The 72089-nt window shown below is 41.5% G+C and overlaps 2 protein-coding genes across 2 annotated transcripts; one reads left to right on the top strand and one right to left on the bottom strand.

Moving 5' to 3' along the window:
- Positions 1 to 3166: 3166 nt before the first annotated feature.
- On the bottom strand, positions 3167 to 5617 carry RBM12B (RNA binding motif protein 12B). The gene is made up of 2 exons (XM_065399530.1): positions 5609 to 5617; positions 3167 to 5566 (listed from the first exon to the last, which is right to left on the bottom strand). Exon 2 carries the CDS (start codon positions 5558 to 5560, stop codon positions 3476 to 3478), a length of 2085 nt encoding a protein of 694 aa, XP_065255602.1. The 5' UTR covers positions 5561 to 5566; positions 5609 to 5617; the 3' UTR covers positions 3167 to 3475.
- Positions 5618 to 19249: 13632 nt separating this feature from the next.
- TMEM67 (transmembrane protein 67) lies at positions 19250 to 61250 on the top strand. Its single transcript, XM_065399149.1, has 28 exons — positions 19250 to 19433; positions 23007 to 23095; positions 25114 to 25207; positions 26638 to 26737; positions 30553 to 30622; positions 30752 to 30826; positions 34734 to 34796; positions 36526 to 36680; positions 36820 to 36928; positions 38286 to 38372; positions 39945 to 40010; positions 41894 to 42053; positions 44621 to 44744; positions 47237 to 47342; positions 49058 to 49114; positions 49213 to 49311; positions 49469 to 49567; positions 49941 to 50027; positions 50897 to 50996; positions 51098 to 51237; positions 51702 to 51842; positions 52359 to 52439; positions 54108 to 54224; positions 55482 to 55598; positions 55710 to 55814; positions 57552 to 57654; positions 60035 to 60177; positions 61170 to 61250. Exons 1-28 carry the CDS (start codon positions 19250 to 19252, stop codon positions 61248 to 61250), a joined length of 2952 nt encoding a protein of 983 aa, XP_065255221.1.
- Positions 61251 to 72089: the final 10839 nt, after the last annotated feature.

The following is a 72089-nucleotide window of genomic DNA, read 5'->3' as shown; positions in this document are numbered from 1 at the left end:
ATGGATAAGCCCTAAATAATCTATCTAGGACTTGTATGACGTGTTTGAAAGTAACTGAACCATGGTAGAATATGACAGTAGCTAACCTAGAAAGCCAAAATGTAACACCCAAGAAAGCCCTGACATGTTAAGAAAGCCATGATAGGTACATATTTTTCATGGCAACATTTTTTAGTTAAATAATGTTCTTCTGGCATTTCCACCACTGGAGGTTGCAGGGATCAGTGCTTACTATTGCATCCAAGACAATAATTATAAATTATGGGTGACCTGCAAGGGGTTTAAATTTTGCTCCTTAATAGTGTATGAAGATGACCTTTATGGATTTTTGCCATACAAAAGTCAGGAATATCAAGTTGGGTCTTTCTTAAGGATTTCATTGATGTTCCAGGCTCTGAGTTTATATGGTAAAGGGGCAGAGGTCTAAATCTTTATCAAAGCCATCTTTTCTTTTCACTGTTCATTAGTCACTGGAGTTAAACATGGTAAAAAAATGTGTTTTAAACAGTCTAACTAAAATATCTTCCCAGGTACATTAGTTAGTTTTATTTCTTACTGTGTACAATTACTGAAAAAGAATCCAGCTTTCCCTATCATAACTGTTGGTTCTAGCCTATTGATAAAAAAAACTTGTCAGTAAAATATATAATGAACTACAGCCCTGGAGATGGAGAAGCCATTTTATATAGACAGCTGCACAGAACTACACACTTCAAAGAAACAGCAAATATGTTGTGAGATTTATATGTTTTTACTTCCAGATGCCTGTTAGTACGCAGCATAAAGGTTCTTCAAAAATGCAGGCACTTGGCTGAAAGAGTTAACCATTTTTTCCATTAGTTGAGATACTGGGTTTTGTAAGAGCTGGAAGAATTGTGGACTTTAAAATAAGTTAAAAGTAGTGTACAGAAATCTTACCAAAACCTTTTTCCAGATGAAATTCATTATATTTTGTATTTGTCACTGCAATGAGAGATTTCCTGTCTGGAATTTTTTTCTAACTCCAAGATTAGACAAAATTATGTTCACTTTATTTTGACAACTCTCTGGAGTAGTAGTTTTGATATTTGATATTAAGTGCTATTTCAAAATAAAAACTGGCAGGAGGACTCAAAACCAGCTTACTACTGAAACTACTTTCAATTAGAAATTTAAATATGAGGCAAGAGTAGGTAAAATTTTTAAACGCGACTCAAGAGCCTAAGTCACTTTTGAAAGTTTTACTGTATCTCTTAATTTCTCAGCTCACAGATTTCTCCATGTACAGGCAGAGCAATGCCTTTTCCATCTTTAAAGCAGAAGTATTGAAAGCCATTTTCCTAGCCTTTGAAAAAAGATGGGACTACTCACAAGGAACAATTCAAAAACACAGTTACCATTTAAATTCTTTATTTTAAAAAAATACAAGGGATGATAATGCTGCTTGCTTTTCTTCTTCTATTCCTAACATTAGTACACAAAATAAATGTCTTGAATGATAGAAAAAATTGCAGTAGCAATAAAGCAGCCAGAAGTTTTCTAGCATTTGGTTTTAAAAATTTGGTACTGTAATTAAGCTTTTCCTATACCAATTTGTTTAATGTATTACAGGTCTCATATGAAGTTTTATGCAAGCTTGTGTTCCTATAAGTAGGTAACATTCAATAAATCCCCATCATAACCAAACTTTATTTTGATCTTAAAATCCAAACTGATTTCAAGTCACTATTACTTTCATGGTGTCCCAGATAAGATTAGTAAGGGGAAAAAATGCACTGTATTGCATGCTTGTATGATATATGAATGTTTTTGATTAATCAGCCCCTCCTCTTTCAATTCAAAAGGCAGGCTGTTTCATCTACTATGCCTGTTTTACTGCCAAAAACTGCTCTCTTATTGACAGTTCTGGCTCTTCATCTGCCCCACACAAGAACTGCTTTAACCTTTCTCCATTGATATGCAGTGGCACACACTAACCCTCATTATCCAGTTCATACAAAACCCCAGAAATTCATTGGCCAAGGAGTAAGAAAGCCTAAGCTGCTCTCTCTCCTACAGTACAAGAACGCTAGCAAACCCTCATGGAACCCACATGAACAGTGCTTTACATGATGAAGGATCCATTACATGGCATCAGTAGAACTAACAGTTATTACAAAAACTCAGAAGACCTGTTTTAAAATGCAGTAATAACCCACAACTCTGTACAGTTTAGAGCTGCAGTAAGAGTCCCACTATCACGATTGATTACACTACTTACAATGAATTAAAAATTGCATATTAATATTTACTGTTTGAATTGTATGAAGGTAGTTACAGTAGGGAACTCATGCATTAAAATGATACTGTGGGGGACTCTGACAGTCAGATAAAATACAGGGTAGACTTTTAAGCATCTAAATTCTATTAGTTCAGTTTTGTAAATCTCCCACTCAATTTAAACAGTAATGTTATGATCTTGCTGTGTCTTATAATGCAAAATATATCACAAATAGAGGGAACCATGTGGCAGGGTCCCGGGGTCCAGGTTGCGGGGTCCGGCTGCCGGCCCCACGCAGCAGGTCCAGGGTCTCTGGGCGGAGGGCACTGGGCATACAGGACTGTGGGAAGTTGTGGGGGGAGGGAGGGCACTGTGGTTCTCAACCTGTGGCCCACAATGATAAATAGGTTGAGAACCAGTTTTAGAGCCAAAACTGACCAACATGTGCAAAGAGCAGTGTATACTGAATACCCATTTTTTACCCCTTCCATGAAAGATGGTCAGCATGATTCTGACCAAGGGTTCGATGAATAAGTGTACACAAATAAATTTTAAACAGGTAATCCACATAGCTGTAAATCCTTTTATTTATTTTTTAAAAGTTGCACAGCCAGCTAACATGAACAGGAAACTAATTTTATGAGAATAACTTGAGATGCCTGCGACCACGTGAAACTGAACAAGACTAAACAGTTTACACATAAGAAATTCACTCATGTTTACAGTTTACCTATTCTAAATATATAGGGTTGACTATAGCTCCAAGGATATTTACTAATAAAGGTGGCACTGAAATTGTTCTCTTTGACCAGTCTGTACAACCAAGTCAACCAGCAGTTTTACATTTTCAAATGATGCAAAGAATCATGGAACCATGGAATGAAAGCAAAACTAAAAACCCCCAAATGCATTACAACTCCATGTTTGTATGTCTTAATATCAAGATATGCACCTTACAAGTCAACAGACAATCCATTAGGATTACTGACCTCTCCATCTGCCATAAAAATAAAAATAAGCATAATACACTTCTAAGATGTCTTCTAAAAAAACCTTACAGATGTCAATTTGAACCAATACAAAATAACTAAACATGACACTATTTACAACTTCCTCTGTTTATGGAAACTCTGTCTTCTGCATCTTCCAGTAACAAAAACTTGTAAATAAGAATCCATCTTACTGCATCAATACTGTGATGTCTAGAATTTTTAATCTGAGAAACTTTTTCTCTCTTTAAAGCAAGCTTAGCTTAACTTTGCGTGGGCCAATTGGTCTATCATTTAGCTCATTAATAGCAGCCATTGCTTCCTCATAATTTGTCATAGCAACAATGGCATCACCTGAAGGTAGTCCGTGTTCATTACACTGTATAGAAACAGACTCTGGAATGACACCATAGCCATAGAAAAAATCCAAAATTTCATTAGGGGTGGCTCTAAATGGCAAGTTCTTTAATCTAATAGGAGTTACACGATCAGAACCACCACTGAAATTTGGATCGGACATAAATCTTCCCTCAGAAAAGCCTCCCATGTTATTGTTTCCATACTCCATCCTACCAAAAGGTTCGCCATCACCACCAAAATCCATAAAAGGTGGAGGACCTCGAAAATCCTCAGGAGGTCGTCTAACATCAGAAGGATGCCTAAAGCTCCCAGGAGGACCAAATGAGTGCATAGGTAATCCTTGTGGTTGTCCAGGTGGTGAAGCAGCTGGACGGGAATGCTCACCTCTGTCATATGCCTGTGAATGAACCTGCATTTTTCCACTTGTTGCTGATGGTAGAACATTTAAACCAAACTCCTGCATCTGTTCTTCAGATATAAGTCTTAATAGTACCTCTGTTCCCAAGAACCTTCGACGATTTAAACTTTCTGCTTTCATTGCCTGCTCTTCAGATTTAAATTTTACCAATGCTTCTCCCAGCCCAACTCCTTTGTCATCATAAAGCAAGTAGACATCATCTTCATCAATAGCAAATCCTGCAAAGAACTTTTGTACTTCAACTTTTGTCACATCAAATGGAAAGTTTCTTATATATATGCACATCTTTGGGCCAGAATGCCCCTCCCGATAACTTTTTTCCGATACAGCCTGTCCAGGCCGATCTCTTTCTTGTGAGCTCTTCTTCTCATATGACTCAATTAGTTTCAACATAGATTTTCTAGAAATAGGAAAAATGTAAACAGGACGATTGAAGAGAGACATCCTGTGATGTTCCAGAGCAATATCAAAATCTCTCTGATTCTTCAACATCAAAAATGCATTTCTTGTCTTCCTTTGATGCTTGTCCAGTAAAAGCTTGATTTGGTTGTTAGACACATCCAGCTTTCCAAAGAAAGTTCTCAGATCTTTCTTCTCAAGATAGGTAGGTAGATTTCTTAAGTGTAAGTAAAATTCCTGGCCACGAGGTGAACGAGAGCGCGTTCTTTGTCTCCTTGGAGGAGATCTTGAATGAGAATGTTTTCTTGAATGAGTATAGTTTGAACCTCTTGTTGGAGAACGCTCTTTGCTTAAGTAACGAGCAATCTCATTCTTCATGTCTACCCTGCCACCATATTCAATCCACTGTTCTTCAGTAGCTGGACTTATTTCTATAAATCTTGGACCCATGTATTGTCTATGACGTTTAAGTCCTTCTAAGGCACCATGAGGTGTAGCAAATTTTACCAAACCATCACCATTATTTAGGCCATTGCGACGTTTTATAAAGATCACTCCCTCTACTCGTAATCCAGAAAAGAAAGCACGTACTTCATCTTCTGTTGCAGTGTATGGTATGCCATGTAGAAATAAATAAACATCATCTGAACTCACTGACTCCTTTCTTGACTGATTATAGTTTGATTTAGGTATACTTGGATCACCATGTCTTGTGCCATTGGTATGAAAGCCAGACTCTAGGTGATTTGATGGAACATAACCAGATTTATTTATTCCTTTTGTAATAGCTGCAACTAAGTTTGAAAGGTTCCCAACGCCTGATGCACCAGAATTACTACCACCTGTTCGTCTAGACCCAGATATTGGTTCTCTTCCCCCACGATCAAATCTTTTCCGGCTCATTTCTATTGTATTTTGCATTTCAGTCTTGCTGCTGAGAAAGAGCTCTATGGGGGAGTCTTTGATAAGCTCTCCTGAACAGCTCATGGCACGTCGTGCATCTTCATCTGTTGCAAATATAATAAAAGCCTCCCCAGTTTCTCCTCCAATAATATGCACTCCTCCATCAGGAATATTCAATCCCGAGAAGAAACGGCGAATATCTGCAGGACCCGCAACAACAGGAAGCCCCTGTAAACGGATGACTACAGCCATTCTGAGCTCAACCCACAGCAAAAATCACCTGCAGACAAAAAGGTACACATGATAGCAAGTCTTTAGTACTCATCTATTACAGTATCTTAATACATAAGCTAGAGCCTTTTTAAGGAAGGTCCCTGCCTCAATCAATCAAGATTTATGAAATCAAAAACTCTCAAATTCAAATCAATCAGTGACCCTGTTTTAATCTTAAAGTTGATTAAGTAGTCAGAACAATTAGCTACTCCACCTGGATGTACGCACATAACTGTCAATATTCCCTATCTTAAGGGCAACAAAATCCACGTAAGTCACTCTTCTCACCATCCAAGATAAGTAAGGAATGCCTCAAGTCCTTCATGGCATGGTTGCTACCTGCCAGAAATCTCTACCTGATACTAAGGACCAAAATCTTATGTTTTAGTGTTAACGGGACACTTTCCATCATAGCACTGTGAAGTCTAGGTAGAAGATTACAGACAAAAAGGATAACTACTTCACTGAGAATTAAAGTAATTCATCAACAATGATGAATTTAGACTTTCAGACAAGCTGGTCTACCAACTGACCAGTTCTGCTCACCAATGGGAACGTTTATTCAGCGTTCAACAACGTTGCCTCCTTCAGGTAGTCAGGATACTAACAGCAGCAGCCACATGCACTCAGGAGAGTACGTCCTAATTCCCAGTCATAAGTATGTGTGAAAAGGCCGTGCGTGATCTTTGACAATATTCAGTGATAAGCATTAAGCTTTAGGCAGCTTACCTGTTTTTGCTTGGAAGACCTGATAAATTCTGTAAAATCAACTTAACTGTGGAAAGAAAATGAAACATAATTAATGGCTGATATTTGAATTTTGGTTTACATATTGCGCCATGTTACTGTGGCATGTCCATATCAATGGATAACATTAACAGCCAAGCACTGTAATGAAACCACAATTTTGAGTACTATGGAGAATTCCTTCCTTGTTCCAAGAGAAATATAAATGAGACATATTGTACTTCGGCACACTGCTATGCACTGCATCTCTGTCTGTGAATCCGTTTTAGATGTAGGAAAGAAAATTCAAATGTTAAGGGTGACGTCTGCAAATGATGTAAACATGCTGAGATTAACTGGTCATCAAATGTGCCACACCGAACTGTTGAAATGCAACAGAACTGCCAATAAGGTAGAGGGAAAACCCTCTGTTACTTCAGTCCTTGAAAGGTGTATAAATCCAGCTCAAGATTACATGTCCAATTCTTCTGAAATCCACCTGCTTTTGACGTGCACGACAAAACATGCTAATCAACACCAGTCCAATATTGCACTGAAGATAGACAATCATATGAAAGAGCCAAAAATTCCAAAGAGATTTCAATGAGTACATGAATTTACAAACAAATCTCATTTGCAAGGTTTTCTCCTCGCAAGTGCTTGCTGCATTCCAAACATGCAACCAAGAACCACTGAATGTGCTCTGACAAGCTACAGGATTACATAGCACAGCTATATTACAGAAACAAGACAAACCCATGCACTGAATTACTACCAAATTATTACTTTTTTTTTAAACAAGCTGCTACCGACAAGTAGTTAAGAATGCTACCACATTATACAGAAAGCCCTAGTTTATCACAATATAAGATACCATACTGACCACTCTAAATTTTTCAGATTTCTGATCAACTTACATCTACTAATCACAAAAGTTGATCACACTTCACCTGTATTAGCACAAAAAAAGCCCAAATTTCTGTAACTGAAAGACCTTATTTTACTTCTAAACTGTCTGAATACTTCCTTTCCATAGACAAGTCTGTAAGCTAGAAAGACTGAATGTTTGATAATTGCACTTGTAGATAAATAGCTCCTCACATCTGTATATGCTATCTTCTCAATAGATGAAACAGCAATGCCAACGTGCAAGGAAAGAATTCAATGGGAGAGAGAATTCTCTGAAAGAGCCTTCGTTTCTTGAAAAGTCAAATCCATTTGCCCACTAATTCATGTAGCATTCTGATGTAGTATTTCAGCAGTTTTCTAGCACCTTTCTGTGTTCCTATGACCAAAAATCATTTCCCAATATTTTTGTCGTCAACCCAGAACCAGGTATGCTCAGTACTCCTGTGATGACAACTGTCAAGTTTTCCCATCATACACCATGGACACAATATACAACTTCTCGTGCTTAAACCAGACAAGTTAATTTCAGATCGCCACATAAAATAAAATCAATGTTCAGCTGCTCCACAGATAGAAATGCAAGTTAATCTAATAAATTTTTGCTAGCTGTTCATCCAAACAATCAAGAGATGGTAACAAATGTAGACAACTCATTAGATGGCTTAAATGAATAACCCAAGGAAGTGAAATGTAGTTTAAAAAAAAGTTTTTTTTTAAACACATGTAAGCCCAAATCAGCAGTAGAATGAGGCCTTCAAAGAAGAACAAATGTTTAGATAAATGGATAAGGCTCTTGGGAAAGCCCTACGTACTCACCAATTCAAAGCACAAAGGCTTCATTAAATAATACCTTCAAAAAAGCATCAATAAGAAGTATGCAAGACTAGGACTATACTTTCAGTTCATCACCTAGCAAAACCTCATACCATACTCACTTTCACTACCAATCAAAAAGAATCAAACATTTCATAAAACTAGGTCTCCATAACACTGATGCTTACTTATCACTGTAGAATTTCCCATACCCAGATTCCATGCAATCAAATTCATGGTCTGGGAAGGACAACTGAAGAAAATCCAGCATAGGCCAGAGGATGGCATTAACTGAAACTAAATAAACTAAAGTGGGTGAACAATGTTTATGAATTTTATTAGAAAAAAAACTGGTAAGTCGGTAAGCGATTCCCTATCTCAGCTGCTAGCAAAAAAATGGATTTAACAGTCAAAGCAAGAAGTTTATCAACTGGGAGATTTAGTTTCACTGGAGCAACAATCTGAGTGAAGTCTGCAGATAGGCCCATTGCACGGAAGGCTTCGGCGAGGCGCTGCTATTTAGGAGAAGCCAGCAGGAGTCGAGCCTGAGCCAGCGAGCGGTCCCACAAACTCAAGACCTCGGTCAGCATCCCCACACTCCGCAGCCTGATTAGGGCCACTGCCGACGCATCACAAGCCTAGAAAACACAGCACCTTCCGCCTCCAAGCGGAGCACGACCCGGGCGCCTCCAGCACCAGCCCGCACGTTCGCCGGTATCCTCCATCCAGAGGCCAACGGGGCCCGGGAGGGGTCGCTCTCCCCATGCCAGGTGCGCCCCAGTCCCGCCAGAGGCCGTTTGTGATCCGATCCTGCGGAGAACAAGCCCGGCCTCCCCGCGGCACCGGGGCGGGAGGGGACAGGACGGGGCACCGGGGCGGATATCCAGGCTCATGGGCGAGGAGGACCATCCGGAGCGGCCGATAGGCCTCCATATGCGACAGCATCACAGGGACCAGGCCGGGACTCCAGCGGAGCCCGCCTAGGCAGCTGGAGAAACCGGCAGCGCGACTCCGGCCCCGTGGCCATCTCCCAGCGCAGACCCTCCGCCCCGGGGATAGGCGGCCGGCCAGAGGCCAAGAGCACTGCCCGGGAGAAGCGGATCTCCCTCAGCCCGCTTCCCTCGCCCCACCCACCGTACACACCGCTGCCCGCTACACGAGGGAGAGGCTCCCCGCAGAGCGCCTCGCTCCGTGTCCCCGCAGCTCCGGAGAAGCAGCAACAAGATGGCGTCCTCCCTCTCTTTCCCCTTTCCCAACTGACCGGGCCCACACGCATGCGCGCCCCCTACGCTACAGTTCAGCCTACACTACACATGCGCGACCCTGCAGCCTCTTCCCGCCCGGGTGATTTACGCCAGGGTTATCTTTACGCATGTGCAAACTCGACTTCCTATGGCAGAGTGTCACTGCAACCTCTTCTTGTAACCGGAACCAGTGTACATGTGTGCGTGACCTTCCCGCTGTCATCACCGCATCTCACTGCGCATGTGCACGTTCATAGGCGGCCGGCTCAGCGGAGCTCAGTACGCATGCGTCTATCCTTTTCGTGGCTGCCGTTGCTTTCCCCTTTCACCGGTGCTTGGGTCACAACTGCGCATGCCTGGCATGTCCTAGGCTGCTCCACTTTTCCTTTGCCATCGTCTATGTAGGCAGTGTGGATGTGCTGGGAGGGAGCTCCCGCCTCATAGTGGGCAAAGGGCCTGTCTGATTCAGGTTGAGGGTGCAGAGTCAGGGGCTCCCTGACCTTCAGTCTCATGGTCTAGTCTGGCATCTCCTTAGTACAGTGGTTCTCAAACCATTGTACTGGTGAGGCCTTTCACATAGCAAGCCTCTGAGTATGACCCCCACTTATCTAGAAAAGTGTTTTTAATTTATATTTAACACCATATAAATGCTGGATGCAAAGCAGGGTTTGGAGTAGAGGCTGACAGCTCGCAACCCCCCATGTAATAACCTTGCAACCCCCTGAAGGGTCCTGACCCCCAGTTTGAGAAGCCCCGCTTTAGCATTATCAATTGTTCCAATCTCTGCCGCTTGTTTCCAGGGTAGTGTCCTCCCATCCTGTCTTGGTGCTGGCTGGAATAGCATTAACATGGGTTTAGCGGGCTGAGTGTTTGTTTTCTGGTTAGACGAGACAGAGGATACTAGTGACGGTGTCAAGGTAAATGAATGGGTTATGAGGTCCCTATTGTCAGTGATATATGCCTTAGCTAGGTCTACACTGGCAGATTTTTTTCACCAAGAGTTTGGTCAGTGATTAAAAAAAAAGCACTTAAAGAAAATCGCTGTTGGGTGTTCACATTGTGAACACGCTCTGCTGACAGTGGAAGACACTTGCGGCACTTGCATTGGCAATGAGAGCATTGCACAGTGCAGCTCTCCCCCTTCTGCCGCTCGGTCTTGAGGGAAGGTGGAGGGGATTGTGGCACATCATGAGTCCAGGCTCAATGCCCCATGATGCACTGCTTTCCATCCCAGCATTCCATGTGCTTCAGTCTTCAGTTCGTGGCATTTTCCAACGTCCCTTGTTTTCTGCTTGCCCCGCCACATCTATCTGCAGGAATGAATCCTGCGCTCATCTCCACTGCTCTGCAAGCTATCACTAGCACATCGTGAATAGCAGTGGAGTTATTCTTGAAGTTACGAAGGCAATGGCAGTCACATTGCCTGAAGCAGTGTCCGACATGGAAAGCAGCAACATTAGGTTACTTCTGGCATTCACAGAACAGCTGAACATAGTGGAACGTTGCTTTTGGGGTCAGGAAACTAGCACTGAGTGGTAGGATCACATTGTTATACAGGTCTGGGAACTTTCAGATGCAGAAAGCCACCTACCTGGAACTGTGTGCGGAGCTTACCCCAGACCTGTGGTGCAAGGATACCCAAATGAGAACTGCACACTCGGTGGAAAAGCATGGAGCAATTGCAACTCCAGACTGCTATCAGTCAATCGCGAACCCGTTTGGAGTGGGAAAGTTGACCATTGGGGCTGTGTTAACACAAGTGTGCAAGGCCATTAATCACATCCTACTGCAAAGACCGTGACTCTTGGCAACATGCATGAAATGTGGATGGCTTTGCAGAAATGGGTTTCCCTAACTGTGGAGGTGCGATAGATGGAACACATATTCCAATTCTGGCACTGGGCCACCTTGCAACGGAGTACATCAGTTGGAAGGGGTAGTGCTCCAAGGTTTTGCAGGCGCTTGTGGATCACCATGGGCGTTTCACGGATATCAATGTGGGGTAGTCCAGAAAGGTGCATGTATATTTAGGAACAGTGGCCTGTACAGAAAGCTGCAAGCAAGGACTTTCTTTCCAGACCATAAGATCACCGTACGGGGAAGTCAAAATGCCCATCGTGATCCTGGGAGACCCGGCGTCTAAGTTCCCTCTAAGCTGCGTGGCCTCATGGCTGTGCAGCTGTCTATTAAGCCCCACACAGGGGCTCAGAACTGCAATGGGGAGAGGCGCCTCTCCCCTAGCACAGACCTGCCACAGTGGGGAGAGGCGCCTCTCCCCAACAACCCCAGCGTGGACCTGCTGCGGCGGGGAGAGGCGCCCCACCCTGCCGGCCCCAGCATGGACCTGCCCTGGACTTGGTGTGGCCAGGGGAGAGGAGCCCCTCCCTCGGCCCAGCCCAGGCCTGCTGGAGCTGCCACACCTGGGGAGCGGCGCCTCTCCCCTTGCCCCGAGCTGCTGCAGTGAGAGGGCTGGGGGGAGTCCCCTCTCCCCATCGCAGCTTCGGGGCAGCCTGCACCCAAACCCATTATCCGTGGCCCCATCCCAGAGCCCGCAGTCCCCCACACCCCAACCCTCTGCCCCAGCCCTGAGTCCCTTCCCGCACCCTGAACCCCTCATCCCCAGCCCCACCACCAGAGCCAACACCCCCAGCCAGAGCCCTCACACCCCTGCACCCCAACCCTCTGCCACAGCCCTGAGCCCCCTCCCACACTCCAAACCTCTTGGACCCACCCCCACCACATGAATTTTGTTATGTGCACCAATATGAAAGTGATGTGTCATACATCACCTCCATATTGGTGCACATAAAATTCATAATGCACATGGACATAAAAAAAATTAGAGGGAACACTGCCCGGCGTACCCCTTAATGCCATGGCTCATGAAGCTGTACACGGGAAACCTAGATAGCAGTAAGGAGCGGTTCAACAACATGCTCAGTAGGTGCAGAATGACCATTGAATGTGCGCTTGGCTGGTTAAAGGCACGTTGGCGATGCCTATATGGCAGGTTAGACCTTCATGAGGAAAATATTCCCATGGTTATAGCCACGTGTTGCATGCTGCATAATATTTGTGAAGGGAAGGGTAAAAAGTTTACTCAGGGGTGGACTGCCGAGGCAGAATGCCTGGCTGCTGATTTTGAGCAGCCACATACCCCAGGGCCATACTGCCTAGCTGTGCGGGGAAATGCCCAGCATGCAGAAACAAAGCCAGCCTTCTACATTTCTCTGCTTTCAACCTGCTTCAGAACTTCACACAGCAAAACCACTTACCAGGGGGTCTCCTCTCCTGCTTCTGGCTCACCAAAGAGCAACTGCAGAGACTGGCTAGACACCTCTGGAGTGGAGACCAGCTCCTGACTGGACTCACCATCGGGCGACCCTGCCATGGGCTCCACATCTTTTTCATCCTCCACCTCTTCATCAATTACTTCTTCTGAGTTAGATACACTTTCCACTGGCTCCAGACCCGCCAAAGTATCCACGGTGCTCTTGGTGGTGGAGGTGAGGTTGCCACCTAGGATAGCATCCAACTCCTTATAAAACAGCAGGTCTGGAGTGCAGCACTGGAGCGACGGTTTGCCTCCCTCGCTTTGTGGTACGCGTTCCTCAGCTCTTTCACCTTTGCACTGTAGCATATCCCAATCATATCCCTTTTCACGCAAGCTGCCCGCAATCTGGCCATAGGTATCGAAATTCCTACAGCTGGAGTGCAGCTGGGACTGGACAGCCTCCTCTCCCCAAACACTTATCAGATCCAGTAGCTCCAGTTGTCCAAGCAGGAGATTGTTTGCTGCGTGGAGCTGCCATGGTCACCTGGGAGGATGCGATATGAGCTCTCCATGCTGTGCAAACAGGGAGGGGAATTTCAAAATTCCCAGGGCTTTAAAGGGGGAGGGATGGAAGGTTGTTTACCTGGTGGCAGGCCAGCAGAGTTGAAACTGCTGACCAGAGTGATGAGGATGGGCATTGTGGGACACATTCTGAAGGCCAATAACAGCGCTAAAATCAAGCACTGTGTCTACACTGGCACTACAACGATAAAACCTTGGAGCAAAAAAGCCTTATGACACTCATCAAGGTGATTTTATTACAGTGCTGCAACCGAGGAGTTTCATCGCAAAAATTGGCTTTGCAGAGTTTACACCTCTGCTGTTTCATTGCCAAAAGTTGCCTTTTGGCGAAAAAAATTAGTGTAGACCAGGCCTTAGACACTGGGCATTAGGATATATTATAGAGCATTAAGTCAGGATTCTGCTCTCCATCTGAGTAACAACTATCTTCAATTTTGGTTTGGAAATAGGTGCCAGTTTTTCTGGAAGGGGTTCTCCGGCTTTCTAGTCATGCTGCATGGAGACATTTTTTCTTATTATTTTATTGTGAAAAATACAAGATAGTTGGTGGAACACAACAACATGTAGGCAGATTGAGTTTATATGACAACTAGGCCTCTTTGCTGTCTCCAGGAGAGATGTTACTGGCACAGGAAGATAAAAGTCTCTGTCACCAGGTAACTAGACCCTTAAGAGAGTCATTGTTACTGCTGAAATGTGTATTCAGTTGGGAAGTGCTAGGAAGCAATTGGTGTGATAAACATGGTATGAGTTTCCAAGCAATAATAGCACACAGGATCATAAACTGTCATGTAATTTTGTGTCAGGAAAAGGATGGTCAGGAATAATAATGAAGACATCTAGTGTACAGAAGTTTTGGTAGGGTTTAGAGAAGCATGAGAGATACAGGTGGGTTTTGGTAACTGGGGAAAAGGGAGAAGAAGGTACCCTCTCTCTTCTACCTTCTCATCCAGCCACTTTTCTTCTGCAGCATAAGTCTGCCAACCTTTCCAAATAAAAAGTAAAGCAGGATACAGTCAAAGGTGAGCTGAGAGAGGAAGGTATTTAGAGTTGTGTCCCCTTTGCTGTTTTCTGCTCACTGCTTCTTATTTTACCTTTGCTTTGCAGGCAAAAACAAAAAAACCCACCTATTTTGAGCCAAGTTTATTTCTCCTGCCTCGGTCTATAGAACCTCCTCTTACTGGGTTCTCTGACCTTATATTTTATGCTGTTCTTATATTCCCCTTTCTTTGTTCCTTTTCTCCCTCTTTCTCCCAGCCTGCTCATCTTTTTTTCTTCCTTATTTCTCATCCTATTCCTCCCTCCCATTTAATCAGTGGGACACAGTAATACCAGAGTACAAAATGTATCGGAATGACGGAACAGGTCATGCTGGTGGGGGAGTGGCACTATATGGGAAAGAAGGCATAGAATCAAATGAAGTAAAAATCTTAAATGAACCAAACTGTACCATAGAATCTCTCTGGATAGTAATTCCATGCTCGAATAATAAGAATATAGCAGTAGAAATGTATTACCGACCACTTGACCAGGATGGTGATAGTGACTGCGAAATGCTCAGGGAGATTAGAGAGGCTATAAAAATAAATAAAAAACCTCAATAATAAAGGGGGATTTCAACTGTTCCCATACTGACTGGGTACATGTCACCTCAGGACAGGATGCAGAGATAAAGTTTCTTGACACCTTAAATGACAGCTTCTTGGAGCAGCTAGTCCTGGAACCCACAAGAGGAGAGGCAATTTTTGATTTAGTCCTAAGTGGAGCACAGGATCTGGTCCAAGAGGTGAATATAGCTGGGCCGCTTGGTAATAGTGACCATAATATAATTAAATTTAACATCTCTGTGGCAGGGAAAACACCACAGCAGCCCAACACAGTATCATTTAATTTCAGAAAGGGAGACTACACAAAAACGAGGAAGTTAGTGAAACAGAAGTTAAAAGGTACAGCGCCAAAAGTGAAATCCCTGCAAGCTGCATGGAAACTTTTTTAAGCTACCATAATAAAGACTCACCTTAAATGTATACTCCAAATTAAAAAAACAGAGAACCAAAAAAGTGCTACTGTGGCTAAACAACTGTAACACGGTAGGACTCACCCCTGCAGCACCTCCTGCTGGTTGTCTCCGGGAATTAGCTCACCAGCCCTCTGGAGCACCCTCTGTCGGCCGGTGATCCGCTACCGCTGGCCCTCGTGTCCCTCCCAGACCTGGTGCCCTATTATCTGGGGTGCTGCCCCCTGGCAGTAACCCCACAGTTCTGGGTCTCCCCCTTCCAGGGGAACCCCCACCCACTATCCCCACTTCACCTCAGTGTAAGGCTACTGCCAGTCACCAACTAGCCCCCGTTCCCTGGGGCAGACTGCCGTGTATGCCACTCATCACTGGCAAGGGGGGGTTTGACCTGCTGCCTTCTTCTACCACCCAGTACCTCTATGGGCCTGGAACCAGGCCCTAAAGCCTGGGGAATCACCAGCCTGGAGCTCCCCTGCTCCTCTGGCTTTTCCCCAGCCCTGCCTCACTCCCAAGTACCTCTCAACCTTCCAGCAGCCAGGCCTCTCTCCCTCCACAGCTAGAGGAGAGACTGTTAAGCTCTTGGCTGCCTTCTTATAAGGCCCAGTTAGTCTGTTTGGGGCATGGCCCCAGCTGCAGCCACTTCCCCCAATCAGCCGGGGATTTGCTCCCTTCCACAGCCCCAGCCCTCTGCAGGCCTTTTCCAACCCCTTCAGGGCTGGAGCGGGTGCTCACCCCACTACAACAACAAAGTTAAAGAAGTAGTGAGAGGCAAAAAGGCATCCTTTAAAAAGTGGAAGTTATAGCCTAGTGAGGAAAATAGAAAGGAGCATAAACTCTGGCAAATGAAATGTATATAGTGTATGAAGTAAATATAATTAGGAAGGCCAAAAAAGAATAGCTAGCCAAAGCCTCAAAAAGTATTAGCAATGGTTTTTTTTAAGTACAACAACCAATGGGGCCACTGGACAATCGAGATGCTAAAGGAGCAATCAAGGATGATAAGGCCATTGCGGAGAAACTAAATTAATTCTTTGAATCTGTCAGGGTTGATTTCCCCCTCTAGCACTTCGAGTGCAGAAGGTGGAGGCCCACAAGGATTTAAAAAATGAATACTGGCCACTCCAGGCTGGTATTAATCTTCCAAGGTCACAGCTTTTCTCTGACCTTGGATGGGTAGAAGCTGCCACCACCTAAGTGCAAACCCTCCCTCTCCCACCCCCCTTTTGAGAACCCAGGAAGGAACACTTGGGAATTCCTTCCTGTGGGGTACCCTCAAGCCCTTTCACACACCCTCTCCGGGGAAGAGCTGAGGGGAAAAAAACAAAGGCAATCAGCTGTTGTCACCAGCTAATTAAACAACATATGCACAAACCTCTTAGGGACACAAAAATTCAATCCTGTTTTTAAAAAAGGTAAATTTTATTAAAAACAAAAAGAAACTAAATACATTTGGAACTTAGGCTTTTTGCTAGATTTTAAAAGAAACAATTACAAAAATTAAGCATCAAGATAGCTCTTTTGAGGTTTAGCTTAAAGGTTACAAGCAAAAGAAAAGCATTTGGGGTTAGCACAGAGGAGATCACAAGCCAATAAGAAATAAAAGAAATATCCCTAATCGCATTTTTTTTAGACATTCCCTGATTTACTTACATATCTGGGGTTTTAGATAAGTAGGTTTGAGGTATGAATTGATGATTTTTCATACCTGGTTTTAAAGCTGCTTACAGCATTGCTGCTCTGTGTATCTGCTCTCCAGAGAACAACACAAAGGGGAAGCTTTTTTCCCCAATTTTAAAAAGTTCTAGCCCTCCCATTGGCTCTTTTGGTCAGGTGCCCACTCCCTTTCCTTTACCTGGGGGACTTTTTTATCCCTTTACAGATAAAGCAAGCAGAGAACAGCCACCAAGAGGGACTTTATAGCTAACTGGTTGGCTGGGTGTCCATAAAAGGGAGCTACCGTCCCCCCCACTTCATTTATCACAGCATCAGTCTTCATGACTGAGGATGCGAGGGAGATTCCCAAACCTGAGCCATTCTTTTTAGGTGACAAATCTGAGGAACTGTCCCAAATTGAGGTGTCATTAGAGGAGGTTTTGGAACCAATTGATAAACTAAAGAGTAATAAGTCACCAGGACCAGATGGTATTCACCCAAGTGTTCTGAAGGAACTCAAATGTGAAATTGCAGAACTACTAACTGTAGTCTGTAACCTATCATTTAAATCAGCTTCTGTACCAAATGACTGGAGGATAGGCAATGTGATGCCAATTTTTAAAAATGGCTCCAGAGGCGATCCCAGCAATTACAGGGCGGTAAGCTTGACTTCAGTAGTGGGCAAACTGCTTGAAACTATGGTAAAGAACAACATTGTCAGACACACAGATGAACATAATTTGTTGGGGAATAGTCAACATGGTTTTTGTAAAGGGAAATCATGTCTCACCAATCAACTAGAATTCTTTGAGGGGGTCAACAAGCATATGGACAAGGGGGATCCAGTGGATATAGTGTACTTAAATTTTCAGAAAGCCTCTGACAAGGTCCCTGACCAAAGGCTCTTAAACAAAGTAAGCTGTCATGGGATAAGAGAAAAGGTCTTCTCATGGATCTGTAACTGGTTAAAAGATAGGAAACAAAGGGTAGGAATAAATGGTCAGTTTTCAGAATGGAGAGAGGTAAATAGTGGTGTCCTCCAGGGGTCTGTACTGGGACCAGTCCTATTCAACATATTCATACATGATCTGGAAAAAGGAATAAACAGGTGCCAAAATTTGCAGATGATACAAAACTAATCAAGATAGTTAAGTCCCAAGCAGACTGCAAAGAGCTACAAAAGGATCTCTCAAAACTGGGTGACTGGGCAACAAAATGGCAGATGAAATTCAGTGTTGATAAATGTAAAGTAATGCACATTGGAAAACATAATCCCAACTATACATATAAAATGATGGGATCTAAATTAGCTGTTACCGCTCAAGAAAGAGATCTTGGAGTCATTGTGGTTAGTTCTCTGAAAACATCCACTCAATGTGCAGTGGCAGTCAAAAAAGCAAACAATGTTGGGAATCATTAAGAAAGGGATAGATAATAAGACAGAAAATATAATTTTGCCTCTATATAAATCCATGGTATGCCCACATCTTGAATACTGCGTGCAGATGTGGTCGCCACATCTCAAAAAAGATATATTGGAACTGGAAAAGGTTCAGAAAAGGGCAATAAAAATTATTAGGAGTATGGAACGGCTTCCGTATGAGGAGAGATTAATAAGACTGGGACTTTTCAGTTTGGAAATGAGGCGATTAAGGGGGGATATGATAGAGGTCTATAAAATCATGACTGATGTGGAGATAGTAAATAAGGACGGGTTATTTACTCCTCATAACACAAGAACTAGGGGTCACCAAATGAAATGAATAAGCAACAGGTTTTAAACAAACAAAAGGAAGTATTTCTTCACTCAATGCACAGTCAATCTGTGGAACGCCTTGCCAGAGTATGTTGTGAAGGCCAAGACTATAACAGGGTTCAAAAAAGAACTAGATAAATTCACGGAAGATAGGTCCATCAGGGTCACTGGCTACTAGCCAGGATGGCAGGGATGGTGTGCCTCGCCTCTGTTTGCCAAAAGGTGGGAATGGGCGACAGGGGATGGATCACTTGATGATTACCTCTTCTGTTCATTCCCTCTGGGGCACCTGGCATTGGCCACTGTCGGAAGACAGGCTACTGGGCTAGATGGACCCTTGATCTGACCAGTATGGCCATTCTTATGGTCTCCCTCTTTCTGCCACACTCATCCATTCTCTAAATTAACTGGCAGTCTTTTGTGTTTTTTTCTCCCTCACACCACATTGTGCTTTTCTAAGCCTGAAGTTCCGCTGTGGTGCAAGGGAGGTGAGGAGTCGCACGGCCACCAGACCACCCTTTCTTCCCACGTGCAGCTCCCCCTGATTCCTAAGAAGAAGAACCCGCTTTGAACAGTTTCTGGCCCCTCTGGCTGTCCGTAGCCGGGACTGTTCTTTATTCGGCGGGGAGGCGGGGCTCGCCAATCATCGCGGGGGGGTGCGGGAGGCTTGGAGGCTGCTGGGAGCTGAGTAGCCATGGCGACGGCGGGGCGCTATGGCGCCGCTGCTCTGCTCCTGGTGCTCAGCGTGCGGCTCTCGGCTGGGCAGAGCTTCTCCCTGCCTCTGCGCCAGCCGCAGGACTGCGGCGATGCCCGTTACTTCGATATCTCCAGCCTGGCGTGCGGCCAGTGCGGGCCCCACCAGGGGCGGGGCGCCTGGGGTGAGAGCGAGCGAGGGGCCCAGCCGCGACGCGGGCCGGGGGAGTCCTGTCTCCTAGCAGGCGGGGTGGGGTGTGTAAGAAGTCTAACCTGCCCCCAGTCCCCTCAGACTAGGCACGGGGGGGGTGAACCCCCATCTCTGGGGGGAGCTGGTCTGGGAGGCTCCGCTCCGTCACGGGGTGGCAGAGCCCCTGGGCTGAGGGGGCTGCGTCATGTTACGGCCCGCCCCCCCTGCGGGCTGCGTTCACAAAGTACCCTTTAAAGCCGTGTTTGTGGTAGTCCCTGGGAGCTGAGCAGTGCGTCACCCTAAGCAGGGGCGGACGGGGAGTTTGTTCAACCTTTGGCTCTTACGACACTGAAGCGTTTGTTTTAATTAATCTTTTGCATGTCAGAAACCGGGATGTTCGCTCTTTGCCCATGAACTACCTGCGAAATGGTGACATGTCTCCAGTGATCAAACGTGGATAGTGGGGTAGTGATGCTGCCAGGGGAAAGTGGTGATCTAGAGAATTTTGTCCTAAGACTTTTTGTTTTTCAGTATAGCATAGGTGGGGTTGAGTCTGCAGTACATTCACCATCGTGGGGCAACAACTTCACCTTGTGGGAACTTTGCAAGACAAGTTTCTCATTTCTGCAGTGTTTAGTTTGTTTGTGGTTTTGGGTTTGTTTTTAAGAATAGGATTAAACCTGAAATGAAGGTCTTATTTTTATTGACTAGTTCTACTACAATAATACAGCTGAGGAAGAAATTGTCTCCTCGGACTGTGTGAATCTTGGACAGATATGAAGCAGAGAAAGAGGAAGGTTAAAAAATATATATATCATTTTGATCAGTTGAATGTCATTCTGATGTGATCAGCTTTTTCATTTCATGTAACAATTGTCCCAAGCTACAGCCTAGAAATGAGAGAACAAAGTTTGTTCTGGCTAGTCTACACTGGCAATGCTGTGCTTTAACGTGGCTTGTGTGGTTGCTGCACAGTGCTGGGAGAGAGCTCTCCCAGCGCTGTAAAAAACCCACCTCCACGAGGGGCATAGCTACCAGCACTGGGAGCCCGGTCTATACTGGCACTACAGCGCTGAAACTTGCTGCGCTCAGGGGGGTGTTTTTTCACACCCCTGAGCAAGAAAGTTGCAGTACTGTAAATTGCCAGTGTAGACAAGCCCTTAGTCTTTTTCCTTTTTGTATTAAATATGTGTGAATGTGCTCATTAACTGAAGAGTTGATAACCTTGATTAAATAAAAAGAACAGGAGTACTTGTGGCACCTTAGAGACTAACAAATTTATAAATTTGTTAGTCTCTAAGGTGCCACAAGTACTCCTTTTCTTTTTGCGGATACAGACTAACACAGCTACTACTCTGAAACTTGATTAAATACTCTTTCCGCAATATGTGGTTGATATACAATGATTATAAGTATTTCTGGGTCTTTGACATTTATAAATTTCTGCAAACATTTACTTGATCAGATAGGTCCAGTACAGTAAAACCTCAAAGATATGAACACCAGAGTTACTGACTAAATCAGTGGTCCCCAATGTGGTGCCCGTGGGCGCCATGGCGTCTAAGTGCGCCCGCGTACTGGCCGGCGGACAAGCACCCGCTGAAATGCCGCTGAGAAGCAGCTTCATCCAGAGGCGTCGCCGCTGAAAATCAGCGGCATTTCGGCAGCAACGCCTCTGGATGACGCTGCTTCTCGGCGGCATTTTGGCGGTGACGCCTATTGACATTGCCGCTTCTTGGCGGCATTTCGGCGGATGCTCGTCCGCCGGCCATGGTCCTCGGTGGCGCCAGACGAAAAAGGTTGGGGACCACTGGACTAAATGGTCAACCGGACACCATGGGGAACCAGAAGTAACCAATCAGGCAGCAGCAGAGACTTAAAGAAAAAAAGCAAATACTCTACTGTGCCTGTATCTTAAAGGTAGGCACATCTGGGCTGCCTGTCCCCCACCACCGGGCAGCCACTTACAGGTGGGAGGTGATGAATGCTATTTTTCCCTCTCCTTCCCCCCCTGGGCAGGAGGAGGACAAGCTTGCAAGCTCAGAGCCTGGGAAGAAAACTTCCTGAGCTGCTACTGAAACCTGACCTGGAGTGTAAGCTGCTGGAGATGGAGCCTGAGCTCTGGAGGAACAGCTCAGTTTTAAAGGACCACCACGTACCCACTGACACTGCGGTGCCCCAGGGTGCCTCACTCATCACCCTTGCAGCTGGGGGCTAAAACCAGCTACCTGTCCCCACCCCCACTCACTGGGCAGCCACTGCAGAGCTGTGAGCCTCTGCTCTGAGCAGTCCGCTCTGAGGAGCATCCAATAAAGGCTTGTTCAGATTTACGAACATTTCAGCGTTATGAACAACCTCCATTCCCAAGGTGTTCGGAACTCTGAGGTTCTACTGTTGAATAGCCTGAAATGAACTACAAGTTCAGTGCAATAACTAGTTCAAAGTTATGAAACAGATTGGAAGCTGAAAAAGCAGGAAAGCTTATTTTCCTCTTTGAATCTATATATAAAAACTAGGTGTGAGAAAGGCAAGATCTACTACAGTAGAACCTCAGAGTTATGAACACCAGAGTTATGAACTGACCAGTCAACCACCCACCTCATTTGGAACTGGAAATATGCAAACAGGCAGCAGGAGAGAGAGAGAAGCAAATACAGTACAGTATTGTGTTAAATGTAAACTACTAAACAAAGGAAAGCAGTATTTTTCTTCTGCATAGTAAAGTTTCAAAACTGTATTAAGTCAATGTTCAGTTGTAAACTTTTGAAAGAACCATAACATTTTGTTCAGAGTTACGAACAACCTCCATTCCTGAGGTGTTTGTAACTCTGAGTTCTACTGTATTATGCGATCTGCTCAGAGCTGAGAGCATTTAGAATAGCTTCTGTTTTAAAATGTATATACATAAAAAATTCAAAACATGCTGATGATACATGAGTATTGTATATTCATGTGAAGAAGGGAATAATAGTGATATGAAAAAGTTCTGAGAATTTTTTTAAATGGCATTGTCAAATTGAGTATTGACATAGCTCAATATTTTGCATATTTAATTTTATATCCGCTTTTGTTTTGTAATAGAAATAGCAAAAAATGTAAACAATTAGTGGCCCATTCCTGTGTGGCATGGTGTGCCCTCAACTTTCACAGCTGAAACCAGTGGAAGTTGCAAGCACTGCACATTTCACAGCATCAAGCCCATGGAATAGTATTTGAGGATAGGTTATTTTACTATTCATGTTTGAATAAAGGAAAAAATATATTTTAAAAGTACTGAATTTAAAATAGCTTACAAAATAACTGACGCTCTTTGCACACAAAAAAGACAGTTGTTTTCCTTGGCTATCTTTAATCTTTCAGAGTTATTCTGCTTTTGAAGGGTAAAAACTGAACTCTAACATGAACATTCTAAAAGGAGTGTTTTTACTGCAGTTCTTACTCAAACATTGTACTTGTTTAAGCAGGAAATTGAGAGTCTTCATTTAAGAGCTGCAGCCATTGCTCTAAAATAGAGTTGGGTTTTTTATTTGTATAAATTGGGGTGCAAAATAAAACGTTTACTTTTTAGGTATTTCATGTGTCTGTCTACCAGGATTCAAGATGGTTTCTAATAATGGTGGACCTTCTGTTATTTGTGAAAAATGCCCAGAGAATATGGTAGGTATAAGCTTTACATGTTGTGATGTGATGATACATTTTTGCAGTTTTACAGGTCTTCATGTTTCGATTTAAAAAAAAATACAAAATTTATTTAATTTTGTTTGGAAAATTTTAAACTTTGTTTTAACAGCAGTATTTTTATTTAGAACTATTCAAAATTTGTATTCAGGTATAGGTAAGAGTGCCATATTTATGAAACTTGTAATTAATCTTACAACAGTTTTAGCTGTCTATGACAAATGTGGGGAGCTTCCTTTGAATGTAAGATGAGAACATTGTTTTTAATTTTTGTGGGGAAATTTGACTTTTTTTAATGTTTAAAGGCTGTAAATTTTATGTTTGCAAAAGTGAGCCATTGCCAAGAAATGTTCAGTGAGGCTAGAATAAGGATACTGAAATAAACAGTAATACTGAATGTAAATAAGTCGATAGGCAAGTGTAAATCTGCCTAGAATAACTGTTTGGTTTGCTCATTCTCTCAACCAAATACTTTTCTAATCAAACAAGTTGTAGAACACACAGGTTGCTTAAAAGCTGACCAATTTAAGCATGATTTAAGAAAAAATAGATGCATAAAATGTCATGAGTGAGCAAACAACTTACGGGTATTCTAAATATTAGTTTAATCTCTTATTTATGTTATAGTCTTATCTTTATGGCTATGTCTACACTGCACTTTCATCGGTAAAACTTGTCGGTCAGGGGTTTGAAAAACAAAACAAAAAACCCCCCCACACCCCTGACCGACAAAAATTTTACAGACAAAAAGCCTCATTGTGGACAGTCCGAGATGCTCTGCTGACAACAAAGTTACCATCCCTCATGGGGTGGAGGGTGGGGGTATTTTTTCGGCAGGAGAGCAGCTACACTGTATACCTTACAGCGGCAGGGTAAGGTGTGCAGTGTAGAAATAGCCATGAGTCACTTAGGCTCTCTCTGTACACAAAGACTACGCCTTTATGAAGTCCCTAGGCTCACTTGTTGGTTTTTTTGCTTCTTTTTTCTTGTCTATTTTTTAGTATTTGGTCGGAAGCCTATGGCGGGGGAGGGTCGTGGTATTGCCACCCTTCCTTCTGTGCTGCCTTCAGAGCTGTGCAGCTGGAGAGCGGTGGCTGCTGGCCAGGAGCTCAGCTCTGAAGGCAGAGCCACCGCCAGCAGCAGCGCAGAAGTAAGGGTGGCATGGTATGGTATTGCCATCCTTACTTCTGTGCTGCTGCATGCAGAGCTGGGCCTTCAGTCAGCAGCCGCCACTCTCCAGCCGCCCAGTTCTGAAGGCAGCAGCCCAGAAGAAAGAGGTATGGTATTGCCAACCTTACTTCTGCGCCGCTGCTGGCAGGGTGCTGCCCTCAGAACTGGGCACCTGGCTAACAGCTGCCGCTCTCCTGCCAGCAGCAGTGCATAAGTAAGGGTAGCAGTACTGCAACCCCACATACAATAACTTTGTGACACCCCCCCCCCCTAATTCCTTTTTGGGTCAGGACCCCAACAATTATACCATTGTGAAATTTCACATTTAAATAGCTGAAAATTATTATTTTTAAAGTCCAGTGACCGTGAAATTGACCAAAATGGACCATGAATTTGGTAGGGCCCTACCTATAATCACTTCTGCATTGGTGATAACCATAGCATTCTTTTTGTTGTTGTTGTTAGATGTTGTTACTCCATTTCTATTGTAAAACAAGCACTTTTAAACACTATTTCCAAGATGGCATAAATGGATTTCAACTAATGCTTTTTAAAAAAAACCTAACTAAAAACTCCTCTTGTACCCTAACTAGGTACTGTATTGTGACCCCAAACCTCTGAAAAGATCAGTCGGATCCTTAAGTCTGAATGGAGCCCCATTGAATATATTGATGGTTCTCCTTGCTAGGGTCTTTAGTATGTTCTTCAGACAGCTTTGTGAATGTTATGCATGTTAGAATACCTGAATAATTTATATTTTAAATAATGTATTTCAGTTCTAGAGGACTTTTATAAAGGATTTTACAAATATTTTAAACTTTATTTAGAGTGGCGTTACTGAAGATGGGTGGAATTGTATTACTTGTCCTAAAGGCTTAACTACAGAAGGAAAATGTAAATGCGCCATTAATGAAATTTTAGGTAAGTAATCTATACACAATATGAAATGTTGTTCTTAAACATCTGAGTTTATCAAAACAGCATTGTGTGATAACTCTGGCTTGCTGTGGTAATAAAGTATTGATGTTTACAGTTCTAATGTAAAAAAAAGTATTCATCTTGTTTTTTAAACCCATCTCCCCCAAAAAACCACAAACCCATAGCAGACAAAACTGTGTCCTCTAGCCATTATTCCTTGCATTTGAAAGTAGAAAATAAAACTAAAGACTGATTATTCTTACCGGACCCCTTCTGCCTACCCCTGGCAAGTGTAGAATGATCTCTGTATATCCTGATTTTTCTAGACCTGCTTGAAGCATAAAAGGCTTCTGTCAATTTGGTGTATTTAAGATCTTACTCATTGCTGCAAGGTAGCACAGTTCTGAAAAACTCTTAACAGGAATTATTGTAACTGAATCATATGTCTCCTATTTCAAACCCTTTTGGATGTAGAGAAGCCTGATTATTATTATTTATCTTACACTGAAAATAAGAGCAATACAAGATACAATGTTATCCTCACCTCATAGCTTGCTTTCTGGCTACATACAGGCTCGGGAACTTGCTGTAGAAATGTTTAGTATTGGTTACACAAAAGAGTAGGGTTTTTTTGTTCTTTTAAAAACAGAAACCAGATGTCTTTGTACTAGGTTCATTCTTCCTGATCATTGATTTAAGTCTTAATAATGTGACTGAGGGTGGCTTTAAGATACACCCAACTGTCGTTTAATGTTAGAAAAAGAATACCAGTTTAAGAACCAGAATACATTTTTAGCTGAAACCTCTCCCTTTAAGCATCATGAGAGTTACAAAATACATTTCTTATCCCCATAGCAAGTAGTCTAAAAACTAAGTTTAAAAAAAAAAAAGGGGAAAAACTTAACCACCAAAGAGCTTTGGGGGGAAAAAATCTTGCGTTTGTGATATGTTCACATGTGCATCATCTTTGCACAGCATCTGTAATTTAGTTCTTTAACACTATTAAACTGTGGTTTTATTAGTTGCTTTAGAAAGCTTAAATTTCGAAATTTAAGCTATTTTATCCCATAAAAATGATTAAATTACTGCTGTTCAAAGAGAATTATTTCTTACTTCAAAATTTTGCAATTTAGTTACAAATATCCTGTTTTGAATATAAATTCCTCCTTAACACAAGTGTAGAGAAACTCGCTTCATTTTTGTCCCTGGCTTATAATTAAAACTACTAGGGTGTGTGTATTACTTACACAGGATATTTGTTAATTGTGACTCCGGAGTTTTACAAAATGCAAACTGATTTTGTATTAATTTCTGAGCCAGATTTTCCTAGATATGTTCTTTAAAAGCATTATTTTTGTAAGCAGCTTTAACACCTATGCGGAATACTCTATAGCATGTTATTGCTCACATTTACATTTTTTTCCCCCACTTAGTGGAAAGAGATGTTAATGGCACGTTGTTGAATGAAGCATTGTGTATACGCTGTGATGCAAATGAACCATCATTCTCTGCTTCAAATGTCTTGGGAGATAGGTAAGTATTCTTGCTTCTAAATGTATGTATTCAGATCTGCTTTGTATGGATCCTGATGATGATTGTGATTTAAATGGAATGCTCCCCGGGAACAAACTATCTGTTGGATAAAAAATGAATACTTCTGGTTAATTGGGGCATTCTCTCTTGCATATACTATAGATGTCCCTATTGCTTTGTGGCAATCTAAATAGCAGTAAGACAAGAGGTTTCAACTCATGTTCAAGTCAGCGGGAGTAGAGGTTGCTAAATATCTTGCAGGGCCAGTATCCTAAATTTGCAACTCCAGTCTTTCTTCTGACTGATGATAGAGTGGGAACAACGTGTTCTTATATTAATATGTACTGCTTTATTTGTTGCTAATTGAATAATAGTGGAAATGAGCTGGTAAAATTAATTTTTGTCCAGCTCCCATTGAAAACCACGGAAAGCCTCCCACTGACTTCATTGGGATTAGTCTCAGGCCTCTAATAAACATTGTGCTATGAACACAGAAGGGGGAAAAAAAGACTCGATACTTGAGCTGAAATGTGATCCCAGGACTTAATTTGAAGTTTTGAACACAAGAATAGCCATACTGGATTAGACCAATGGTCCATCTAGCCCAGTATCCTGTCTTCCAACAGTGACAAGTGCCAGATGCTTCAGAGAGAATGAAGAGAATAGGACAATTGTTGAGTGATTCATTCATTCCCTGTCATCTACTCCCAGCTTCTAACAGTCCCAGATTTAGGAACAACCAGAGCATGGGGTTGTGTTTCTGAACATCTTGGCTAATAGCAATTGATGGACCGGCAGTGTTGTAGCTGTGTTGGTCCCAGGATATTAGAGAGACATGATGGGTGAGGTAATATCTTTAGTTGGATCAACTTCTATTGGTGAGAGAGACAAGCTTTCAAGCTTACACAGAGCTGAAGGAGAGCTCTGTGCAAGCTTGTCTTTCTCACCAGTAGAAGTTGGTCTCTCTTCTAGGGTGAACAGCCCTAGTCTTTTTTTAATCTCTCCTCGTATGCAGTCTGTTCCATACCCCTACCCATTTTTGTTGCCCTTCTCTGTACCTCTTCCAATATATCTTTTTTGAGATGGGTGACCAAATCCGCATGCAGTATTCAAGATGTGGACATACCATGAATTTATATAAGGAGCTGAGGGGTGAAAACATTTTCTGTTTTATTATCTATCCCTTTCCTAAGGGTTCCTAACATTGTTAGCTTTTTTTTTGACTGCCCCTGCACATTGAGTGGATGTTTTCAGAGAACTATTTACAGCTGACTGCAAGACCTTTCTTGAGTGGTAGTTGCTAATTTAGAACCCATCAATTTTCTATGTATAGTTTAGGATTTTTTTCTAGTGTGCATTACATGGCACTTACCAACACTGAATTTCATCAGGCATTTTGTTGTTCAGTCACCCAGTTTTGTGAGATCCCTTTATATTTCTTCATGATTGGCTTTGGACTAAACCAGTGCTTTTGAAATCATGGGTCGCGACCCAGTACTGGGTCACAGCATGTAAAGCACTGGGTTGCCTTGCTCTGGTCAGCACTGCAGACTGGGACATTAAAAGTCCCGTCAGCGGTGCTGCCCAGCTAAGGCAGGCTAGTGCCTACCTTCTCCGACACCATGCTGCGCCCTGGAAGCGGCCAGCAGTGGATCTGGCTTCTAGGCGGGGGGGCCACAGGGCTCTCCTCGCTGCCCCCCATCCCGAGCACTGGCTCTGCATTCACATTGGCCGGAAACTGGCTAATGGGAGCTGCGGTGGGGGGGCGCGGTGCCTGTGGGCGAGAGTTGTGCAAAGTGGCTTGCGCACCTCCGCCTAGGAGCCGGACCTGTTGCTGGCTGCTTCCGGGGTGCAGCGTGGTCTGTGGTGCCAGGACAGGCGGGAAGCCTGCCTCTGCACCCTGGCTGCACCGCTGGGAGCCACCGGAAGTAAGTCCGGGCCCCAATCCCTGCCCCAGCTCTGAGCCCCCCCAAACCCAGAACCCCTTCCTGCACCCCAACCCCCCCAGCCCCACCCCAGAGCCTGCACCCCCAGCCCAGAGCCTTGACCCCCTCCAGCCTGAGCCCCCCAAACACAGAGCTCCTCCTTCACCCCAAGCCCCCCATCCCTGGTCCCTCCCCAGAGCCTGCACCCCCAGCCCAGAGCCCTGACCCCCTCCTGCACCCCAACACCCTGCCTCAGCCCAAAGCCCCCTCCACACCCTGAACCCCTAATTCCCAGCTCCACCCCGCAGCCCTCACCCCTGCACCCCAACCGTCTGCCCCAGCCCTGAGCCACTCCCAAACCCCTCATCCCCAGTTCCGTTGGGTCGCGGGCATCAATAATTTTCTTCAACTGGGTTCCCAGAAAAAAAAAAAGTTTAGTCCAGTGGTTTTCAAACATCTTGAGTAATTTTGTATTTCTGCAAATTTTGTCACTGACTGCACTGCTCCTAAAGCATGGGGAATGTTGTCTGGGCTTGCCGAGGGAAGGCAGCTGTGCTTTATGGCTGGGGCGGGGGAACGAGGTTGGAAACTGCTGCAAAGGATGAACGGTGTTCAGCTTTGCGGTGGTGACTCATCCCCAGGAATGTCAGGTCTGAAGGCTAATAAAGGTGGGCATTCAAAGCCCCTTTTTCCATGCAGCAGAGAAGGCAGCACCCACCCTCCTTCCCCTAGAGATGGCGAATATCTGATTGGGTTAGGACCTCCTGTGGGCATTGTGCTAGTCACTCCTTTTTAAGGGGGGCTGGAAAGGAATTTTTCCTGCACCAGATTGGCTTCAGTGGAATGAGTTTTTTTCCACCTTCCCCACAGCAGGTATCAGGGAGGACCTTTTCTGGTAAGAAGAAAAGGTGGTAGGCTATATGTCACAACTTATTTTGTAAGTGTGAGGCGGATGTCCAGTGCAGGTACTCCATAGGGAAGGCATCCAGTGACCAGATAAATGGCCTGGCAAAGGACTTAAAAGAACGTGCAGGATAAAGGAACAGAACGGGGGAAGGGGGTTGGGGTCTCCTATGATTAGTACAGCAGGGAGCCAACCCCGCTTCCCCCACACACACACCGTTCTTATAGCTTACCTTAACCATCTTACGAGGAGGGTGATGAGCCATGGGTTGGCTGGGGGCACCTGGATGGAAAATGAAGGGGGACTGATGGAAGCCCTGGGTAATGATATGAAGAAGCATGAATTTGCCTGCACTGTACACTTTCTGCTGGGTAGTCCCAGACATCTATATAATAAAGTTGCAGCCTGATTAAAATCCATATCAGGTATCTCCTGTCCTCCTTTCGGTATACCCAGACAACTGTTTACCCCTTTTTCCGTATCATTTATTAGTATGTTGAACAGCATTGGTCCCAATACAGATCCCTGCTATTTACCATTTTCCATTATGAAATCTGACCATTTATTCCTACTCTTTGTTTCCTACTTCAACTAGTTACTGATCCATGAGAGGACCTTCCCTTTTATCCCATGTCTGCTTATTTTGCTTAAGAGCCTTTGGTGAGGGACCTGGTCAAAGGCATTCTGAAAGTCCAAGAAAACTATAGCCACTGGATCACTCTTGTCCATATGCTTGTTGACCCTCTCATAGAATTCTAGTAGATTGGTGAGGCATGATTTCTCTTTACAAAAGCTTTGCTGATTCTTCCCCAACATATGTTCATCTTCTGTGGTTCTTGCTACACATTGCACTCTCCGTAATTGAACAAACTTGTTCTAATCTAACGTTTGAAGAGAATAGCTTGCTTAACATTATAAAGTCTTATAGTTAACCCTATTTTAAGTGTTTTCATGTTTATATTTGTGTGTGTGTGTGTGATTTATAGGTGTATAAGATGTGAACAAACATTCATCAATATAAGTGAGTCTTGTGACTGTTCGGACCCAAATATTTTGGTAAGTGAAACAGTTTATATCAAAGTGTAAAGGAAAAAAGTTATGTTGTAAAGTGTGGTGTGTGTGTGTGTGTGTGTGTGTGTATGTATAAATATATAACTGGAATTTGTCTTAATTTTATCTTTTCAGACTGGAGGGTTATGCTTCAGTAACAGCAGAAACTTCCCCTCAAAGGCAGTTGCAACTGTACGTTATGGACAGCTAGTAAGTGTTTTTGTTCTTAACATGATCAAGCTTCATGTTATATATTATGAATAGGTTTTTTGTGCTGAAATGTTTTAAGAGCATTTTGTTACCCAACTTAATTTTAATGGAACATTTTCTCATGCCTGGTATTATTTCAGTTTTTCATCTACTTATGTATCTTGCAAAGTCAGTTTATTTTCCATGCTCTACCCCAATCTGCTGCACATACAGTAGTCTCTCAGTGAGATGGTTTATGTGAGGAAGTACTTATCGATCAAGGAAATAGCATGGTCAATTGGTTTAATTAGGGCCTGAAGTCTAGAGGCCAGGGTAATAGTCCTGATTCTGTAAATAATTTGGTGTGACCTTGGACAAGTCACCTAAATTTTCAATGGCTCCGTTTCTCTGTGATGATTATTGGAGGATAGCTAATGTGGAGCCACTTTAAAAAAAAAAAAAAAAAAGGGCTCCAGAGGTGATCCTGGCTATTACAGGCCAGTAAGCCTAACTTCAGTACCAGGAAAATTGTTTGAAACTATAGTAAAAAACAGAATTATTAGACAGATGAACACAATTTGTTGGGGGAAGAGTCAACGTGGCTTTTGTAATCATGCCTCACCAATCTATTAGAATTCTTTGAGGGAGTCAACAAACATGTGGACATGGTGATCCAGTGAATATAGTGTACTTGGACTTTCAGAAAGCTTTTGACAAGCTTTTCACCAAAGGCTCTTAAAGTAAGCAGACCTGATATAAGGGGGAAGTTTCTCTCACGGATCAGTAACTGGTTAAAAGACAGGTGTGACAGCATGACTCACCACTGTGTTGCCTCCCGCTGGCTGTCCTGGGAATTAGCACTGCACCCTCTCTTGGTGATGTCTCGCCCACTGGCACCTCTGTTCCTGGACCCACTTCACTCCCAGGACCGCAGCATCCTTTTCAGTGACACTGCCCTCCAGCTGTGCACACTATGTTCCCCCCCTTCCAGGGGGACCTGCAGTCTACTGTCCAGCCACTTCCTTCAGTGGCAAACTGCAGTTCACGGTCTAGCCACTTGCCACATGGCTCCAGCACCCTCTTTGCATCAGGGCCTCAATCTGCAGATCCCTGCAGCCTGTCAGGAGCTGCCTTTAGCTCTCTGGGTTTCTGCCTGCAGCACTGCGCTGTCCAGGGTGCTTGCTGTCCTCTGCCTGCAAGGCAGCCTGTCCTCATCCTTTCTCAAGCTCTAAGAAGTGACTGAAACTGCTCAGTTCTGCAGCCCTTCTTATATGGGCCAGCCCAGCCCTGATTGGCTGCTCCTATAAGCCCTTCTGTGATTGGCTGCCTTCTGCAAAGCCTCCCTAGGGCTGCCTTTAACCCTTTTTCTGCAAGAGTGGGGCTGACACCCCATCACAACAGGAAACAAAGGGTAGGAATAAATGGTCAGTTTTCAAAATGGAGAGAGGTAAATAGTGGTGTCCCCCAGGGATCTGTATTGGGACCAGTTGCTGATGAACATATTCATAAATGATCTGGAAAAGGGGTAAACAGTGAGGTGACACAATTAGCAGTCAATACTAAATTACTGAAGATAGTTACATCCAAAGCATACTGCGAAGAGTTAAGAAGAGATCTCACAAATCTGCGTGACTGGGCAGATGAAATTCAATATTGATGAATGCAAAGTAATGCACACTGGAAAATATAATTCCAAGTATACATACAAAATGATGGTCTTGTAGCAGTTCAGACCCACCGCCGCGGCACCTCCTGCTGGTCAATAGCTCTCTTGGACCACCAGGGTGCCTTTTCTTAGCGGTGTCTCACTCGTCGTTACTTCCACTTCCTCCACGGTCTCGACCAGCATTGCTCCTGGACCACAGAGTCCTCTTTGGGACACAGCTCTCCAGCTGTGCCCCAGCCTGCTGTCTCCCCCCCTTTCAGGGACAGGTAGTCCTGAGTCCTTCCACTTACCTCAGCAGCCAGCTGCAATCTCTAGTCTAGCCTCTGGCTTCAGGGGCAAATTGCAGTCTGGATTTAGGCCACTCTCCTCATTGGCAAGTAGGGGTAAAGAGAGCAGGGGGAACCAGACCCACCTGCTACCCTGGGTCCCATACCAGGAACCCTATAGCTGGCAGCCACTTACTGCCCCTCCTCCTATTCCCTCTGCCTACTTTCCCTAGGCCTCTTCCCCTGTAGCCCTCGCACCTTCCCTGCCCTTGCTTCAAGGCCTCAGTCTGGCCATGGTCAGCCAAGAGATCCCCTATTGTTCTGCTACTCTGCCCAGCACTACAGTATCTCCAGTGCTTCTCAGCAGACAGTCCTTCTCCTTTGCCCTCCAGGGAAAGGACTGCCCCTTGCTCTGCTGAGCAGCCCTTTATATATGGGCTGCTCCAGCAAACCTTCTCCTGATTGGCTGAGTTCTATGCCCCCTCTCCCTTCCCTTTCCTCAAACCCTTCTCCTGCCTGTGTGGGGCAGCTGCCCCACCACAGGTCTAAATCAGTGGTCACCACTCAAGAAAGAGATCTTGGAGTTATTGTGGATAGTTCTCTGAAAACATCTTCTCAATGTGCAGCAACAGTCAGAATGTTAGAAACCGTTAGGAAAGGCATAGATAAAACAGAAAATAAAATGCCACTAGATAAATCAATGATATGTACACATCTTGAATACTCTGTGCAGTTCTGGTCACCCCATCTCAAAGAAGAAATATTAGAAATGGAAAAAGATAGAGGAGGACAACAAAAATGATTAATATGAAACAGTTGCCATATGAAGAGAGATTTAAAAGACTGGGACGGTTCAGCCTCGAAAAGAAATGACTAAGGGAGGATATGATAGAGGTCTATAAAGTCATCAATGGTGTGGAGAAAGTGAATTGGGAAGTGTTATTTACTCCTTCACATAATGCAAGAACCAGGGGTCACCCAATGAAATTAATAGGCAGCAGGTTTAAAAGAGACAAAAGGAAATACTTCCTCACACAAAGCAATCAACCCATGGAACTTGTTGCCAGGAGATATTGTGAAGGCCCAAACTATAACTGTATTAAAAAAACAATTAGATAAGTTCATCAATGGCTATTATCCAAGAGGGTCAGGGATGCAATCCCATGCTCTGGGTGTCCCTACGCCTCTGACTGCCAAATGCTGGGACTGGAAGGCAGGGGATGGATTACTTGATGATTGCCCTGTTTTGTTCATTCCCTCTGAAGCACCTGGCACTGGCCACTGTTAGAAGACAGGATACTGGGCTAGATGGACCATTGGGCTGACCAAGTATGGCCCTTCTTTTGTTCTTCTGTTCAGAATTGAAGAGTGCTTTATGAAAGAGAGGAGGAGAAAAGTAGTGTGTTTTAAAGCAAGATTAGTCATGCTTTCTAAATAGTTTCAGTTACTGAAAACAGGCCTTCAGTTTGTATTTCATAGACAAAAGATACCTTTTTTCATTTTAGATCTGTCTAGTTGCATTATTTCCCTTTTTATTACTGTTATCAAACTCAGTGAGTTTTAGCAAATAAAGCCCGGAAGCTGTTTCACATACATGGACCTTTGTACCTGCCCAGAACCTCTTTGAAGTCACTGGCACCCCTCAAGGGCAGTACGATCTGCCCATGTGTGGCAGCGTGCAGGTTCAAAGCTTAAGTCTTTCTTTTTTGGTTCAGGCATTAATATCTTGGAGAAAATATATCTTATTGAAGCAGCACAAACTTTTCCTTTCCTATAGTCTACCTGTTTTGTACCAAGCTGTAGCTCTGAGTGATAGATCAATTCCAAAGGGACATTATTTTTCAAGGAAAAGAGCTTTTAGAAAAGTTAGAAAAATAGTCCCAAGTCTTTCAATTGGCATGCCATATTATTTTCCGGACTCTGATATATTGAGTTAATTGACATTCTATTTACAGCTGAAAACAGATACTGTGATGCAATGGTTCCTTATTTACAGGGTATAACAGTGGTATCAGCATGGTTTCTGAAAAACCTACAAGCATCAGCGGCTGCTTGTTGGGTAAGTTTTGAGCATGTTTTGAATTTGTATCTTGTATTTTACTTAAAAGAAATATTAATCTGATAAATCTGAAATACATAATACATGGCACTTTAATTTTTGAAACTTGATGTATTCAATTTATTTTTAAAGAAAACTTATTTTGAGATGACAGTATACATGGCAGAGAAAATTGATACTGTGTTTTTTAAAAAGAACATTAGACAGTAATCAATGCTAGTGGGAGTTATAGTATAGGAGAATCTTCACTTTTTTGTGAATTAATCTTCTTAGAAAGACTACCCCTCTCCCCCCCCCCGCAAAAAAAAAGACTAAAAGGTTATGAGAATGTATAGGTTTTTAGTTTGATTTATCCTAAAGGTGAAGCCTTTCCTTAATTTACAAACAGTAAATTTGTTTTATTGAAAATTGAGATTTAAATTTGATTTTTTTTTAAATATTTTGTTACTTGAGTTTGCTTTTTCTTTTATTAGCTCAGCTTTGGTTAATTGGAGCCTTTTCTGACCACAGAGAAGAGAGCACTTATGGTTAAGGCACTAGACAGGGATTGAGAAGATCAGAGTTCATTTTCCTACTCTGCCACAGATTTCTTGTGTGATCTTGGGCAAATCACTTAGCCTCTTTGTGCCTCAATCAACCATCTACAGTATTAAGTAGGGATGATATTAGTTCAATGTTTTTTTTAGGATTAATCCATTAATGTTTAAGAAATGCTTGGACTCTAAGAGGGTGGGGACCACATAAATACCTACATATAGTTTTGTGTCTTGTACAAGTCACAGCAAGTGACTAGAACAAAAGGAATTTAAGAAAGAGAGCTACAATGTGTAAACAAGGGTTTATTTGAAAACCTAGAAATCTGATATACACCTCTACCCCGATATAACACGAATTCGGATATAACGCGATGAAGCAGCGCTCTGGGGGGGCGGGCCTGTGCACTCCGGTGGATCAAAGCAAGTTCGATATAACGCGGTTTCACCTAAAATGCGGTAAGATTTTTTTGGCTCCCGAGGACAGCGTTATATAGGGGTAGAGGTGTACTTAAAATAAAATAAAAAATCCTGCATGACCAGCGGTCATCTTACCTTGGCTGTTTGATGATATTCATCATTGGTTCAAATTTTCAGTGATGATTGGCTGCTGGCTTTACCAATTGGCTTTGAATTAATCATTGAGCTTTAATCTCTACAAAGAGAAATAATCACCACAGAGTCTGCCTTCTCTGTTTTCTCCTATGTTATGTAAATCTTCAGTATGATGGAACATGCGCTGAAGATGAAGTAGATGATGCTTATCAACTTACTCAAGTTAGATATGTATTGATTGTTCTTAGATCTTTGGAGAAATCATCTTTGACGTAAAACCTGAGCAATCTGAATTCTAAAATCAGGATTTTTTTACCCGCAAACTTTGAAATTACTATTCCATTATATCATCTGTTTGCTTTAACCTAAAATTAAAAAACATATAAAATCTGAAAATCAAGGTGGCCTGTGTATAAAAAGGTGATAATACTGAATGTGTGTTGCCATGCATAATCCAAATATAACACTAGAGTGTGTGCTTGGAGGAAGACATTAGATGTAAACAAAGCAATAAACTTCAAAGTAAAAGTAATGCTTTAGGGATGAATTGTTAAGGTTTAAAACTACCTCATTTTTGCCATACCAACAAGATGTGGCTATCAGCAATAGTTTTCTTTACTGTTTTTTTTTTTTCTTTGTAGCTGTACTCCAATCTAACATCGTGCCAAGCACTTGGAAATATGTGTGTGATGAACATGAACTCATTAAGCTCTACCACTAGTGATGCATGTGGTCTGTTTCAGTATGTCTATGCAAATACAGCAGGGCTAGGCACTGTTCATTCAGTATCCTTCTGGTATGTTACATCTTCTATAATTTTATCAATTCAGACATTTTTTTTCAATATTAATGTTTACATAGAAATTACTACAAATGTATAGTTTTGCATAAAATATTAAAGTCCTGTGAAGAAAACAAAATATAACTGTTTGCAGGAGACAGAATCTTCCATGGCTGTACTATGGTGACCAGCCAGGATTAGCATCTCAAGTACTTGATACAACCCAGTTCCCTGCAAGCTTCAGTTTTAAAGGAACAAACAAGGTAGGCATCATGAGGTACAAGACATGACGATATTTTAAGGGGCCAAATTCATCTCTGGTATAATTCCATTAAAGCTAATTGAGTTGCACAAGGCATGGATTTAGCTAACATTTTAATACAGAATGTCCTTTTTTTCCAGGATATTCAGTTAATCCCTTATTTTGCACACAATCCTCATAAATTTGTTTAAGTTAAATGCTCTCTAAAATTTGAATGAAGTACCAAAAAAGGGTGCTGGTTATAATAAGCTGTCTAGCAATGACATTTTCAAGTTCATCATAAGTTGTCTTATAGTTGAATTCAGAAATAACAACCATCATCAAGTTTTCATATACAGTTTAGTCAGTGGTTTAACTAACATTGCAATGCTTTGATGTGTGTTTTTTTTTGTTTGTTTGTTTTTTTTTAAACGATTAAACTATTATTTTCATGTTATGGCTAAGTGTGTATTGGTCATAATTTATTTAATTCTTCAAAGGGACAATCATTTGCTGTGGAAATATCCTTTGGATGCTAACTACCTATTTAGAAAATATGCCCTTCTCTGCATTCTGTTGCTGAGAAATTTAAAAAAAACAAAACTAGCTACTGTTTTTAGAACCTAGCCAAAACAATGTTGTCCTCCTTATGCTTATTCTTCACCAGCAGCCACCTTGGACATACCTTGAGGAATGTATTAGTCCATTGATTATTAAGCAGATCCCCTATTAATTTCTCTGAAGCGTTGTGTTTAGAAATCCATGCCATAATATGGCACCCAATATTTAGGGAATAACCAAACTAATGTCTCACTAGAGCTGAGTGGAGAAAAGTATTCTGTTTCATGAGGGATTTCGCTCCTTTGAAAACTAGTTTCATTCTGATTTGGAACAAAAACCAAAAATTTTGAAATTGTTCACAAAAGGGAGTCCTTGCCTGAGGCAATCTGTCTGGCGAGTTGCCCCAGCACTACAGACCCTGGAAGCCCTGAGGTTCCTGGCCTTGAGTATGTTGGAACCCTGCCTGGTTTCTAAAAGAACTTCATCAAAATCAAACTGTCTCCCAGGAACATTTTGATTTCAACAAATCAGCAAATTCTTATGGAAAAAAGTTTTAGTACATATTTTTCTTACCACCTTTACTTTTCACATCACACTGATGATGATGATGATGATACTAGAAGAGTTGGAAAGTAAATTAAAAAAGCATGGAACAAAGCATGGAATCTTGCAACCAAGATTAATATTTATATTTACAAATCGAAAAGGAGAAAATGAAATGTTATATCCAAGGTTGTATTAAACTACTGAAAAATGGGATGGATGTTCCTAAAATATATTATTCAGTCTTTTAAAACAGTTTTGCCTTCTATTGTCAGAATATAAAACTGCAGCTTATCGCAGCTTCATATGATGCAGAGGGAAACTTTCTTAAATGGCAAAATTTGGAAGGAGGTGTCTTGCAGGTAAGTGTGATTTTTTTTTTTTTTTTTTAATTACATTGTTGCTACACTATCGAAATATTGGTTGCCTGTTAGAGAAGAGATCAAAATGGAGAGGAGCACAAATACAGCACGTGAGTGTTCAGATAACTACAGTTACTTTAGTGCAACCTTATTCTGATCATGGAATTGCCTATTTAATAAAAATAGCTTTTTAGAGGTGATTTCTTGCTCAAGGTGGTTTCCCATTCACACCAATGTAACTCCTGAGCACCTAGAAACCTTCTAGAAGGCATGGCTTGTTGGCCTCTCGTGGCATCAGCCACTCAGAGCCAAGGTCCCAGCCAACTCAGTTCTTTCCCTTCCACAAGCAGCTGTGTGTGCATGGCCCATGATTCCTCCTCTTCCATTTGTGGTTGGTGTGTACAATAAATGGTTGGGCTCTCAGGTGCATACTCTTCTGGAGAACGTTCAATGAGTCTGGCTCTGTTGGATCCTTACATTGGGAAGGCATTTTAGTAGGGCCTTAGGTCTGTGAGTTGTCATCGAGTGCGCTGGTAGGCTCATCAGGACAGCTGTTGGAGAGTCTCAAACTCTGCAATCACTGTGGAAGAGTAAGTCAGTTGCAGGTTTCAATATCTTATCCTTCTTTACAATATTCCCTCAGGATAAGACTGTGCTGCTACTGCCTCCCAAATTTACTGCAAATGTGGTGTCTGAGTTTCTTCTGAATCAGATCACTAACCTCCAAAGCTCGTTATCACCCGTGGGAAACTAGACTCTCTATCCTAGGCACTAAGAAGGCTACTGTTCATTTCCTAAATACAAAACGTTTTGTAGCTTTTGGGAACCAGTGTAAGGGAACTCAGTACCTGTCTTACATTATGCGTGTAGGACTAAAACAATATCAATAATATGTCTGTAATGATTCCTGGGGTTCTAGTCACATTTTCACAGTTCTGTTCTCTCTAAATTTGGTGCTTACTTTGGCAAGATGGTTTTGCAGTCCTCATTTAATCAGAACTCAAGTAATCTTCCTGAGAGTTGCATTGGTTGCTACATTCCCACAAATGGGAGAAATGAAGAGGCCACCTTGAAGGAGAAATAATAGTTTCTTGCCAGGGTAATTCTGGTGCTTTGAGAGTGTCACTTCTGCATATTCATACGATCCACTTACCTTCCTCTCTCCCTTGGAGTTCTTTTCTTCTAGGACTCTGGGGTTTAGCCACAGGAACTGATGCAGTGAGGCTGCATAGTATTTGTAACCCCAGGTCTGAACATTCAGTGCCATGAGAGGATGTTCATGCAGCCCTGTTGGACATGGCTTTCCATAAGGTTGAGAAGTTTGGTGGTGGAGCAAAGAGCATCCCACAAGTGTGAATAAGCAGAGGCAATACTCAAAGTACCATGGTAAATCATTGGTTTTATTCTGTTTTCAGAATTTAAAAGGAGTGTCTCCTTTTAAACTAAATAAATCTTAATTAGAACTGCAGGTGTATAAATTACGTAGGTATTGTGTATTCTACAAGTTGAGAAAGTTGTGCCTCTGAATTAATGTACACAAAAATGTCTAAACTAATGATTTTTTTTGTGCAGCTTTGTCCTGACACACTGACTAGACTGAATGCTGCTTATATTTTTGGAACAACTTATCAACAAAGTGTAAGCATGAAGTAAAATTTTATTTTGGAGCTTTTAGTTGAGTAATTTTTAAATCTTGTCAGTAAAGGTCTATGTGTGAAAAGAAATGAGTAAGTTGAGCCATGAGTTGTGGCACTGGCTTTCCTCTTGTGAAACTGTTGCTTATTCTTTTAGCATACTAAGTTAAATGAGTTTACTTGTTAAGTCTCAGATACCAATCACATCACAAAACAATGCAGCATTACATACCATACAGCCAGTGAAGGCTGGTGAAATAAGCATGAGACTTGGAACAATGAGGGATTCTTTTTTCTTTAAATCTCTGCTCTGCTGTTGCCTCACTATTAATAGAAAGACACAATATGCCTGACATCCCTACACTCAGATTCTTTGCATTTCACATAAGAACGGACATACTGGGTCAGACCAAAGGTCCATCTAACCCATTATCCGGTCTTCCGACAGTGGTCAAGGCCAGATGTTTCAGAGGGGATGAACAGAACAGGTAATCATCAAGTGATCCATTCCCTGTCACCCATTCCCAGCTTTTGGCAAACAGAGGCTAGGGACATAATCCCTGCCCATCCTGGCTAATAGTCATTGAAGAACCTATCCTCCATGAACTTATCTAGTTCTTTTTCACCTTGTCTCACTCTCCCTTTTTATAAAATGGAAATAAAAATTATTTACCTCATGGTGGGGGGGTTTCTTAGGTATATCGGTTAACATTTGTAAAGTTATGTGGAACTGTATAGCACCTAGCACAGGTTTATTTATTCATTGTTGTTATAATTATTGTTAATTAATTTATCTGCACTTGGAAAATTTTCCTAACAGAAGTTGCAAAGAAAGTGCATTATTTATTGCTGTATAATAGCAGATCTGTTCTAGCTGCTTTTTGGGTGATGTGAAAATCTTACAGTACATCACTTTAGTTTTCACATAAATATTTGCCCAGTTATTTATGCCAATGTCTCTGACCTTTAAATAGTCTTTACTATTTTTACACATATATAAACACAGTAGAATTCACTTTTATCTGTATTGAGATATTGAAAATAGAAATGGAAAGCTATTGGCCATTCAGTGTGGATCATTGAATTATGCCAGCTTGGCTCACCCCTCTGGGGTGGTGGTTTTTTTTGTTGTTTTTTTGTTTTGTATTCATGTTTTGGTCCATAATTACTGAAGTTGCTTTCTTTGTCTGTGACTAGGCAATGCATATAGCCATATGAATCCCATTGTTGGATGTAAATTTAATAAACAAAGGGTATGTCTACACTACAGCTGGAACTGTGCTTCCCAGTGCAGGTAGACAGACATGCTCTAGCTTGACCAGAGTTAGCACTTATGCTTGGGGTATGGGCAGATTTGTACTCAGGCAGCTAGCTTGAGCTGCCACCTGTGTCACCCCTGTTTACACTGCTACAGCGTTGACATACCCTTAGACATAGATTCAGAAGTTGAAACTGGATTATAAAGGTTGTATCCCCATCTAATTAGTACCTTGCATATTAAGCTGCATTCAAAACTATCCAATGATTAAAACAGGCTCAAGTTCTGTGATAGAACAGAAAAAAATTATTAAATGCCACAATATTTGTTCCATATGTTTCTTTAAGTATGTTTCTTTCTCCTTCTTGATATAAAACAAGAAGGGAGGAAACAGCTAGAGGCTTACTTTCTGAGTTTGAAGTCTGTGCACGTGCATTAAAGTACAAGTGGCTTAGTTAAAAATTATGGATTTTATACAACTTAATTGCTGGACTGTCTTGTTGCATGCCCTTTGTAAGAGACAGATTTCTTAGTTTGGTTGGGGAAGGAATTCAGAACTTTAAAATAAAAAAGGTCACTTTTGTTATCTAATTATTTCATTACATATTTTGTTCACATTTTTTCTATAGTGTACAATTTCTGTTTCCAAGATGTTATCGGATTTTGCTAATCCGATATTTTATGATGTGTATCTTGAATATCATGATGATGATAGTGGACAGCAATATCTGTGGGCCGTGCCAGTTTTAAACTTAAATCTTCAATACAATGAAATGTCTGTGAATCAAGGTAGGAATATCATACTGACTACACTTTCTGTGAATTGAATTACATTACATACCATCAGTAAAAATATAAATGAACATGAGTATATCAATAGTTTTTATTGCTCCTAAAAATCACTCCTCCATTTTAAATATAACACAGTTTACCATAGTTGTAAAAATCTTCTTGAATTTTAGAGCCAAAACCTGACCCTCGTTTTGTGCAGGAGTAAGAGGCTTTGGCTGCATATGCTTGGTCTACACTGGCCTGACTGATATTATGTACAGTCATGCCAGTGCATAAAGGCTCATGGAGGATCTCTGGAATTTGGGAAGTGAAGAAGGAGCTGGCAAGGATTCAAATCTATGGGGGCTCCCGCCACCTTAATATATAGGTGGATTTTCATTTTATTTTTGGAGGGGAGTGGAATAGATGAAGTATTGTCATTGACAGGGATCCACCATCTGTTCTCCTACATAGGTGGGGATGGTGTAGTAGTAATGTGAGCTGATCCAGACCTGAGGTGGCAGTAGAGCAACAGGAACAATGGACTGATTCTGCTGCTTTTTTGGTGATCTGGGAGAAAGGATTACTCCATACCTTCACCCTTGCCACTTCCTACAGAGTTCCTCAGTACACTACCTGGTTACTTGAGATACATGCTGAATATAGGATTTGGCCCCTAATACAGCTGTCCAGATGAATGAGTGTGCTTTTGTTTAAAAGTGTGAGCCCATGTACATGAGAAACTAGATACAGGAATCTTGCATAGCACATTAACATCCTATGGAAACTAATAATACAGAATACTATGTGGAAGAAAGAAGGTTGCATACATTTGTGTAGGGGAGGCAAATTTCTTTTGAGCGTGTAAAATATTAACCATAATGGGTACATGAGGGTACATAATGGGTTATGTTGTTTTTAATTTAATCCATAGCCTTTCACCTCAAGCTCATGGTTGTATTACTGCAAATTTAGATATCCCATTGCCTCTCTTATTCAAGCACAATAGTACCATTCTTTTAACATGTTGCTTGATTAATGCATGTGCTAATAAATTTGGATCAGATCCACTGGCTTGTTAAATCAGTGTTGTTCTGCTCTGGAAGCACAAAGGAGATTTTTAAAGCCAGTTTAACCAGCTACCTGTGGATTCCCCCACACAGTGAAGGTATGGCTATGGAGCTGCTACCTCTGCCTGATTCCCAGCTGATTCCCAGATTTCAGACATACAGAACAGCTCTGAGGTTTTCACTCTTGTGCCAAGGATCAGGGCTGGTATCTGTTGGCCCCAGGTTTAATGCCACTTTTGCTCTTGTTCTCCCCTCCCCTAGATACACCAGCATTGAAGCAGAGGAGAGCATAGCCAATCCAGTGAATTTAGGCCATTATATAAAGTGTATGTTTTTATCATAGACCATTACACACGATATTATATATGTGAGTATGTATAAAAAGAAAATCCAGTTTTTTGTTCATTTTTCAGAAAATAGTAATTTAATTGAAACCTATAAAAGCCAAGGAAATCCACAGATAAGGTGTCTTTCACACTTCCTAATGCCCATTGACATTCCAAATGTCTCCAAACATACATCACTTATGCAGATCTTGTATCAAAACTAACATTGGTAGAACTATCTGCATTTAGTGTCTTACCACTAAATTAGCATCAATTGCTTCTCTGCAATATGTAAGTTCTCTTCCTCCCCTTTTTCTCTCACTCTGGATGAAGCCTAGCCTTAGGTACACATGTAAAGGGAGGCCTGTAGACCTATTAGCCTGGGCTGAGAGACCATCTCTAAGAGCAGGGTTTCGATGGATCTGAGAGGGAAGACGCTAAAGTGCACACTAGCTGCCTTTTCAGTAGTGCTGGCTGGCAGTTGCATATGCTGTATTCTGTACTACAGTGGACACTGGGAAGTGGACCAATCCCAGTAGAGAGAGATCAGGAGGAGCTAAGCGGTGAGAGAAGGAGAGCTTGTTGGGAAGGAGATGGTGGAAAGGAAAGTGTGTACTTAAGAGTAAAAGAGATGGAAAAGGAGAAAAATAATTTAAGGCATGGGGAAAATAAAAAACAAAAAGTAGGAAGAGATGGGTGAGAGATGGAAGGAAACAAAGAAATGGAAAGAGAGAATCAATGAAGAAATAAAGAAAAGGTAAGAAAGGTTAGAAAATTTTAATACGCCACTACATCTAATTGTATTGTCCTGGCAGATCGGGCAAAGGCAAAAGGAGAGTGAAAACCACTAAACCCAAGGTGGGGGACTCCAGGCTGACTACATCCCCATCCTTAAATCTGAATTTCCTTGTTTTTGTAGCTGTTATACATTATTGAGGGGGTGAGGAGTGGGGCGGAGGGGTTTGAGTCAGAGATTTATGAGGTTAAATGGACATATATGGTAATTAACAAAGAATCATCTAAAGAATTTCTTAATACAATCCTATACAAATAATAGCAATAAATATGTATAATCATTAATACAATGATGTAAATCACTTCAATTTTAGTCAGACTTATTTCATTCCTGTTGTAGTTTTGAATTACTATTTTTAAAGCATTATATGGTTTTACCATTTCTTTTTCATAGGCAGCAATATGAACAATTGGCTTTTGACTCGTCGGATGTTTTTGGTGGATAGTTTAAGTGGACAAGAGAGTGACTTGGGAAAACAACCAAGAATAATTCGAATTGCTAGCAAAATAACCATCAGGTGAATAAATGACAATGTAGGTTGTACATACATACAAGGTGAAGCTGACCTTATGAAATGCAGTTGCACTGTTTCTGCCAAGCCTACAGATTGCATCCCTCGAACAGAGGCCTCTGTGTGTAACCTTTGCTACTTTTCTTATTGCATAAGTAGAAGGAAGTAGGCAAAATTTCTGCAGGACATTTTGAGGGCTCTCTCTCTCTCTCTCTCTCTCTCTCATCAAAATGAGAATGTTCAAAACTGGACTTGCCGGTGCTGAAGTTCCTCTGGTTCTCGTCCACCATTTAAGATTGAGGTCAGGATTCTACAGTCTAAGTCATTTTTTCACCATATAAGCTGTGCACAAAGTGAACTTAAAATGGTAGGAGATGGCCAGTGGAGAATTCCCCTGTGTAGGGAAATGCAGATTTGAGGGTTCTCAGGCTGACACCTTGGCTTCTGGATAGCTGGTATCATTAGATACAAAAGATCCTGTTGGAAAAAAGGAAGCCTTTGACCTGCCAGACCTAGTTGGTAGAGTGGAAGAGATTCTCCGTGCGGACAGTTCAAACTGTAGTAGATTCAAGAGAGTCAATTGCTTTTATCATAGACTATGTATTACTTTGAAACAGTCAAAACTGTCTTGAGCTTTCAGGGTCCACTTTGTTATCTTATCTTTCCACCCTAAGGTACACAGATGAAAGGCTTGTTCCATGTACTTCCTCTGGTACAATGAACCACCTCTGCCTTGGGATGTGGATCATAAGATTCTTGCAAAGCTCATGAACTCTCTTTAGTCTGTTCTTTCTACCAGGTCTCTGTGAAGACACTGTTTTTAAAGTCATAACATAGCCCAGGAGAATCAGAGCTATAATACTGAGAGCTGATCCACCATGTTTCAGAAGGGCAAAGTGTTCTCTCTCTCTCACACACACACACACACACACACACACACTCTCTCTCTCTCTCTCTCTCTCTCTCTCTCCTGTGTCAACTGATCTCTGATTTCCATCTCAAACAGGCCTGTAACCTGTCTACAGTGTTTTCTAGATTCTCCCAAGCCTCAGTTGTATCGAGGAAGGTCATGCTCCAATATTTTAGATGTTATGGGGGGCTTACATTTGTTATCTATATTGAGCCAAACCTCTCCCCAGGTTTCCCAGACATGTTGTGGCATGTGAAGGTAGGACTCAACTCAAAGACTGTCTAGATTGATCAGACTGCATAATTGCTATGAGCTGGGAGACATTCAGCTACCTATGCATACCAGAAGACATAAGGACACCCATACTGGGTCAGACCAATGGTTAATCTAGTATCCTGTCTTCTGAGAGTGGTCATTGCCAGATGCTTCTGAGGGAATGAACAGAACAGGGCAATTTTGAGTGATCCATTCTCTGTCCAGTTCCAGCTTCTGGCAGTTGAAGGTTTAGGACACCTGGAGCATGGGGTTGCGTCCCCATTAGCCATTGATGGACCTATCCTCAATGAACTTATCTAATTTTTTTCTGAACCCAGTTATACTTTTGACTTTCACAACATCCCATGGCAAAGAGTTCCATAGGCTGACTGTGCATTGTGTGAAGAAGTACTTCCTTTTGTTTGTTTTTAACATGCTTCTGATTAATTTAATTGGGTAACCCCTAGTTCTTGTGGTATGTGAAGGGGTAAATAACACTTCCCTATTCACTTTCTCCATACCATTCATGATTTTATAGACCTCTATCATATCCCCCCCTTAGTCGTCACTTTTCTAAGATGAACAATTCCAGTCTTTTTAATCTCTCCTTGTATGGAAGCTGTTCCATACCCCTAACATTCAAATAGATCTAAGGCAGCCTCTATTAAATATATGTGCATTGTGTCTGTCAGTGAACTATGGAAGCGTGCTGCTTGGAGGTGTATAGGTTCTTATGTAACATTATTTTGTCAACTTTTGCCTCTAGATCTCATGCCCAATCTGAAAGAGCAGTCTTGCAGTTGCTTTTAACTACGACCTCTGGACCAATCTCTTGGAGATTAACTGCTTGTTAATCTGTTAAGAGTGGGGCAAGTTTTGAAAGGAAAAAATGGTTACTTAACCACATTTAGTACGTTATCTTAGATGATTGCCCATATGGAATCAACACTTCCTCCCATACCTTCCCCACTTCTTCAGAGTCCCCTGAATTAAGGGAAGAAACTGAAAGGCAATGTGGGGTTACTCCCGCTTGTGTACTCTCAGAATTCTAAAAGGCAGGGGTAAGTGGCTATCTAGAAGATTCTAAGCTTGAGTGTTAAGAGCATATCCATATGAAAAATCACCTTGAAGAATCAGTTACTATGGTAAACTTTTTTTTTGTAGAGAGGGTGAAAGTACACCTTTGTATTCCAGTCACTTTTTAATTGCGATATAGTGTTATTTCTAAATCCAATTTTATTGATAAGATTTTTTTTGTTTTATATTTAGTATTTTACTTTCCAGTCAGTTTGTGTTTTCTAGCTAAAAATATTTTTTATTTCTATTTCTGCAGTATTCGTCTTATTCCCAGTACTCAGAGAGGAACTATCTATCCCCCTCTAATTACCATTGCCTACAAGGATGTTCTTGTCCAAAACCCAGATACCCAGAGTGTGATGGTGAGTTCTTCTCTGTCGTTGTCCTAACAGGACAGAATTATCAGGGGTGCTCACAGTTCTTTGACACTTACATTTGAGTTTGCACTTTACAAATTTAAAGATGAAATAAGCAGAATTTGTAACCTGTTCAGTATTAAGATAGTATATATCAATAAAATATAATACATTTTAAAAACAAAACAGTTGAAAATGTTTTCCTCTTCCACTTCCCTTATTTGAACCGTCTATAAAAAAACAAGTCATCTAAGATTGTGTATTTGCTTTATAGTGGTATAGCATGCTGAAGTACAAATTAAAAAATAGAAACATATTTATGAAGAATTGCAAGAAAAAGCAACTCTTGTGAACTAAATATAATATTTTGATCAAGAAATGGCATATTTCCCTCTAAAATCCATGCATTAACAGGAAGCAAATATGGCATGAGTGTTCTTGCTTAATCAAATTCAAGTATTGGTAAAAGATCAAAAACCTACAGTGCAGTGTCTTTTCTTTTAGTATTATGTCACTTGCAATAGATGACTATGCATTAAAGAATTTAAAAAGTGAGATTTCATGTAGTAGAATAGCTGTTCTACAGTGAATAAACATTCACAAACTGCTGATATCAAAATATCCTTCTATTCTTTCTTCGTATGAACCCTTCTCAGCAACTCAGGCCTCTGATACTGATAGGCTTCTGTTTGGAAGTATTTGGTGCTGAAAGTGTTCACTGCGCTGAATGCTAGAGCTGCTCAGTCTGGAGTGGCATGACGGAAAAGAAGTGGAAGACCGCACGTGTAGAAAAATAAGAGAGAAGAAGTGTGTGTGTGTGTGTGTGTGTGTGTGTAAAACAGTGCCTCCCATCAGACAAGAAAACTGACTTTAGAAAAGCCATTTGGAATCAGCTGGAAGTGACAGGAACAGTAGGGTGGGCCAAATCATCTGACACCAGAAAGTAGAGAAAGTTTAAAAAAAATAAAATAATTGGGGGGGCCTGATGCACCTAAAATTTTGTCCCCTCGTCTGTCAGTTGTGATGGAGCACTCTCCCATTTAGACAAATTTGACATAAGGTCTGCTCTGTCAACAAAATCACTTACGAAAGTACATTCTGCCTTTTATGAACTCTTGTCTTCCTGCAGCTAAATATTTTTAGTCTCAAATCCAGTTAAAGTGACCATATTGGTTCTCTTGGCAGCAGCCACACATGTTTTCAGAAACCCAGGCAATAGTCACTAGCCTCAATCTTTTATCCAATTGAATGTGCTATCCATTTCCACCTACTTCTAGACTTTAGATCTTCCAAAAGTCACAAAGCTAAACTTAGGGAGATTCAGTCTGAAATCACAGGACAAAGATTTACTATCTTCTTTACATATTCTTTTGACCTCAGTCAATTTTTTTTTTAAGAGCAGGTGTACAGTCTGAGGAGAGCTATTTTAGATCCTTTAATGTTTTTGGTTTCCTTTACATTGATGGAAAATCATCTGTGACTGAGCAAACTAATTATTAAGGGCTTGCTTTTTTTCCCTTACATCAGTGTAACTCAGTCTACTTCAGTGAAATTATCCTTGATTCATGTTGATGAAGGAGCAATATCAAGCACTCAGTAATTTTTCTGGGGAATGTGAAGGATGTACACCATTATGAGGATAGCTGGAACACTGGTTGTAGCAGCTGAATTAAGTTAGTTTGTTATATGTATTTATTTACTTTTTGTATCCTAATGTTTAGGTTTCCTTCTCCGTTAATTATGAAATGAACCAATCAGAGACTCAAATTCAGACAGATGTAAGTCTTGCCTCCCTTAATCTGTCAGCGTATTTGTTAATTTTTTATATAAAAAAGACAAAACAAATCTGCAAACAATTTGTTTTCATTCTCTTTAGATTGCATTGGGTGTGCTTGGTGGACTGTCAGTTTTATGGTCTCTTCTGAAGACTGCTGGCTGGAAGAGGCGGATAGGGAGCCCTATAATTGACTTGCAGGTATGAAAACAGATTGTAATGGAAACCAATTTTCAACTATAGTATTAGCTACAACTGAACTATATAACATATTATGTATTACAGTGTGTATATATATACATATATAAAGTAATTTTCCTGTTTTAGAGCTCTATGTAATACACTGTTATAATTACAGACAGTTTTGAAGTTCTTGCTGTTTTATGCTGGAGACCTTGCCAACGTTTTCTTTATCATCACAGTGGGAACAGGGCTTTACTGGCTTATTTTCTTCAAAGTAAGTAGAATTTTCAGATTTGTGATACAGATATTATTTTCTGAGTAAATACATTGCATTCATATTTTTACACACAACTTTATTTTCCTTTTTTTGCCATTTCTGTCAGACTGTCAAGGCAAGTTATATACATAATACTCTGTGTTTTGTGACTAATGTTTGTGTTCACCTCTTCCCCTCCCTTGAGACTTCATAGTGCCTGCAGTGTATTTAATAAAGTTAGTCAAAATCTTTTAAAAATTCAAAATTACTACATGAGAAATTTCAACAACATCTATTCCAAAAATGTTCACTGTTTTTCAACCAACTCTGGTATTTAGTATGATATTACACATGCAGTCTATATTATTTAATTGTAGCTCTTCACTTACAGGCACAGCAGTTTGTCTCAGTTCTTTTACCACTTCCATCTCAAGAAGAGGATTTTGTTACATATGTAGGATGTGCTTTTGCTCTAAAGGTAGATGTTTTGCTCTAATGGCAATCATGACATTTTAATGGATGTTGTTTTTCATTATGCCTGTTTACAAATATCTTGAATATTATATTTTATTAAACTATGGAAGAATTATTTAAAGTTTTATCCTTTGGGGCAAAATAATTTTTCCTTAAAAATTGCTTTTTCCTGTCTTTTGAAGGAAATCATATGAATAATCACCTATTGGAAGTCTTTCATATTCATTTAAGAGTACCAGGTGGAAAGGGACTTGAGTAAAATAACAGTCAAAACAGTATCAGAAACCAAAACATTGAATTCTAAAGAGAAGAATAAACATCACTATATTAAATCATGGCCAAAAAACGTTCCTAACCATCGAGTACAATTCATTAAACGCTCCCTTTGTAGAGTGGCAAATTGTTTGTAGACTTCAGAATTTAGTGGTTTCCCTACATGGGGAAAGTATTTTAATTATGCCGGATACTGTTTTGTACTAAAAATAGTAATATGCCCATCAACTTTTCCTCCCTAGTAAGGCGACTGGAACAAGTCAATTTTTGTCATGCATTTTACATTGCTTACATTTTCTTGATAACACTAGACATTGCACATATCACTATTGTACCAATTAAGTATGAGGTCCCATAGAGGAGCTGTACTGATGATTTATAATAATACGTAACTCTTTAAAAATTGCAAATGCTTTACAAATTAATTTATGATGGCACCAGAACTTCATAATGAAGTTACAACCTCGTGTACAGTTGGGAGTATTATTCATAGTTTTGTTACATTAAAGGAAGAGTAGCTGTTTGTTATGACTTTTTATCTTTTCATAAATGCTACTGCAAGTTTATTTTTATTTACATTTCATTGTATGATTTTCTTAGGCTCTGCAATTTTTGCATAAGCTATTTTCGCAACTTACTGTAGATGTTTTCTTTATTGACTGGGAGCGTCCTAAAGGCAAAATCCTTAAAGCTGTTGAAGGTAACTGAAAGCATTCTTGTTTGTATAACTTCACTTAAATTCAGACATTACTTTCTCAAAGAATAACATTTTGAAAGCTTTACTCTTTGTATTCTTTCTAGGTGAAGGTGGCATAAAAAGTGCTGCTGCACCTGTGAGCATATGGAGGACATATTTTATAGCAAATGAATGGAATGAAATTCAGACTGTGAGGAAGATAAATCCACTCTTTCAAGTCCTTGCAGTTCTTTTCTTTTTGGAGGTATTTTTAAATCAAATTTTGATATACCATTTGATATACAAAATTGAACACCAATTTTGATGTTTGCAATCCCTACAGCAATGGGAGGCAACCTTCAAAGATTTATCTGGAAAAGTTGCCTTAAAGGAAGAAACCAGTGTTTTGGTATGGAGCTTTATATGCCATTGCTATAGTCCATTATGTGAATCCAAAAAATCTACTATTAGGGCATGTCAACACAGAGCAGCAATTCCCATTAGAGGAGTGTGATTTCTAAAGCTCACCATGTGTTGTGCACTCACTGTCCCTAGTAGACCCTGCTTTCCCAGTCCCTGCTTTATATTAATTTTTATTATTTACTGAAACTCTCTAGAAGAGGAAATTAGAATGAAAATAACAGATTTTTTTTCAGTGATGCTATTCATTGCTGTATTATGTATAGGTGCCTGATTTAAGAATAAGCGTTTTCTTTAATCTCTCTTCAGGTTGTTGGATTTTCAAACCTGGCATTAATGGATTCTTCTTCGAGTCTTACAAGAAGCAGTGAGAGTTACATAGCTCCCTGGAGCCGCATTCTGAGATTTGGTGTGTCTACTGTCCTCTGGCTAGTCATTGCCATGTTACAGGTACAGCTCTGAAATATGTAACTCTGAATCATCATTATGACCCTAGTTGACCAAATCACTTAACTTGAAGGACATCAGTAACTTCTCTTTCAGCAAAGCTATAAGTGTCTGTTTAAGTGTTTTGCTGAATCAGGACCTATAGCTTATTTAGCATGTCATCACTTCAAAATTTTGTCCAAGTCACAAGGGATCTCATGGCTTACATAAGATCTTACCTTTCAGTCACCATCTTGAATTTCCTTTCTGAGAAGTCTTCCCTTATCTACTTTATTTTGTTTTTAAATAGTCATGGAGTGTCCTCAAATTTTAAACCAAGCCTTTAAAGTGATTGCTGAAACTCTCCTCCTTGGAGGAGAGACTTAGAAAGGGCAGCCAGGTTTTACTGAGCCCAATGTGAAGCTGACAATTCCTGCAGTTTGTCATTTGCGACTGCTGCATTTAAAGTTAGCTGTACTATAGTTAAGAAAAGAAAGTCAAAGCTGATGAACTAATAAATAAAAATCTGGTTTGTTTCAGATCATATTCTTTGCTGTATTTTATGAGAGATTTGTAGAAGATAAGATAAGACAATTTGTTGATTTGTGCTCTATGAGCAATGTAAGTAATTTTGATTTCATCACTGTAATTGTTATCTTTTAAAATTGATTAATATATTAGAAATTATTAAGAGGTTCCATTTTTTTTTTTAGCTTTAAATATAATGTTGTATTAGCTAATATCCAAAGCTAATGTTCTTTACCGTTGTGTGCGTCCTCAGGAGGCTTGGGGTTCTTGCTGTGGTGTACAAGAAGGCTTCAAATTGCCTGTAATATGGGTTAGGCCAGGGGTCGGCAACCTTTCAGAAGTGGTGTGCCGAGTCTTCATTTATTAACTCTAATTTAAGGTTTTAAATTTAAGGTATTACGTGCCCATAATACATTTTAACGTTTTTAGAAGGTCTCTTTCTATAAGTCTCTATAATATATAACGAAACTATTGTTGTATGTAAAGTAAATAAGGTTTTTAAAATGTTTAAGAAGCTTCATTTAAAATTAAATTAAAATGCAGAGCCCCTTGGACCGATGGCCAGGACCCAGGCAGTGTGAGTGTCACTGAAAATCAGCTCGCGTGCCGCCTTCGGCACCCGTGCCATAGGTTGCCTACCCCTGGGTTAGGCTCTAAAGAGTAAACTGTCATAAACATCATACAGGGTTTCAGGCATGTAACTCCATATAGGCATATGACTAATTCTTCATGCTTTTATTTGAGAATGAAGCAATAACAAATCAGGATAGAAGGAAGGCATGCAGTCCATTTATTGTAGGCCTTACTATTTGTTTGTATTATAGCTTTTTCCTCTTAGAAGCTTCTCTGTTTTAATATGTTCATGGTTACAGTTTCTACTTGCTACTTTTGGTTATCCATTGATTTCCTTTACTCTAATTTAAATACCCCTTACTGATGTCATCTTTCTCTTGTAACCCCACTTACTGATTGCCATCTGGATCCACCCCAGATTTCTTCCAGTTTAAATTCCCACCCTTGAGACTTTGTAGCTATCCTCTTATCAACCAAGGTAGAACACAACCAGAACCAGTCAATACAGCTCATTTATTTGACCAGAAAAAAGTGTGGTTTTTGAACATCATTCAGCATTTTTTCTGTTTGAGCCCTCCCGGGCTAAACCTACCACTTCCACAAAGCTTCTGGATTTTGTTACCCTGTGGAATTAAAGACCTGAACCCAGGTCTGTTGTGTAAGTTAGGCTGGAGAGCTAAACTAAAGTCTATTGCATGGAGGTGACCCAGATAGCTTTAAGAAACCATATTTAGTATGACAGACAAGTGATGTTCCTTACTGAGTAGATTTCTGTTATACATAGCTTGCTAGGAGTTGAACTGAAACCATTGAACTTATTTATTCTACTTCACTGAATGCCTTTTGAATTTTTTTTATTAGGATAAAAGCTATAGTGTTTGTTTGTTGTTTTTTTCCCCCCCCAAAGTCCTTGACTTAGATTTTTCTACTCAGCAGAACAGCTAGTGACACTTGCTGGTAATAATCTGAACTCTAGGACTGGCAAAAGGGGTTTTGTGGCCCTAGGTAAATTGAATTATATGTATTGCACATAAATCATTACTAAACATTTTTCTGACACACACATTTTGGTATTTTAGGACCTATTTTATCCAAGTAGTAGAGCTGGCTCTGCTGGTATCCATTAGTAACTGTTTAGTTTTGAATCCATGTATTAAATAAACTATTTTCCCCTTTTTGTTTTTTTAGATTTCGGTATTTCTCTTGTCACACAGATGCTTTGGGTATTATATCCATGGTCGGTCTGTGCATGGACACGCAGATACCAATATGGAAGAAATGAATATGAACCTAAAGAGAGAAGCGGTATGCAAAGAAAATACAAATATATGTCTTTTGATTCCCTTTTTTGTAACTGAATGTAGATAGTTTGGTGCATTACAGGTGCACAGTTGTGTGCCATATTGGACTCTGAGTTTGTTCTCTCCTTATGGAGAGAAGGAAGAATTGTAAGGGTTGGTCCTGGAATAGCAATCGCTTATTAGTTGTTCTACTTCAAAGACTGATTCCCTGGGTTATCGAAAGTTCTGTCTTTCTAAAATACGAATTTTTTCTCATGTAGTTAGATACTGTTGTTTTGATACTGCAGATTTTAGACTCTCTTAACACTCTGTAAAGAGGTGTCAACTAAGAAACCTTCATAAAGAGGCAAATCTGAAAAACACTTGTACAGAAAACAGTTTATTCTGTTGGCATTCTTCAATTCCAAATGCAGCTCTCTGGTGGCATTACTAATTTATTGTAGAAATCAGCTTGAATAGATGTTTTCACCCTCATCATAAAATATGGATCTGCTTAATCCTGCAGTGAAGTTAATTTGATATTAGTGACTTGTCATTAAATTTCAGTTTTCCTGCATCACTGCAGGATGAAGTAGGGAGAAAAGGTGAGTATCATAAAGATACAAAGAACTTTGACATTTTAGTAAATAAGATAAGGAAAAACTTAATTTTGAAATGTAGGTTTTTTTTATCCCTAAAAAGTTCCCTTTAAATTGATTATCTCCTCCCCAGTTTAATAGCTTAATTTAAAGTAATTTAGAGAGAAGCATTTTCATTCTGTGGGAACATCAGTTTTTGAAACATCAGTCTTTCCTCCTTTGCTGTTAGGTTTTTTTTTTTGGGGGGGGGGTTGTTTTTTAAGTAGGAACAAAGGAAAAGATGGAAAGAGTTGGGAATTTAAAGGAGGAGGGTGAGGGAAAGCAAAAAAATAAGGGAAAATAACTGAATAAATTGTAAATGCCTAACAGTAAGTGAAGTAAGTGTGTGTGTGTGTGTGTGTGTGTGTGTGTGTGTGTGTGTGAAGATCAAAGATGTTCTAAAACTAACAAACTGTGTGCTGGTCTAAGGTAGGAAATATCCTCCCAACAACTGGGATCAGGGGTTCTTGTCCTAAAATACTTTTGTTATCATAGACTTAACAGTGCCAAAGGATTCAAATATTCAGATATATCTAACCTTCTGTACTTGCATGAGAAAGGAGAGATGGAACAACTCTTGACTTTTCTGGCTTGTACATGCATATTTCCATTTCTTTATGCTACTTTATGTTTCAATTGTGCAGGAAAATTTGTGTAGTCAAAGAGGTTTATTACCCAACACAGATGGCCAGACATTTCAGATTTCCATTTCAGGCAAGATGAGACAGCAGTATGACAGGATTCATGAAACCCTAACAAGGGTATGTATGATATTTTTTACACTGGCATTTTGCTATGTTTATATTTAAAACATGACAGACCAAGAATGTGTGCAGTCTTTAAATTAATGTTCACATCATAATATTTTTCAGAAACATGGTCCTGCTAGACTTTTAGATTCATCTGCAACTACTTTTGAACAGAGTACTAAGGCATACCATACCATGAACAAATTTCTTGGCTCCTTTATTGACCATGTACGTATACAGACTTTATTTATCAGGCTAAATAGAATGAAAGTGTGAGAGATGAGAGATTGTGATTTAGATTGAGATTTTGGGATGTAAGGTTAGAGACTGGTCATTGGAGATTGTATTGTTACTATAATACTACTTTGTAGAAGGCAAAAAATAACTGTACGGCCCAGTAATGCCAACACACTTTTCACTTACATCAATTCCCTAGATAGTATGAATTTATTGTATAACAGATACTCCTGGGGGCAGAATTCATGGCCCATGCAAATTTTTTTGCTTCTCCGCAGAAAAATGAGTTTCTGGCGGGGAAGCAAAGGAAAGCCACAAGAGTGGTTACGCGCCCCTTAGAGCAACAGGCAGAGAGGTAAATCACTATGGTGGGGTTGAGGACACCCCAGCCAATGCCAGGTCAGACCCACTCCCGATGCATCCGGAACCCCCAATATCCAGTCTCTCCCGCTGAGTTCCCTGCACCCGGAGCCCCCCTGCGCCCAGACCATCCCCACCCCCTGAACCCCCTACTCCTGTATCCAGCCCTTGCCAGCATCATCCCGGCTGGGGGGGTCCTACCCTGAGCCGGGCTCAGCTGCTAGTCCCAGCGAGGCTGGGGGTGGGGGAAAAGGACACTTCCCCTGCACGGAGCGGCTGGGCCAGGGCCGGGTCAGACCTACCCCCAGAAACCTCCTCTGGCTCTGCACCTCCCCCCCACTTCCTGCCCCCATCACTCCTCAGCTGCGGGGGGAGGGGTCACTGTGTGGGGAGCTGCTTCCCTGTCTGCCCAACCCTCCTGCATCTGGACCCCCATCCCTGCACCCAGACCGCCCCCTGCACTCAAACCCCCACCCGATGAGCCCTACCCCCTATACACTTGGACCATCCCACGAGCCCCCCGCACCTGAATCCCAACCCCTCTGAGCCCCAACCAGCTCCACCCAGATCTCCACTCTCCCAGCACTCAGACCCCCCTGCTGAGCTCCCCAGATTCCCCCCCACCATGCCCCATGTCCACACACTCAGAAACACCCCCCGTGAATCCCAGCTACATTCACCTGGAGCCGCCTGCAGAGTCCCATTGCCCCTGCACCCAGAAACCCCCCAACGAGCCCCTATGCATCCAGATGCCCTCTGCACCCAGACCTTCCCCCACTGAGCTGCCAGCACTCAGATTGGCCCACACAGAACCCTCTCACCCACACCTGGATCCCCCCACACTAAGTCCCTCCATACTTGTATCCTGCCGCACTGAGCCTGGCTGCCCACACCTGGTGTGCCTGGCACAGTTTTGCTCACCCTGGTGAGTTGCTTCACTTGCTACTCTTGAGGCAATAAATAAATATGGAGGTTCCAGCACGGACTGGGGCAGGCGTGGCCCTTGTGCTGTGTCAGGGTCAGGTGCAGCCTCACCACTCAGTTGGTGTCCTGGGGACGAGTTGCAGGGTGATCTCTCACCTCCGTGCAGCCATTGGCTTCTGTTCCCCGCTGCTATGCTGGAGCCTCCACATCTATTTATTGACAAATAAAATTTGCAGAATTTTAAAATATTGTGTGCAGAATTTTTAATTGTTTGGCTCAGAATTCCCTCAGGAGTAAACAGAGTGGACAGTAGTCTTTTAATTCATACTACTATTTTAAGTAGTTATTCTCCACCTTTTGTAAAGTGCACTTCTAGCATTTTTTACCCTGAGGATCCCAGAGCTAAGTATTAGGGGTCTTTTTTGTTTTTTTTTCCTCTTGTAGGTTCATAAAGATATGGATTATATTGTAAAGGACAAGTTGCTGCTTGAACGAATTATTGGCATGGAGTTCATGGAACCAATGGAAAAAAGTATCTTTTACAATGGTATCAGCTTGATCTCTTTGACTTCATATTTATTTCACTATAAATGTGCAGGGTGCTATTCAAACAACTAAATTGGCATGTCCCTGCCCTTGGGGTTCACACTCTAAATTGGAGTTTACAACAGAGAGGTGTGAGGGTGAGAATTGTGATGGTATGGGAGATAGTTGCTGTGCGTTAGCCAGGGTGACAATACCTTGGGTCATGAGGGTTGTTCTTCAGTGGCATGCCTTTGTAAGAGGTCTTAGGTATCTGAAGGGTTGCTACTTGGAGCTGTGTACACGTTTACACAGTATTCTTTATGATTTGACATCTAGGTCTGATACTGGCCAGCAGTCCTTGTTTAATTAGAATGCCTCTCGGCATAGTTGGTGATTGTATTGCTTGTTAAACTGCCTGAAGTGGGGAATTTTCAGAAGCCATTTTCTGAAGGAAAAGCAAGGTTACTCATCAGGAGCTATCATTATTTGAGACTCTTGCCTATGCATATTCACAATATCCACTCACCTTCCCATCTTTCTTGGAGTTCTGTTTCCAAGGTTTAGTGGAAGAAAATGAGGAGGTTGAGTCTGCACAGCTTTTTTTATAGCCTCTCCTCCAAATATTCAGTGCTGGGAAATAGCACTTGTACAACCCCAACAGGCACTGCCTTCTAGAAAGTTCCTGTGGTGCCAAGGGTGTGTATCTCACAGATGTACAAGGCCACACTTGAACTACATTTAATGAGCACTAACTTTCCTTAGGGGGAACAAGAAAGACCAGTTTCAGAGGAACAGGGGAAATTACAGGATTTCAGCTGTACTTGTTGATAAATCCTGCACTGCATCCATTAAACTAGAGCAGAGAGACTTAATGTGTTCCCTCATTTAATTTCCATAATATAGGGATAACCACACATCACTTCATGTGGTGATCAGGTCAGTATTATATTACCTGTATTTTGTGGAGCCTGTGCTATGTCTGGAATCTGCAGCTGTGTGATAGTTTAAAGATGACATGAACAGTTGAATATTACTACTTAGGGGAACAAAATGACAGAGGAGGTTGGAATGCTAACCACAGCCAATGTAAGTTGGGTTTGGGCCTTTTTTGGCTAGCTCTTGAGAGAATAAAATGGAGATAAGAGACTCCATGAAATGTGCTAAACCACAGTTAGGAGATATTTTCCTTAAAATATATGGAAATTGGCTAACCGTTAGGAAACCAGATTAGACACATGCCTCATTGAAGCTGTAGAAAAATGGGGAGAGGATTTCTCTTTTCCAATTACTTATATTCAAGTAGATCTGTTACTGGATTTTATGCTTCCTGGTCAAAATGTTTTCTGATATTTTTATATTGTTTCTTTTTCTTTGCTATTATTATTATTATTGTTATTGTGTATAAATTCATGTTTCTCTGTAGGGAATGTTACATATTGATAAAAGACATAGAAGAGGATAAGTGATCTGAACTTGAAAACATACTACACCCCTCTACCTCGATATAACGCTACCCGATATAACACCAATTCGGATATAATGCGGTAAAGCAGTGCTCTGGGGGGGTGGGGCTGCGCACTCCGGTGGATCAAAGCAAGTTCCATATAACGTGGTTTCACCTATAACGTGGTAAGATTTTTTTGGCTCCCGAGGACAGCATTATATTGAGGTAGAGGTGTATATTAAAACAAAGGGATTTCTCTGTCCTGAAAACCAAATGAGGAGACATAACTAAAGACCTCCTGTTACTGAGGCCCTGATTCAGCAAAGCATTTAAGCACATTTAATTGCTTTACTGAATCAGGGCCAGAGTCAGCACTTGCTCAAGATGTTAGTGACAAGGAACTCAGACGTGCATATGACATAAAAATGGCTAAATTTACCATCAATCTGGACAATCTGGTTTAGACTTTCAGATTAGGTGCATGTAGGTATATGAATGCAGTTGTGAATGTGGCACACCTGTTTTTGAAAATCTGGCACTTTGTCAGGAAAGCTATATTGTAGATTATATTTAAAAGCTATTATGTTACTTTTGGTTGAGAACAATATCATGATTATGCTTCTGTGATGTATTTCCTTGTCCTAAATTTCCATTATTGTTTTATCAATCATAGAATATCAGGTTTGGAAGGGACCTCAGGAGGTCATCTAGTCCAACCCCCTGCTCAAAGCAGGACCAATCCCCAGACAGATTTTTGCCCCAGATCCCTAAATGGCCCCCTCAAGGATTGAACTCACAACCCTGGGTTTAGCAGGCCAATATTCAAACCACTGAGCGATCCCGCCCTCCCTAAGATTTTATAATCTTAGGTATACTGACCTGTATTATGGAACTTCACAAATTATTATCACAGAAATTAATTAATATTTTTTTGCAACAAGTTATTTTCTTTCTATAGATGAAGGACATTCTTTCAGCGATGTTCTCTTTTACGGCAATGAGGCCACACTTCTCATCTTCGATATACTGTTTTTCTCTGTTGTGGATTTGGCTTCCCAAAGTTTTATCCTAGCAGCTGTTCTCACATATTTGCAACAGGAGGTAAATTTGCATTTTTTAAACCCCATATTTTAAAAATAAGGTAGTTTATCTAATCTATGTATTTAATAGGGTGTGCTCACAGAAAACTATACTAACAAACTATTTTAAAAAATACTGGATTTTCTCATAAAATAAGAAAAGACTTATGAACCAAAAAAAAATTTACACTGCATGTTTATGCACCATGTATGTATAGGACACAAATAACAGCACTCAAAAGAAAATACACAGAGCAATGGAAATTAATCAGCGTCCCAGAATAGCTAATGCTGGGACTTTCAAAGGGGCCAAAGGGAGTTAAGTGCCCAAATCCCATTGAAATCTAATGAGCTGAGCACCTAACTCTCTTAAGCCCCTTTTGGAAATCTCCACCAAAAAGAATGTATTTCCATTAATGTGTAGTTTCTTCCTTTTCTCCTTCACACAATTCCATATGTGATCAACTTGATCATGTTTGTAAATGTCACCAGTAGTAAAGATTTTTGGAATATAAACTGTTTTAAGATATGAATAGAAAGTTCTGATGTAATAAGTACAAATATCAAAAATATTTGGAGGGTTCAGTCTCTTCCTCAGAAGGGAAGGGATGCTGCAAATATAATTAAAGGATTCTTATTTTGGACATGATAACAAATTGCTTGACTCTCCACTCTTGGAAAAACATCTTGGATTACAGTATCATTAGTGTGACACAGAGACAATCCAGGTCATATGTTATTACTATTATCACGATCATAGTTCACAGGTTTTTAGAGGCCCTAGGCTCAGCCTCTTAACTGTTGAGATGTAATAATATCTGTCATTTAACATTTGATTCCTAAATAAAAAAGCCTAGTGTTAGTATAGGAGCCTGTCTAATGCAGGTGTACTGTTGTGGAAAGTCCAAACATTTGACAGAGTACATAATTGATTATTTTGTATCATGTACATAAACTGAATTATTTAAAATATTTCTTCCGTTGTTATGAAACTTTGTTTTATATTATTTTTAGATTTTTAGGTTTATTCGTAACACTGCTGGGCAGAAGAATTTGGCATCCAAAACCTTGGTGGATGAAAGATTTCTTATTTAATTGACTCAAAAGATTAAATACTTTTGTACAAGAGCTAATCATGGAATGAAACCATCCTGAGCTACAGATTAGTCTGCAGTGCTATGTAAATATTAATGTAAATCTTTTGACTTTTTATATTGTGTGCTAGAAAGTTTTGTTTTTGTATAACTTTCAGATGTTTTTGTGTTGTGAATAGTAAACCATATGTCTTGAAGCGAATGATATGTGATGCCAAGACAGTCAGAAATTAAGCTGAGTACTGTCATTAACACAAGATAAAATCAATTTATTGCCTTCAGTGAGGGTATATGCCATTTCTTTTTAAAAGATAATTTTAGTGCTTCTGCTGCTGACTGGGGTTATAATTTTCCTCATATATACATACATGTTTCCAAAATAGCTTAAAGAAATTATCCCTTATTTTCAGAATTCCATTTTCTGACAGCATTTCCTATGAAATACAATCAAATGTATTTCAGGTTCACCACAAGTGAGGACATTTAAGTCCCATTTAAGACAATGGGACTTAAGCAGATGTTTAATTTTAAATGTGCTTATCTGACCCAGGGCCAACATATCTGATAGAGGTATTATATTTGAGATTCTTCTTAGCTACATAAAGAGGAAGATGTCTATTATGGTGCCATATCATGTCTTTAAGCTGTGGTTACCATAGATTTCAGTCTCAAAGCCATTACAGATCCAGTATGCTTACTTTTGGTTTGCAAAAACAAATGCTGCTTGCTAATTCAGAATAGTTACCATTAACTGGTAAAATGTTGTTGTGACTCTCCTGAGGTCACGGTGGAGTTAGATGGCATAATCTGAGGGCTTGACTTTCAGTGGGGCATCCATTTATTCACATGCAGCTTATCACAAGACTATATTTCCATACACAGTTCCTGTGCACTAAAACCTGTTCACACAGATAACTGATACTAATACTGTATGTGTACGCACAGTACTTTGTTCAGGCATGTTCTGTTGTAAAGAGTTTTCAGTGCAAAAATTCCAATATCTGTGTGAACAAGTGTTAGTTCACAAAACTGTGTGTGCTGGTGTGGACAAATTGGAGGCCATAGCCTGGAAATCAGGTACAGTAAATAGGGCTCACTGTAGCTTGGTTCATTGTTATTGTTATGATCGCTTTAAAGCAGGGTTCTCCTCTGAATAGTGGCTGTATAAATGACATTGTAGTGTTCTGCGGTGGTGTCTCTCAATTATTTCTTTATCAAATGTGCTCTATTGAAAAGTATAAAGACTTTTTTTCTAACTGCCAACTCTGCAAACTGAGCCTTTTGCCATCTTATGCATCATGGCCAGTAATAAAAATTCTGCAACCCAAATTTATGCCCTCATGAGTCCTGTGCAGCCCCATTGCCTTGAATGCCTTTGCACATGTATAACTTAGCAGATCTTAATAAACAATTCTGTTGCTGAGGTACAAAATGGTCTTGTACAAGATGGTAGCTCACTGAGTCTTGACTAACGCAAGACTAACCACAGGCTAACAGGCGTGAAAAGCTCTAGGAACTAATTTTTGTCACTAAAATGAACAAATAGACCTTGAATGCATGCGATGCAGATCTGTTGTATAAGAAAGTGCTGTTTTTATATAGTCACTTTTCAGAGTAGAACCACTCTTTAAACATACCTTCTCAAAAATATTTTGATTTATTGCTTACTTGAGTCAATTCAATTATACTGCCTCTTAATTTGTACTTAGTAAGCTTAATCAATTAAGATTTATTACACTAGTATAGTCTGGAAATAATTCAGTGGGGAGGTACTGCATAATAGTGTTTGTGTGTATCACACAGTAGTCACAACTCAGGTGCATAATGAAGCATCTAAAAAGTATGCTCTCGCAGTGTTAATTTGCTTACAATAAAGTTAGCTTTCTATATAATTTCTGAAGTTCTGGTGTGTCTTATATTATAAATTTGGTTTGTAAATTAGCCCTCCTTTTTACATATTTTTCAAGATTTCTACCACATTTTATAGTCATTTTAGTAACTTTAGATTTAAGAGAGTCATTAGGTACTAGTAGAACCATCAATACTGTCCTTGAGTGGATGTGTTGCCTAGCATTTTTATCTCTGTAATTGGCTGTCAGTGACCAGGTTAAAGAGCTGTTCAAAGAAAACTTGCCTATGTGAGGGGATGGATGGGGGTTCTATCCACAGCTTAGTTTTGACCTGAACACCTCTCTCTGAATAGGAAATAACCTTTTCCCTTTCATTCTTCCTAAATGGTCAGTTCCTCTTTGAAAAGCAGCTTCCCACTCATTCTTTGTTAATTTTGAGACTGAATTCACAGAAGACACTGGTAACTTAAATACCACTTTTGGTCCAATAAAATATATTCATCCACCTTGTCTCTCTAATATCACGGAACCAACATGGGTACAACAACACTGCATACAACTTTTAGGCAGAGCACACAAAAGCTTTGGAATCCTTACAGTTTGGAGGGATTTTATTGAGGGGAGGGTTTCACTTGTTAAAAACAAATTCTAAGGAAATACACAGGAGGAGAGATATTTAACTAACCCTGAAAGAATATTTTTGTATTTCCTTTTTATGGGCATTTAGGTAAGAAAGAGGGTACTACAGCTACCAAGATGAAAGAACTTTATGTAAGCTCAAAAGCTTGTCTCTCTGACCAACAGAAGTTGGTCCAATAAAAGATGTTACCTCACCCGCTTTGTGTGGTTTCGACTGAGAGAGACAGTTATGAAATAATTGCAGATGATGAAACCTCCATTAAGCAGTTGAATTTTTCTTTCATACCTGCTTTATAATGGCTACATGAAAAGCATCGGTTGCGCTTTGTTCTCATTTTGGGGGACATTTGTTCAAGAAATAACACTTTTGATTGAATTTCCCAATTACATATTTTTACTAATTAATTATAGTGGATCTTTTTCATATTCAGTTAGTTGATTTCTACTTTATGCTTGTAAACATTTTGTAATAAATCATATGATATTTCTATCTTTCCATTGTACGTGTCTCTCTGAGGAGTAAGGGAATTTTTAAGGATTTGGGGATTTTTTGATCAATGATAATTGTTATATCATGATGATTGAGGGTTGTATTATTCCTCCTACTTCAAGGAGCTTGAGAGGAACTGATCTACAGGAGAGGAATGCTGCCTCTGTGATATCGTCCTTGTCCCTCAACCTGCAGAAGGTCTTTCATAGGTGCATCATGGGAACTGGGCTTTGTAGATGGTGAGTGGATAGCAAAATGGCTGCTCTGCTATACAGTATTGTGCGTCACCACATCTGCTGGATGAACTAGCTTATTGCTGGGTGCTGATGCCCTATGATAACAGTGCTAAAAAAGTCAATGTAAAGTAAAAACAACTTACAATGACTGGGTTATATGCCACGATACATTTTAAGGGACTGAGTGTGCAGAAAGGAAAATTAAAATCCATATGTAAATACTAGAAAACAGTAAAAAGGAAAAGTCTGTAGATTTTTTTACATACATCAAAAGGAAAGAATGAATGAAAAACAAAACAAAAAAAACCAACCACATTCCTTATATGTAGTCAGTTCTGATGCTGCTGGCTTTAAATAATGATAGTAGGATTTTTGCATATGCTTGCTGAACTACAGAGTGTGTCTGTCTCAGAGCCTGGGTGCCACCAGTTCTTTCAGGCACAGGCCTTTGAGCAGTAGTGTGACTATTTTCTGAGACAGAAGGTTGTTCCAAGTAAAGCGCAGTACAGCAAGTCAGTCTGTGGGTTACAAAAGACTGGTGAGATCACTGTCCTCAGGAAAAGCTGCAGCTTCCAAATACTGAAAAGATGGAAGAATGATTCCTGATTGCTACTGAAAACTTAATTTTCATAATTAAGTCATGGACTAAAATTAGCCCCTAGTTACCCATCCTTTTGCCTTCCTGCATAGATAGTCATCACCACCAAATGAAATGCATTTCCATCCCCCTAAGAAAAATATCTCTATCGTTTCCAGGACAAGCTATCTCTTGTCCACATCTTAATCATCTGTGACTGGGTGAGACAGCAGTGTAGATTAGGGCTTCACATATTGTTGACACTGAGATCTTACTGCCCTATCACTTCTCTTAGCGACTTCACTCACACCAACAATGTCTATAAATCTGTCCCTGGGGAACTCCATAGGAGAAAGAATTTGGGGGCTGATTAGAAATTACCCAGAAGCACCAGCTAAAAAGTACCCGTCAGGAATGAACAAAGCCACTCAGCCACTGTTTTGGCCAATCTGCAGACACACCGGACAAACTAGTTGAAACTATAGTAGGGAGAGAATTGTCAGACACATAGATGAACGTAATTTGTTGGGGAAGAATCAACATGGTTTTTGTAAAGGGAAATCATGTCTCATCAGTCTACTAGAATTCTTTGAGAGGGTCAACAAGTATGTGGACAAAGGGGATCCAGTGGATATAGTGTACTTAGATTTTCAGAAAGCCTTTGACAAGGTCCCTCACCAAAGGCTCTTATGCAAACTAAGCTGTCATGGGACAAGAGGGAAGGTCCTCTCATGGATCAGTAACTGGTTAAAAGACAGGAAACAAAGGGTAGGAATAAATGGTCAGTTTTCAGAATGGAGAGAGGTAAACAGTGGTGTCCCGCAACGGTCTGTACTGGGACCAGTCCTATTCAACATATTTATAAATGATCTGGAAAAAGGGATAAACAGGTGGCAAAATTTGCAGCTGATACAAAGCTACAAGATAGTTAAGTCCAAAGCAGACTCCAAAGAGCTACAATGGGATTCCACAAAACTGTGTGCTTGGGCAACAAAATGGCAGATGAATTCATGTTGATAACTGCAAAGTAATGCACATGGGAAAACATAATCCCAACTATACATATAAAATGATGGGGTCTAAATTAGCTGTTACGATTCAAGAAAGAGATCTTGGAGTCACTGTGGATAGTTCTCTGAAAACATCCACTCAATGTGCAGTGGCAGTCAAAAAAGCAAACAATATTGGGGATCATTAAGAAAGGGATAGATAATAAGACAGAAAATATCATATTGCCTCTATATAAATCCATGGTATGCCCACATCTTGAATACTGCGTGCAGATGTGGTCGCCCCATCTCAAAAAAGATATACTGGAATTGGAAAAGGTTCAGAAAAGAGCAACAAAAATGTTTAGGAGTATGGAACAGTTGACATATGAATAGAGATTAATAAGACTGGGACTTTTCAGCTTGGAAAAGAGATGACTAAGAGGGGATATGATAGATGTCTATAAAGTCATGACTAGTGTGGAGAAAGTAAATAAGGAAATGTTATTTACTCCTTCTCATTTACACAAGAACTAGGGGTGATCAAATGAAATTAATAGGCAGCAGGACTTGGCTATGCGGACCATGGCCACTGCGATTACTATGCACAGAAGCTCATGGCTTCAGGTGTCGGGCCTTCCAGCGGAGGTCCAGAATACCATCCAGGACCTCCCCTTCGACTCTGCTGGTCTTTTTGCAAAGCAGACAGACTCATGGCTGCACAATCTGAAGGATTCTAGGGCAACCCGTAAGTCTCTGGGAATCCATACACCTGCTCCGCAGAGGAAGCCCTTCAAGACCCAGCCTCCCCAGTGCTTCTACTCGGGGGAGCACGAGGCAGGACTTCAACAGAAGGAGGGGCAGGAACAATAGGAGGAGGCCATCAAGATCCTCACCCGACCAGGGCCACGGTTCGTCCAAACAGCCTCCTGGCCCTAAGCCTAACTTTTGAAGGTGTGCCCGAGGACGGAGCACCAGTCCATCTCCTGGATCCTTCTCCCCCCTTTTGCAAACCGTCTGTCCCTCTTCTACCATGCCTGGGCCCAGATTACCTCAGATTGCTGGGTACTGAGCATGGTAGAAGTGGAATATTCTAGCCAATTCTGTTCCTTCCCGTCCCTCTTCAGGGACCCCTCTCACGAGCAACCCCTTTTACAGGAAGTGCAATCGCTCCTCGCTGTTGGGGCAATAGAGGAGGTTCCTCAGGAGTTCAGGGGGAAAGGGTTCTACTTCCTATACTTCCTCATCCCCAAGGCTAAAGGCGGGCTCAGACCAATCAACATATTCATAAAGAAAGCGAAGTTTCGCATGGTCTCCCTGGCCTCCATCATTCCTTCCCTGGATCCAGGGGACTGGTACGCCACCCTCAACTTGAAGGACGTGTACTTTCACATCTCCATCATCCTGGCCAACAGATGATTTCTCCGGTTTGTGGTCAACGCCCAGCACTACCAGTTTACTGTGCTTCCGTTCGGGCTCTCGGCGGTCCCTCAGGTATTTACAAAGTGCATGGGCATCGTGGTGGCCTTCGTCTGTAAATGTCGGGTCCAAGTCTTCCCGTACCTGGATGACTGGCTCATCAAGGCCAGATCGCAAGCACAAGTGAAGGAGCACCTGGCCCTCACTCATGCCATTTTTCTCAGGTTGGGCCTCATTCTGAATGTGCCCAAGTCCACACCGACCCCAACACAGAAGATAGAATTCATTGGGGCTCTCCTGGACTCCACGCAAGCCAGGGAATCCCTGCCTGAGGCCCGCTTCCAAGCTCTCAGGGACATTATCGAGAACCTCTGCCGATTCCCCACAACCACTGCCTGAAACTGCTGGAGCATATGGTGGCCTGCACTTATGTGGTCCAGCATGCCAGGTTGTGTCTCCGTTCCCTACAAATGTGGCTGGCGCAGGTGTACAAGCCCAGTCGGGATTCTCTGGACAGAATAGTCACACTCCCCCCTCAGGTTCTAGAGTCCTTTGGTTGGTGGTTGCAGGCTCAGGTGGTCTGCGGGGGAGTACCCTTTGCTAAACCGCAGCCCTCTCTAGAGTTGGTCACGGACGTCTCAGCACTCAGATGGAGACCACACTTGGGCACTATCAGGCCACAGGGCATGTGGTCCCAGGCAGAACTATTGCTGCATATCAACATCAGAGAGTTGAGGGTGGTCCATGTGGCATGCCAGGCATTCCAAGCTCATCTTCAAAGCAACTGTGTGTCGGTACTGATGGACAACATCACAGCGATGTTTTATATAAACAAATGGTGGTGCTCGCTCCTCTCCCCTGTGCCAGGAAGCCCTCAACCTGTGGGACTTCTGCGTTGCCCATTCATCCACCTGGAGGCGTCATATCTGCCGGGAGCTCAGAACGAGCTAGGAGACCAACTCAGCCACTCATTCAATGGGCATGAATGGTCCCTCAGAGCAGATATCACCCTGGACATCTTCTGCAGGTGGGGCTTTCCCCACTTGGACCTATTCATGACATGGAGAAACAGGAAATGTCATCGCTTCTGCTTCTTCCTGAACCTCAGCCCAGGTTTCATCATGGACGCGTTTCATGTGTCAAGAGCGAATCACCTGCTCTATGCGTTTCTGCCCTTCCCTCTCATACACAAGGTCCTCCTCAAAGCCCGCCTGGACAGGGCCTCATTAATCATCATAGTACCGTGGCCTCGCCAACACTGGTTCACCACACTGTTGGACCTATCAGTGGACAGGCCCGTAGCCCTTCCCCTGTTCCCAGACCTCATCACACAAGACAACGGCAGGTTACAACATCCCAACCTGGAGTCCCTGCACCTCACAGCGTGAAAGCTTCATGGTTAAACCAGTCTGAACTTCAATGCTGCGACTCAGTCCTTCTCGGAAGCCAGAAGCCCTCTACTCGAGCCACTTACCTTGCCAAGTGGAAGCGGTTCTTGATTTGGTCTATGCAGAAGGGTACTCCTGCACCATAAGCCTCGATCCCATTTATTTTGGACTACCTGCTTGACTTGAAATGGCAGGGGTTGGCGACCTCTTGCATCAGGGTTCACTTGGCCGCCATCTCTGCCTTTCACCCAGGGGTGGCGGGTAGGTCGGTCTTTGGAAACTCGATGGTAGACGGCTTCCTCAAGGGGCTGCATAGACTGTATCCTCAGGTGAGACAGCCTTTTCCTCGGGATCTCAGTCTAGTCCTCGCCAGGCTTATGGTTCCCCCCCTTTGAGCCCATGGCAACGTTCCTTGCTCTACCTATCTTGAAAGGTAGCTTTCCTCGTGGCCATCACCTCAGCTAGAAGGGTCTCCGAACTGAAGGCGCTGACATCTGAGCCCCCTTACACTGTCTTTATAAAGACAAGGTGCAACTACACCCGCACCCTGCGTTTCTTCCTAAGGTAGTCTCTCAATTCCATATAAATGAGGACATTTTCCTACCTGTGTTTTTTCCCAAGCCTCATGCCAATAACAGAGATTGCATGCTTCATTCCTTGGACGTGAGACGTGCCCTGGCTTTCTATATCGAGTGCACAAAGCCGTTACGGATGTCTCCACAGCTCTTCAGTGCTGTCTCAGAGAGGATAAAAGGGCTTCCCATCTCCTCCCAATGCATATCATCCTGGATCACGTCATGCATCAGGACTTGCTATGACTTGGCCAAGATTCCGGCCCCGACATTGACGGCGCACTCTACAAGAGCTCAAGCATCATCTGCCACTTTCCTAGCTCAAGTGCCCATTCAGGATATATGCAGCGCAGCCACGTGGTCCTCTATCCATACCTTCACCTCACATTATGCAATTTTGCAGCAGTCCAGAGATGACGCAGAGTTTGGCAGGGCAGTGCTGCAATCTGTGACCAGATGAACTCCGACTCCACCTCCAAGAGTACTGCTTGGGAGTCACCTAATTGGAATGGACATGAGCAAGCACTCGAAGAAGGAAAAACAGTTTCCTACCTCTCATAACCATTCTTCGAGATGTGTTGCTCATGTCCCTTCCAAATCCTGCCCTCTGTCGGAGTATTCTGGCAAGAAGGAACTGAGCAGGCGGCGGGTCAGCAAGAACCTATATACACCACCATAAAGGCACCACTCCCGGGGGCTCCACGGCCGACCTGACGGGTACTGCTAGAGGAAAAATCTTCCAACAATCATGCACGTGGCGCGCACACACCTAATTGGAATGGACATGAGCAACACATCTCGAAGAAGAACAGTTACGAGAGGTAGGTAACCATTTTTTCTGTTCATTCCCTCTGGAGCACCTGGCATTGGCCACTGTTGGAAGACAGGATACTGGGATAGATGGACCTTTGGTCTGACCGAGTATGGCCGTTCTTATGTTTATTTTTTTTTAAGATTATGCTTAGAAAATATACACTCATGCAAAGGGACTGAAGTAGACACTTTTCCAGCACCCCTCACATATCTCTCTTTCAGGAAAAACAGATTAGCTCTTGGGATATAAAACAGGTTTTGCAAAACTGTGGTCTATAATAGACAGTTACTTGAATTTCCATTGGACAGCTCCATATTCAAAGGTAGTTGTGACCTCACAGAATGATGCTTTTACTTTTTGAGGGTGCGGGGTTCATTATAGAGAGCAAGTACAGGAGCTGGCCAGCTAGTACAGCTTTGGGGAAGCTGAAATGTAGAAACAGTGAAATGACTGCTGAATGTGCTCCTTGCCATTGGTTGGGGGCACTTAGTCCAAAAAAATGTTTTTTATCTAATTTAAAAAATCTTTGTTTTTTCTTAAAAATGATAAATGAGATGTTTACATCAGCTCTCCAAGCCAAAAATTGCACCGGCTCCTGCCACCAGCAAACAGATCAGGGGTTTCCGAGCTGTTCTAATCGTTTCACTCCCATTGACCTCTGTTCTTGTGAGCTGGCAAAGTCAAAACACCCATCATTTGAGTATGTCAGGGAGCAGGAGCTTTTAAAGTTCAACCAGGGCCCTACCATTCATGTGTCCTGTCCTCTTAAAAGAAAGAAAGAATCTGCCAGAGAGAGGAGAGTGGAATTGCACATATATCCCAATAAAGCATGCTCAAACATAAGACTAAAACTTTCAAAGTTATGTGCCCTTACATTTCATGTAATAAATGTATCATGAGCTTTTGCTTTATCAAAATCTGCTCAGGTTGTATGAAGTTGTAACAATATATAGCAATACCATTAGTAACATATATAGTAATGCCATTAGTTTGTCATTATAAGAACATTTATATTTCAAAGGTTAGATTACGTAAAACATTCTGAACCCTAAATGTAACGTGGGTTTTCTTGTGTTACCAGCTTGTTTCATGCACAGAATCATTGGCTATCTCAATCTGGCAGCAGATGGCAGTAAATGCATGAAGACAGTCATTCAGTATGGTGAATATATTATGTTCAACATTCTTTGTTTCAGAAAGGTTTACTATCTACTTTTCTTTTCATATTGATCTTAATGTTATTCTTGAATCTCAGCATAGTCCAGACTCAGTATTGAATATTAGAAATATGAGAATAGTTATGCTAACAACATACTGGTATTGAACACAGTCTATTCTCTGGAAGTTCAGCATTTATAATTGTAATCCCCAAAAATGTAATCCTTCTGCCAAGTGGAGCCAGCAGCAACAAGGGCCGGGTTCAGTATCTAGGGGTTCCATTTCAACAATACACAACACCACCCCCTGGGCGCCTCTGAGAGGCAATACTTCCCCCTCGCAAGTACAGAGTCTGAGTGTAGCAAAAACTTTTAATAAAAGGAGGGAAGTAACTCAGCATTAATTTGGGAAAACAGCACAACTAGGGTTAATAAACACACACCATGAGCAAAACACCCACCCCCAAGTAAGTTGGGCAATGTCCTTTTTCCCCTCAGGTTCTTAAGTCCAGCAACCCAAAAGTCCCTTTAACATGCCCGTCCCTTCTTTGCACCCCACTCACAGTTGCTGTCCTTGGCCAGTGCAGCCCCAGAGTTCAGAGGTTCATCCGCAGAGTTCACCTCCCACCGTGTGTGTGTGTGTGTGTGTGTGTGTGTGTGTGTGTAGGGGGGGTAAGGAGGTACCTTACACACTCCACTGGTCAGGCAC

Source organism: Emys orbicularis, chromosome 2 (genome assembly GCF_028017835.1).
Source record: "Emys orbicularis isolate rEmyOrb1 chromosome 2, rEmyOrb1.hap1, whole genome shotgun sequence".
In the NCBI taxonomy this organism is placed as follows: domain Eukaryota; kingdom Metazoa; phylum Chordata; order Testudines; family Emydidae; genus Emys; species Emys orbicularis.
This window is presented reverse-complemented; position numbering and strand designations above follow the sequence as displayed.

Bases quoted from the DNA above. Each gene is read 5' to 3' on its own strand.
- TMEM67 (XM_065399149.1), top strand. From the start codon at position 19,250: ATGGCGACGGCGGGGCGCTATGGCGCCGCTGCTCTGCTCCTGGTGCTC. The intron at 26,738-30,552 runs GTAAGTATTCTT...TGTGATTTATAG, and splicing joins TCAAATGTCTTGGGAGATAG to GTGTATAAGATGTGAACAAA. The intron at 51,238-51,701 runs GTATTTTTAAAT...ATCTCTCTTCAG, and splicing joins CAGTTCTTTTCTTTTTGGAG to GTTGTTGGATTTTCAAACCT.
- RBM12B (XM_065399530.1), bottom strand. From the start codon at position 5,560: ATGGCTGTAGTCATCCGTTTACAGGGGCTTCCTGTTGTTGCGGGTCCT.